This window comes from Indicator indicator, chromosome 20 (genome assembly GCF_027791375.1).
Source record: "Indicator indicator isolate 239-I01 chromosome 20, UM_Iind_1.1, whole genome shotgun sequence".
Classification (NCBI taxonomy): Eukaryota; Metazoa; Chordata; class Aves; order Piciformes; family Indicatoridae; genus Indicator; species Indicator indicator.
Genome location: NC_072029.1, coordinates 9463120 through 9524188, shown reverse-complemented (window position 1 = coordinate 9524188; position 61069 = coordinate 9463120). Strand labels below are relative to the sequence as shown.

Below are 61069 nucleotides of genomic sequence, written 5' to 3'. Positions count from 1 at the left end.
TTTTTCCCGATGTTTGTTCATGAAGAAGCATGAAATCACTGGCTGAGGAGAGAATGCATCGCTGTCTACAACTCCCTGAAGGGAGGTTGGCATGAGGCAGGGGGGGCAGCCTCTTCTCCTTGGTGGCAGGCAACAGGACCAGAGGAAATGGTTACAAGCTACACTAGCATCTCTGTTAGGTTCTAGCCTGAGATAGTTATCTAAACATGAAGACACACCTTCTTTGAAAGACACATCTGAAGAGAAGGGTGGAGGTAGTTCTGGTGCTCAGTGCTGCTGCTTAGGCAGCCCCACGTCACCATTACAGGCAACAGCACTGGGTACTGGTGCCTGCACATCTCAGCATAAGCCTTTTCATCAGTCCTGGAGAACAATGCACCAGCTGGTTAAAAAAACCTGCCAACCCCATAGCAATTTGACACAAAGACAATTTTCTATGCGTGGAGGTGGATATAAATATTTTCCTAAAGGAAGTGATGCAGACACATATGGACCTCATGAACCACATCTGCATGAAACCTGCTTTTCACGGCCACTTCTCTGCCAACAAATTTTACTGGGACCCAGGCAAGTACCAGCTGCTCCCTTCAACCATGCTGCAAACACACTCTCCAGTAGTGAACAGACACCATCATCTTCTGGCATTCCAGAAAGAGACCCCATGGAACGATGCTGGTGAACACAGCAAGAGCAGGAAAACTGTTTGTAAGGCCTTGGCAGCCCAAGTTTGACTGCTGCCTGCTGCTTGGACTGGCCACCTGCTGCCTGGAGACCTCCCTCAAAGTTTAGAAAGGAACAACAAAGAACTTGTAGATATTGTGATCTAGGTGAGATGCTACAACAAACTTGGTTGGTATGTTACATGATACTTATGTCTTGGTCATTAAATAAAGAGTTGTTCTAGCTTGCCATTAAAACGAAGAAGACATTTGTTGATCTATCAAAAAGCTTTCCCACCTATAGTGGCAGTCTCTTTTTTTTTAAGTCTCCTCTGGAGACTTTCAAATCTTGCCTGAATGCATTCCTGTGTGCCTTGCCCTGTGTCTTGATCCTGTTTTGGCAAGGGGTTTGGACTTGATGCTCTCCAGAGGTCCCTTCCAACCCTTAACATTTCGTAATTCTGTGATTCTGATTCTGTGGCTGCAATCCTATATTCTGTGTGAAAAAGGCCTAGTGGAGAAAGGAGGGTTAGAGCGTGCATCCATGATGAGACAGGTGCTGCCACTGCCTGCTCTGGACACCCCAGCCTCTGCTGGCTGGCTCCAGCCATCACCTTACAGTGAATTCAGTCAACCACAGAGAAGTGAAGTGGAGCATGACAGTTCAGTGAGATGGACAAGCAGATCAATTATTTAGTGCTTCTGTCCTGGAAGACTTCACTCAGCCTAAAATAGCCCTTTGCATTGACAAGGAGTCCATCTCAGACCTCTGTAAGATTTGACTGGCTGAGCAATGCATGTCTACAACTTTAGTAATCAACTACTGGGAGACTGTCAATAATGTGGTACAAAATGAAAGCACTGATTTTCAATAGATGTCCACTGTATTAAATAGAGGATTTAAAAAAACTATGCAGTGTCCAAATTGTTAGTCAACTACTGGAAAACTTCATCCACAAATATTCTTAAGCACTCTTAATTTAGATTCATAGAATCATTAAGTTTGGAAAAGACCTTCAAGATCATTGAGTCCAACTGCAACCCAACTTCTATGACCACTGAACTATATCCTGATGCAACTCATCTATACAATTCCTGAACACCTCCAGGGATGGCAACTCCACCAACTCCCTGGGCAGACTGCTCCAATGCCTCATCATTCTCTCAGTAAAAGTTTTCCTAATGTCCAATCTAAACCTTCCCTGGCACAATTTAAACCCATTTCTTCTCATCCTATTGCTGCTTACCTGGGAGAAGAGACCAACACCAGCCTGACTCCACCTCCTTTTAGGTAGCTGTAGAGAGCAATAAGATCTCCCCTCTGCATTCTTATGCTACTGAGACTACTAATTGTCAATGTTATTAATGTTAATATGTTGCAACCACAGGACTAAAAGGCAATTCTGAATCTTGAGATATTTACAGTACCTGCCTGAATTCTTTAAGCTTTGCATTTTATCTTGCTTAATAATTAAAATAGATTCTCTTTTGAATATTGCATAGAGCCAGTTTCACTATCTGACTTCAGCAGCAGAAACAGCAGCACTGTCCAAGCTGCAAGTTTAAATTTAAATAAAACCGCTGTTGCTGAAGCCTCACAAGAAAGTGTCAGGGAAACACTCTTCCTATGCAGCCAGTGAAACTCATCCCTAGCAGCGTAACACTCATCAGCATTATCAGTGAAATCTATGGAAGAAAATACAGATTATCATGGCAAGTTTACAAGAACCAAATCAAGAAGAAGTAGTGATAGGAGGAGGGGCAATGGTTTCAAACTAGAGAAGAGCACGTTTAGATTGGACGTTAGCTCTTTAGCATGAGAGTGGTGGAACACTGGAACAGGTTGCCCAGGGAGGTGCTTGAGGCCCCATCCCTGTAACTATTCAAGGTCAGGCTCGACAAGGCTCTAAGCAACCTGCTCTAGTGGAGGATGTCTCTGCTGATGGAGGGGGCTTGGACTAGATGACCTTTGGAGGTCCCTTCCAACCCAGACCATTCTATGATTCTAAGACGACATCACACCCAACAATGCAGAATCAGACTTTCTTCCTCTCGAGCCTGTAATTCCTTATCTTGTATCTACTTAATATTCCCTCCTTCTAACCTGATATTTGCTGGAAGCTGAAAACTAGAGAGTTTCATTCCTACTCTTGCTGCATGCTTTAAAAAGGCCTAAGGATTGAATCTAAGGGGGTAGTTTGCTTTAATGTTTAAGCAGTTACTTGAGCTGCTGTGGCTTCCTTTTGTGATGCAAGACATACTTTCACTAGCAAGATGTATCCTGTATTTATACAATTTAGTTAAGAACATTTAAAAGCTCTTCTGAAAGGCTACATGCTATGTATTTAATGCAGTGACTTTCCATGCACTATCATTATTATTGCAAATTGTTTCTCTTTGTCCTAGTCTTGCTCAGGTTGAGATGAGTGGGTTCTGCTCTGTGGAAAGGATCCTCACTCCGAGAGATGTGGAGTGCAGGGCAGGACAGGTCAGCCAGGGCTAGGCTCTGATCTTTAACAGAGCTCTGGATGTGAACAGGGTTAAACCTTAGTAAATAAGTGCTGGAAGATAGCATCTAGAAAAACAAAAGTATCTCCATAAAACTGAGAAAACCATGAAGGCAGAAAATTTTGTAGACACGGGGAGAGCTGGGGATGACATAAAGCTCAAGGAAGGATAAGGAGGAATTAGGTAGAGCTCCCATCATTAGACACAATGGCTTAAAGCCACTGTAACAACTATCCTTTCTGTAGTGAACAAAGTTTGTTCCTTCTAATCCTTCAGGCTCCTAGTCAGATGTGGTGACAGCTGCTCCTGCTATGACACAGGGTCAAAAGAATGTTAAATATGACTTTTTTTAGCTCTGAAAAAAGCCTCCATTCTTGAAGCAGCTTTCCTTTCTGGCCACCTTAAACAGTTAGTTGCTGCACAGTTTGCACAGCTGTGAAAGTCTCAATTTTAGACATGTTTTAGATAGCTACTGACTCTGAGTAGGTACAAATGGAGGAAGCAATGAATTTTGAAATAAACTAATGATGATAAACTTCATTTTCTACTTTTAATATACTCTTACACTGGTGCTTTGGCTTGAATATCACTAAAACTCATAGGCATAGAGGATACCTTTGTATAAGAGCATAAGAAATGGAAGAAATAATTAGGCTTGTTTTCTAGCAAACATCACATACAATAAGAAAGTTCCAATTAACAAAACACCTTTGTTTTTCTCATACTGCCTCAAACCTGCAGCCACATGGAAAGGAATTACAGCCTATTGGAGAAGAATGTCATCCTTGATAAATCTTTCTCCAGAAGTCAACCACATAGCTTTCAAGCAAATCCTCAGCCTTTCAAACTATCAGAAGTGGAGCGCTGAATATAGCCAGACCTTGCCAGAATCAGAAATGCTAAAGCTGCCAACCTGCTCCCAGAAGGTCTACAGGAAATGTTCTTAATTCCTCTACCATCAAAGTATACATCTAGACAACCGATATGCAATGCAGTCATCCAGTGTACCAGAGATCCTTGTATGTATATGGGTGAAACCTGCCAATCACTATGTACTAGAATGAACTCACAAGAATTACAAATAAAAGGTACAGCTGTCATTGAACATCGTAAAACAACAATTCCCTTTCACACCTTGAGAGAGATTTACAAAATATTTAGGTTTAAATGTGATTATAGTATTCATTATTAAATGGAACAGATTGAATAGAGCCATTGGGTTAATGCTCATTACAAATCTCTCAACATCTCATGTCCTGCTTGTTCTTATTCTGCAAATGCATTCTCCCTGTCTCAATCTGTCACCTTTGCTGCCACTGACAGCTCTCTGGTCACATCACTTCTCCCACAAATGGCCTAATTAATTAATATAATTACAGACTACCTTTTCTTTGTTTGGATATTTCCAAATGACCTGTAGAACCTCACTTGTTTTACAGTACACCCCATTCTGAGGCAATAGTAAACTCAGAGGAAAAAGCGAGGAACAAGTAGGTCTGGAAGGGTGAAACTGTCCTAGGTTTGTTTTGATGCTGGGACAAATGTAGTTTCCACTGCTATTTGCATCAGACTTGCTGAAATGCTTGCACACTGGAGAGCTGACTACATTTTACATCAGCTGGCCTAAAGACACCTTACCTGCCTTTACAAACCTTCCATCTTTTCCCACTCTATCAAGGCTACAGCACAACTGATATTAAAAAGTGGCAGATTGTACAGGCACCAGAAAATAAACAGCAGCTCCTTCAGGGGAGGATGTCAGGCAGAAGGGAACAGGAACCCCCAGGTAAGCAGCTGCCCACTGATAATTTAACTCTACCTTGGTCAGGGAAATAAGGTGACATACATTTTGATATACTTGACCTTCCCCACACTCAATCACCTAGTGAAAGTCATGCAAAGGACCCAACTGTTACATGGTGTGTGCTGCCATTGTATTGAGGTATACAGGAGATAGCCAGGAAACTTAGCCAGCCTGGTATTAAGAAGACCCAGTCCCTTCCCAGAAGTACTGACGGCCTTGGAGATGAGCTCAACTAATGGAAGATTTCATACTTTGACTTCTGCCCATATTTCTGCTGCTATGCCATGTCAGAAAGGCCAGGTTCAATCTGCATTTATCTGAATGCTGCATATCTTCCCTCCTATACCCGTGGAGCTCCTTTTCACGTTCTTTGTGGTCATCTTACACTCCCTGACAACTACCCATGCTTCAACCTGTGATACATGCTAAAAAAAAAATATTTTATATACCAAGCAATGGGAAAAAAGACATCAGTTAGGGGTTTCTTTGACAACCACCACCTTTCTTGAAATGTAAAGCTGATCTCTAGAGCACCACCAGCGAAGACTAGATCATGAGCAGGGTGACAGCTGGAATTCCTCTACCAGTTCTATTTTGAAAATGTGTCTGATGGGAATGCTTATGCTGCTACCAGCACAGGCTGCTGCTGCTGCCTAGTTTAGACATGAACACCCAGAAAATGAAGAATAGCATTTCAGAAAGGCAGAACTTAAAAAAAAACATTTTCTTTTGGTGACTTGCTGCTTCCAAGCACTGAAGAGAGATGTTATTTTATTTGGCTCGCTTCACTTACATTTGCTGTCATGAAATATTTCTTTTAGGGTGTGATCATCAGAATCAAGTCCCTACAAATACACGTGACACGGAGTCCCTGTTGAACAAAGCCAGCTCTTTCAGAGAAAAAAAAAGCATTTGAGAAGAGTGAGTATTTAAACCAAATAAGTATTACTCTCTTTCTCATATAAATCACAAATGGTAGCTTCTTCCATTTGTCCTGCATTGCTGGTACTCATTGTTTCAGTACAAAGATGCCTACTTTGGGGAGAGTGTTCTCGTCTTGCTGATGAACTGAGGGAGGGATTGTTACAGAGAGAGGCAAACACGAAACCAGCGTGTGCAGATGTGTGTGTACATGTACACACACACACATCTCTACACATCTACACATGTAAATGTACACACACAGCTCTGGAGCTGAATTTCAAAAAGGCAAGTGGGTGGAAAATGAAAGTATCATTGGTAAAGTGAAGGTTATGGGTTAAGACAGAAGATAACAAAGAGGAGCAGAACTCTGAAGGGTGTTCAAGGCGAAGACAAGAAGCTTAAACATTGTATGCTGAAATGAGCAACACAGATCAGGAAGGAATGTGCCCATGGCGGCAGGAGAGGAAATACTCTGTAGAAACCACATCATGAGGACTGTGCAAAGGCTCCATTAAGTTGCTGGAGACTTGAACGTAAAGTTCAATGGCAGAGTTCTAGCTGGGTTTATAATCCTCAGTGCTGAAAACATTCAACTAGTTTCCCATATTCCTGTTCCTTGCTGCTGCCTCTTGCTTTGCATGGGCTCCAGTGCCTGTTGGTCCCCACTGTCAGAATACTCAACTCAGTAAAAAGGCAGAAAACTACTCCAGCAAAGAGAAGTGGAGAGCTTTCTGTCAGCCTGATCTCAGGATTTGGCAGGCAGAACAGGGCAAGTGAGAAGGAAATAGGTGAGAGAAAGCAGGAGAAAAACTTCCCCAAATAGATGCAAGGCTTTCTTAGCAAGTCATGTATGACTCCACCTTGAGCAAGGGACGGTCACAGACAAGATTGTCAGATAAGGATTTTGATAGTGTGTACACAATGAAGAGTAGGACACTTGTAAATATTCACAACATTATTTAATGCACGATTGCTGTATGCCTTCAAGAGGGACAGAAGACTCAGAAGACTTAAAGTTCCCTCTTAGCTTTTAGATTCCCATCACAAAGTTGACAGCAGAGAAATCAACAACAGCAGCACCACCATTTTGACTCAAATTTCAGCAGTAGTAAGAGATTAAGAAAAGAAGCCAGAGGGAGAACTTGAGGTGACTGATAAACAGGTGATTAGTGAAAGCCATGGGAAGTACAGGGAAAAGAAAGATGATCATGAGGCAGGTTGAAACAGGTCTTTCTGACCACTTTTACATTGGCTAACTTCAGCACCTCAACTGGAAACCAGAGGAGGACTGGGTTGCAAAACCACAACGGACAAGATTTCAATATGTCCCTGTGTAAAACACAGCTGTGCACGCTGGGTTTTTTAAATAGGAACTTTGTATATATTGATCAAAGCTATTCCTGCATCCATAGATAATCTGCAGCAAAGCAGGCATGCACCTGCACATGGCTTTTCTACTGATCCTGAAACCTAACCACACTGGTGTATAGCACCATTAGCGACTGTTACACAGCTCAGCATTCAGAGCAGGTTGTGAGGAACCTGAAGCTCATAAACCACCCACAGCCTGCAACATGACTGTTCTGGCATGGTGTCTGTTACTGCCAGATCACTCTAAGTATGCAACACTGCACAGCCCTTGGATTTAAACAGAAGCCACCAGCTACCAAGTGTAGGTCCAAGCTGTGGACTGTCCTCTGTGGCAGTCTAGGTTCCAAAAATGACAGTCTCCTTTAACCTACACCCTGCATACAGAAACTAGCACACCATCATTCTGACAGCTGTGCTTAACTTCAAACTGATCACAAATCTTTAAACTGGAATATTTCCTGTAATTCTCTGCAGTGTATCAAGCTCTTCAGATTAGCTGAACTGCAAGCTTCAGGGTCCCAGCTGAGGGATCCCAGATTACCTCATGCTGCAAGCCTGCAGTGGGCACGGGTGAATCACAGCACCCTCTGCTTTCCGTTTCTTTTTGATTTAAGATCATTTCATGACTCCTGAGGCTTCACAGTGATGCATGAGCAGTATGACAATAACAGAGAGCTTTCAAATGCTAAATATTTCTGAGCAATCACTGAACCTTTCCTCTCTAACTGCAGACAAGTTGTATGGTTTGTTTGGCAGCCTGTATCAAAGAGGTCTGATTTCCCACGTGAGGGTTGCCCTGCCATGCTTCATCTGCCCTAAGTACTTCTTGTTTGTTTACCGTAGTGCTTCTGGGGGTTGGTTTTGTGTCGTTTTGTTTTTTAAACACAAGAGAACAGCTTGGTTTGCCTTTGAATGCAGCTCAGTTTTCCTGACAACACTCACCACCTTTCTCAAAGAATGAAATATCAAACTCTGCTAATCCAAGCTCTTTCTGAAGTGTCAGTCCCAGATACTGCTCTGGGCCAGGCTTGTGTTGGTGAGGAATGTGTGCTTCATAAATTGGGAAGCAGGATCCATTTCAGATAGAAAGGCAATTGACTGCAAGCTAAGGACCAGAAAAATCCACTGTCCAGATTGCATCAATTCAGCCTAGAGAAATACTCAGTATCACAGAATCACAGAATAATAGGGGTTGGAAGACTCCTCTGGAGATCAGCTAGTCCAATTACCCTGCCAGAGCAGGTTCACCTAGAACAGACTGCACAGGAACACATCTAGGCAGGTTTTGAATGACTCCAGAGATGGAAACCACAGAACCTCTCTGAACGGCCTGTTCCAGTGCTCTTCCATACTCAAAGTACAGTTCATCATGTCTAGATGGAACTTTCTGTGTTCAAGTTTGTGCCCATTACCTCTTGTCCTGTCACTGGGCACCACTGAAAAAAATCTCAGTGATAATCCTGCTGACATTTTAGGCACAAAAGTAACAGGTAGGTGGGGAAGAGAAATTTAAAACAACAGTTCAGTGGACTGAGCAATTACACTTCTTGGACTTGAATCCCTTTTTGTTATGTCAATTTGATTGATACAACTGCATGAAGAATAACAAAGTCTGAGAAAGCAAGACGTCTGCAGGATTCAGGCAAGTCTCACAAAGTGATCCTGGCATCTGTTAAATCTCTGGATACCGAGTCCACACTCTTCCCTACGTACTCAAGCGGGAAAATAGTATTAAGTGAGGTCTATGGTCATGGCAGCTACACCAAGTCTCACTGATTGCTACCTCAAAATCAGGAGAGATGGTTCAAAAGTTATGAAGATGAATAGAAACTTTCCAGATGTGGCTTAACTAAACCCCAATCCTTTCAGTAATGCATTTAGCTGACTTCAAAACTATTCCTCGTGTCTACTTTTGACAGACAAAAAAGAAAAGCCAGATCTTCTTAAAACCTAATCTCAAGACTCTATAGATAATTGCCTTAGCACCCACATTCTAAGTACTGTGCAAGAGCAACTAACACAAATGGCTCTTCTGCACATGCAGATTTGGAACTACAACCTGCATAAACTTCTCACCCTTCATCACCTCGGGACTTTATTTCCCCAAAGGGAGACACCAGAGAAGCAGCACTACTGGAAGCAGCTCTTGGTTCTCCACAGTAGGGTTCTGTCAGCACAGGTTGGTACTTTTATGATACGTGCCAGCACAACACAGCAGGGGCTAGCTTGGGTTTTCATCTTGGCTTTTCCCATCACACTGAAGGCATTTTACTCTGAAAATTAATCAGCTCATCCTACGCATTCATTGCTAATTTTGGCATCTGCTTCTGACCAAGCAGAAACTGTTCTCCAACAGGAGAGGGAGAAATAAACACTTGCTTTCCAGGACAGCAGTTAGGGTTTGCAGATGTCTCTGCTTCTCCTTCCCTGACTTCCAGACTGAGCCACATACCATTACCTGTGGGGGTAAGCAGAGAAGAGTGCCAGCAGGTAAGTGTGTAACAGTTTAGCACTGTAATTTCTCAAAGTATTGGTTAGCACTGATGTATTATTAGCTGCTGCCTCCATGGATACGAGTTCATTGTACATTTCAAGGCTAACTTTTAACCCATAAAAAGTCTGTGTTTGCGTTGGCTTCTTGTGGTTTCTTTCTGGTTTGGATTGTACATTATTCACATGATCCAAATGGTACTGATGTGGATCAGACTGTAAATGCTGCCTAAGCACACAGACAGCTCTCCTTGCTGCTAAAAGCAGTGCATTACCATTGCAACAGCACAAGCACTGACCTTCAAGAACTATTTTAAATCCCTCAAGGCTTCACTGAGCAAAGCCCTCTGCCTTTGCATGCTCATAAGTAAGATGGTGGTTGGACTTGGTGGTCCTGAGGGTCTTTTCCAACCTGAATGTTTCTGTGATTCTGTGGTGCTTTCTTCAAGCTGCCATTTTCAAATGCCCATACAGTCTTCATTCCATAAAGGTGACAGAGTAAAGAAAACACATATAGATCATGACCAAAAAAAGAGAAATGTGGGTAGAGCACAGATTGCACCACATGAGGATCCCCTCACAGATCCCTGCTGCACCGCACACTTACTGACTCACTAGATGCTCACTGCACACTCCCAGGCCTTTGCACCAGGTGCAATATTAGCTATTTATTCCTGAAAATTTTATGAACATTTTACTACAGCATCTGAGTGTTTTTCTTCTCAATAACTCTGAGTTTAGCAAATACCATAATCCCATTTCACAGTGAGCACATGAAGCAAAAGAATATGAAGGCCAAAACCACTGAAAACACTGTTTTTAGATTCCTGACCAGAGCATCTCACTTGTCAGTGAATTTTGCAGACTGCAGAGCGTTTGTATGTCCAAAATACACATCCCAGGGATGGCTGTGCTTTCTGTGAGGACCCAGAAAATTCCCTAACACCGGTTTAAAACTGGACGTTCAGAAACAGCTTGGGTTTGAGACAGTTGCCTGGGACTAAACAATTGCTGCTGCAGAATGACAATTATACAGCACATTCAGAAATATTTAAACCAGATCTTCCAGCTCAGCTCTTCCCATTGTGGAAACAGACTAATAATACTGATGTAACAGATTCGTCCTTCAGCCTGGGCAATGTGCTGTAGCCATGCTATCAGCCCTCACTTTCCCTGAACCTATGGCTGTCTCTGCACTACACTCCACCATGCTGCTTTCCTCATGGGAGAGAGCAGCAGAAGTCCTAGTTGGTAGTATGGAAAGCTAGAGGTTGTTGATGCACACACTACTTTTGACAGATACATAGATGAGAATCAGGTTTGTTCTCACCTGCCTCAGCATCAATAAAAGGGGCAGAGAGGTAAAGTTCCTTTCACCACAGCAGGTAAAAGGCACCATACTACTGAACTTCCCTTTGGATGAGGAATAGAAAGGCAAGAGGTGCCTCTAGGTAACGACTTTCCTAATCAGATCCTGTGCCCATGGCAGATTTGCATCAGCCTCTCTATCTAGAGCTACTTATCGTAAAAGCAAAGAACCTTTGTTGACTTTCAGTTGTTCAGCTCTCTGTGCTTCTTCATGACTAACGTCTCTCATTTCACCTGAGGGTATAAAAAAATGCTCAGAAAACTGAGGAACATTAAATGTACACTTTCAAGTATGTTTCTATTGTCTTAACACCTAAAAATAAAATAATTCTTGAATTTGTGATACCCATTGTCCTTCTTTGCACTTTGCACAATGAAGGTCTCGCATGTTTTGTGCCATTAATTCAAGGGACAATAAACAACACCAGTACACTCTTGGACTGGCTGCTCATCAGCTTTCAGGACAACTCATAACTATTAAACACTAGAAGTCTTCCGAGATAGTTTTGAATAATTTAAAAATAAACAGAAACTCTTTGTAACTTATTCTGTAAAGCAGGATGAAAGTCTGACCTCAGCAAGTTAAATTTACTTTTGCATCTTCTGAAGCACAAAACCAGGTCTCCCAGAAGTGCTTTGACATGAATGAGGTAGGGTTGGTTTTGGGCATTGTTTTTTTTTTTTTAATGTGTTTTGTTCCCCTGAGATGACTCTCTGATTTTAAAAATAAATATGATTAAAGCCAACAAGCCAAATCACTATTGTAACATGACAGGAAAAGAAAACATAGTTCTGTGCCATGAGGATCATGCAAGATTTCTCTGGGAAAAAAAAAAGCTACCAACTGAAGGAAGATGAAATAGTTTTCTGGAGGTGAAAGAATACTTCAAAGTGGTTGCAAGTGTCAGCACTAGGTGCATCTAACCCAGTGTCTGCCTCCTTAAGCATTAGTCCGGATCAGAGTGTAAGAACAGTGCAAGAACACTGCACTTCTGCCAGTATTCTCCCTGTCTCCAGTCATTTTCAGGGGCTCCTGAGCCTAGGTGTGGTCTCTGATGTTAGTAGCCCTTAACAAATTTCAATGAACTTGTCCAGTCTCCTCCTGAGTCACACAAACTTTTAGCAGTCAAAACATTCTTTAGGCAGATCCCAACTACTCAATTACCCATTCTATGAAAATCCACTTCATTTTAGTATTCATTGTTTTCAGGCTGGCTTCTGCTTGCTTCATTTTTGGCATCCTGTACTGTCTTTATAAAAAGGCAGAGAACGTAATCCCTGCTCATCATTTCCACACCACTCACAGCTATGACCTTTATCATGTTCACCTCTGCTTCCACCTCTTCCCTAATTTCTGCCTGCAAAACTGTCCCTCCCACTGCAGAGCCACGGGCAGGCACAATATGATGGCTCTCTGCCAAGCAAAGCTTGGTCAAGCAGGTTTCCCAAGTGTGCCTACACTGTGTCTAGCGCAGCAGGTGTCACCTTTTCGTTAACAACCAGCCCTTAATGGATAAGACTTTATCAGTACTGCCTTGCCCTAATTGCATTATTCCATTAGCTCAAAGAACAGAGCTTTATCTTGCAGTAATTGAGGCATCAGCAGCCTGAGCTTCATGAGGGATTACTGATTTTAGCCCTGTGAGGAACAGGTTACGTCTGTTAGTCCAGCAGCCTCTCGCAGCTCTTCCTGGATGTCCAACCTCCATCACCAAAGTCAATCACAATAAGCTCTCTGTTCTTAGAGCATCCTGAGTAATTGACTTTCCACAGCTACTCCTAGGTCTTGTTCAAACCCTAAAGATTTCCATATTCAACACAGAGACATTGGTAGGTCTTTTCTTCCCAAGTTTTGGGCCCACCCTTGTTTCTATGGTTTCCATCATGGCCAAGCTCTTCGCACAGCAGTCATCTACACAAATGTAGATGTATCCACTAATTATGTGTGTATCCACACATTAGCTAATGAGTCCCAATTCCTCTCACAGTTGGTAGAGATCCAGTCAACAGAATCAATAGCATCTCGTGAGCATTTTTCCCTGAAAGGAGCCAGAACAGCTCAGAGGAAACCACAAAGGATCTACTTTCCATTGTTGTCTACACAAGAACAGAAGATGAGTGGCTCAGGTGCAGACATTTACACTTCTGCTGACTTCTGAAGTTATACATGTCATCACATCAAAAAAGAGAGTATATATGCTTTTGAAATAATGGACATTTTACCCATATAAAAGGATATATTAATTCAACAAATACAAATTTTAACTATTCCTACACATTAAATTTCAAAGTTTGTTACTAAATGCAAAACTGCTTATGACTATAAAACGCCTACTCAGTAAAACAAAACCTGAATCATTAAACTTGAAGGCCTTTACTTTCAAGAGAGATTTAGCAAATAATTAAGTGCTACAAAACAACTGCAACTATTCTGCAGCTCATTTAGAAAGACACAAACAAGTTCAATGTTATTAAAGACAATCTAATTTCTTTTTTATCAGAGTGTATTTATCATCTGTGAGAACAAAGCTCCTCAGAGTTCTGTTGATGTTCTACCTCAGCATCTCAGTCAAAAGAAATTAGAAATGGTAGAGGTCCTCTAGTTCATTGAACTCTGTACTTGCCAAATACCTCCCTGAGTTGTATTTCTTATTATGGAATCACAGAGTGTTAGGAGTTGGAAGGGACCTCCAGAGATCAAGTCCAACCCCCTGCCAAAGCAGGATCACCCAAGACAGGTCACACAGGAACGCATCCAGGTGGGTTTTTGAAAGTCTCCAGAGCAGGAGACTCCACAACCTCTCTGGGCACCTGCTCCAGGGAACCATCACCCTCACCTTCAAGAAGTTTCTCCTCCTTGTTATTGTTTGCTATATTCTAGTTTTAAGCATCCCAAAATGTTGGGATGCTGTTGCACAGTGGTCACAATTGGTGACCTCAAAGAGGGGATCAAGTGCACCCTCAGTAAGTCTGCAGACAACACCAAGCTGGGTGAATGTCAATCTGCTGGAAGTGAGGAAGGCTCTACAGAGGGATCTGGACATGCTGGATCAGCGAGCTGAAGCCAGCTGCATGATGTTGAACAAAGCCAAGTGCCAAGTCCTGCACTTGGGTCACAAATATCTCCCACAAGTTTCTTACAAAGTCGGAGGGAGAAAAAAAGAGAACATGTGGCTAGAGGAAGGTAGCAGGGAGCTGCCAGGATCAGCAGTGCTGAAGAAGAAAGTGGCCAATGCACTCATAGTCACCTCATGCACATTATCCTGAAATATTTGCTTGCTTTCAGTCCCCAACTGACATCAAACAATGCATCCAACTAGAACAAGCTGTTCTCTTGCAAGTTCCCTGTGCCACCCCAGCCTAAGACTGCTGGTTTCATGTGTGTGTTTTTGTTTCAATAATCATATAAGAGGATTGTAAATATTTTTCCCCTGGTGCTTTCACTCTCTTTGGCATTTTGAAAATCTCCTTTGCTTTGCAGTTTAGCGCTGCCTAGGGTTTGTATTTTGCACACTGATTGAATGAGGGCACTAATCCAACAGCAGGGATGCCCATGAAAATTTGCTCAAGACCTTCACTGCAACTTATAAAGAAAAAAAAAAATTAAATCTCTCCTTCTCACAGAGATTGACTTTATTAGGCCAAGGTTTATTAAAAATTAAAATATTGTGCTATATTATCAAGTTAAACCCAACAGGGATGAGAGCTGTGATCCTAGAAGTTCATACACAAAGGAACCTCACTTTTTTTTATTTTCAGCCATTCCAGAAAGGTGCTGTCTCATCTGTGCATGCCCAGAACTGCCTCAGGCCTATAGGAACAGTTCAGCACTGCAGCCTGAGCAGGCTCCAGAAGTGACTTAGGTCCCCTAAAGGGCTCAAGTCTGAAGCGTGTTTTCAGAGCACACAACCAGATTAAGCACCCCTTAAAGTGCCTGATTGCAGATACTTCCTTTAAAGGTAGAGCCAAAGGAAGCCAGCAGCCTTCTCACATACCCCTCTTACTTAATAGCCTGGTGATTAGAACACACCTGGCAAGGGAAAGATCCAGGCTCAGCTCCCTACACTCAGCCTGAGGTAATTCAAAGCAGCCTCCTAGGGACACCTCACTAATGGTTAATTTGGGTGCAAGCCCTTTCCAGGCCTGCTACTGAAGCCATGGTATTGAGCGTGGTGGGTTCAGGGAGTGAAGAGCCAGCAGTAAAGAAGGCTGCCTCTGCCCAGTCCAGTTGCTACAGCCTCCTCTACTGGCAGAAGGCTGCAGTGGGGCCACTGCTCCAAGAACAGGCTCCTGCATCCAGAACACCTTCACACTAGCAGAGAAGTAATACATCCTCCTTGCTTCCTGTTTGTCTTCCCAGTATGTGACTTTCCCACTATGGAATGCGTTGTCACACTGCTGACCCCACAGTCATCAGGGCTGGCAGGGCTCCAATGAGGTTCTGCTGTAGGGACCCACTTTATGGAGAGCACCCACACTTCCACAATCAGGAGAGCAGCACAGCTGAAGAGCTAAGAGAGGGGTCACTTCGTACCAGCAGCTTCTGGAAAGATGAGAACAGCCTGCTGGCAGTAAGTAATTGCCCTGGGCAGGTTTGACAGCTGACACCTTCCCCAAATTTTCCCCATTAGCCAAAGATTTGGTTGAGTGAAAAATGGACAATCCCACAGTGTGAAACCAAACCATGAAGAATTTCTCCCTTCTGTCCTGCAACTTCTCCTACAAACAACAATTCCAGAGCAGTTGTTACTGAACTATCGTAAAATCTCGGGTAGTCTGTGTAGCCTCCAGCAGAGGATGAATGTGAAGATGCCCTGGCACAGCTGCTTCCCTCCTCACTGCAGCTGATGGCTCAGAAAGGAGACTGCATTTATATTTTCCATACTCTAATATGTAGCTCAGTGAGGGTTTTCACAAGCATTTTACACACAGAAAAATGAATAACCCCTATAGAATTTCTGAGGGCGACAAAAAGTTATTTCAAAATATTACTCTCCAGCACATGAAACACTAATTGAAGGCTTGCAGTGCTGTGTAGGAGTGGTATCAAAACCCCAGTCTGCACAGCCAGGACTTAATTTGATTTATAGTTTTGCAATTGGTGTTAAACCCAACCATGATCAATGGCAAACTCCTGAAGAAAACCTGGTTTATGTATCCCTGAGATCTCAGAGTATGACAATCACGTTCTAACTGCCAAACTGCTTGCTACAGAAGCAGACATGTGGGTAGAAACTTTTGATTTATCTTTATAGGCATAAATGGATTAAAAAAAAGTTTCAAGGCACTATGTATGATCGCCATAGAGAAAATGTACCAGCTGGGCATCAAACCTGAAAGGGTATGGCAAGGGAGAAGAGCTCCAATGAGAAGGTGGACCTGGCAAGAACCACCCCTGAGAATAGAAACAACTTTCCCTCATCTTCAGCTCAGCTGGCCAACCACTCTTACAGATATGGAAGAGCATGATGACCAACATGAAATGAAATTCTGGAAGATGCAAAACACAGAATCTGCATCAGCAAGAAATGTGAATATTCCATAAAACCCTCTCCAAAATAAAGTTCTTGAAGATTTACTTTTCCGAAGTCTGTATTTTGCAAAAGGACTTACAAGCTGAAGAAAGGAGAAAAGAAAAAAAAAAAAAAAAAGACAAATCTGTTCCCTCAACAGCTATTTTCCCCATCAGGTTTTCATCTTTATCACTGCATATGACCCATGTAACTTAAGGTTCCCTGAGTCACCTCAGATAATACCCCATTAAGAACTTTAACCCAGGCTTCTTGGCATTTTTATAGATACAGTTTATGATCTTTGTCCCTACACCAGAAAGAAGCTGAAGCAGATCACACCCTCCTTTGCCACCCACAAATCCCCACTGCCAGGGCACCTTCTGCCCACCTGCTCCCCACACTTCCTGCCCTGCCTTCGCCTGCCATTGAGCTGGAAAGCAAGGCTTGTCCGGACACGCAGCCCCTTACAGGCACAGGAGCTGCACCAGGAAGGGAAGGAGCAGATATTCCAGCTCTGCCTGTCAAGTCTGCATTTCAAAGGTTGTGCTTGGGTGTGGGAAAGAATAAAGAGGGGCTGCCAGTCCACATGCAAAACCCCAGACTCTTCTGCCCCAACTGTGGGGCTGTCACTCAGGACCTGAGCACGTCCCCACTTGCCCCTTCCCACTAAGTTAATAGCAGTTTCACTTAGTGACACAAGCTCCACTTCTCTTCCATCCTGTCAAATTGTGCATGCCTTTTAAAATACACATTAAAAAAATTACATGCCCAGTGCTCTGAACAAGGGAGGACATCCAAAACAGGCAAGGCTACTCCGTCAAGGAAAGAGGGCAGAGGAGCAGCTAGTGTCAGTTCTTGATGACTTCAAACAAATGATAGTTATGAATTCATTTCAATGTAGAGAGGTTAAAGTCTGCTTCCACACAGATGGAAGGTTTCTTTCTCCCAAAATGAGGCTACTGTTCTCAATAGCAATCTCGCATCTTAACCTGCCTTGGCACAGAGGGTTGGACTTGATCACCTCCAGAGGTTCCTTCAAATCTCTACCATTCTGTGATCTACCCCAGTCTTCACCAGCTGCAGTGGGCACATCTCTGCTTCCCAGCCATGACTCAGACTTTAAGCAGCACATGCTTTGTGGGTGTACATCCATTCCCTTCAGTTTACAGCTGCAGTAAGGCATAGATACAGCATTACCAGTACAGTAAAACATGTGGCAGCAGACACCCATTTGGGGGAAGGGAGAACTTCAGCTGGAAAGTCTGAGATGAGGCTACAGGTGATTCACATGACTCATTTCCATGGCTTCAGATGGCAGTCAGGCAGAACATATGTGCAAATCCAAACCCATACTTCTGAAAGCTTCGTTTCCAAGTCTTTCTGAGGCCCCAGATGGCGAGATGGCACCTAACTGTAAATGTTCACATACTCATTCATTACCAGTGACTAGATTACTGGCTAGCACTTAAGTCTATTATGGACATCAACACATGCAGGGGATGAAGTTTGCATACAGAATTCTGGCCACTGCTCCTTTCCTTCTGCACTGAGAAGCAGATGGCTCATCTCGTGTACCAACCCACCCCCTGGAACTCGTACCCACAGCCTCAGCTCCCACAGGACAACTTCATGAATAAGTTAAATTCCTTGTCCCAATTACTGTTTTTCAGTCCCTTGAATATTGCAATAAAAATCAAAACAAAAAACACAGAAAGCCTTGGTGAGGCAGGTAAGAGTTCACCTCTTTTTACTGACTAATCTTCAAGTCAATTTAGATTTGTACACAGCCAAAAGAGACAATAGACCAGGCCTTCCTTGCCTCATGGTTAAAAGTGGGGAACTCTCCTGGCCAAGGAAAGAATGAAGACAGACTCATCAAAAACACCATGCCTCCTGTTTCTTGAAGGCCCACTGGTATGAGTACTTATACCCTCTCTAAAACAAAATCCTGAAGAGAACATGTGATGTGCTAAATCCTATTCACACAGACTCACCAGATCAACTCTTGAAGCATAGGAGGCAGATCCTTTGATGAATTTTTGTAATCTGTTCCTTATCTGAGAAAGTGCTCACTGAAAGCTCTCTTAAAAAGTAGATACTCTCTGCTTTGAAACCTGTTCCTGCTGTTATGGTGATGCAAGCACCTTTCATAGCTCCAGCATCCCTGGACATATGAATACATTTTTCTTTCCTAGAACAGAATAATCAGTCTGAAGGCAAATGACAACACCACCCATTTTTAAGAATTAGCAATAACACGCTATACTAGAGGTAAAACACATTTTGAGATTAGAAACGTATGAAATCATTCTGTTTCCAGACTCAGATGATCGATTCCAAGTAAACCAGCAGGTCATACATGGCAATAAGCTTATAACAAATAAAAACTGTACACTGATACCACTTTCTTCTAGTGAAAAAAATCAAATGACATTTTCTCCTCCTTTTAATATCCATTTTCCCTTTCTCTTTTGAAGCGACACTTGGCCAGATGGTATTGAGTGCCAGGTTGTAGCACTCCTGACAAGACCGAGTTTGTGTAGAACTATGAAAGACATTGTCTAAGGAGGCCAAGTGCACTGAAATACGTGAATGTTTTTAACTCACTAGACATGTCTCAGCAGCACGCTAATCTGAAAAACAAAAATACTACTTTTGATGCTTTGGGTATGCAAAAATTCAGAGATAAGGTAATGCTAGAACCTGACACGTTTGGGCTAGAACAGTAAAGTTTTTGTTTTGTTTGTGAAGTGACTCTGAAAATAAACGCGTTCAGGCTTTTCCAAACTCAGGCTTAAAATTTTGCTACTGCAATCTATATTTAAATAAAGCTTTTATTAACCTTTTTATGAAGAAACAAGCTCAAAATGTGTTGACTCATACACAAGTTACAAGATAAAACGTGTATTTCCAGAAGCTTTGGTGTCACTGTTTGTTTTCTGGAGAAAGGATCCGATGATTCAAAGTTCAGGCAGTATTTTTTTGTATTTTTTCCTGTTTCTCAGAGAATATTTGCTCTATTTTATTTTGTTGTTGTTGTAAGAAGTAATGAATTCACCTTTTATAAAGCACAGAAAGGTTTCACACTGAAAGAGCTTTAAAGTCACTCCAGTCAAAATTTATGCTAAAGTGTCTTCTGTTTCCTACACCTAGTGACACTGTAAGCACCTTTGCTGTCTCCCAGCAGGCATATACAGCTCTGAACTACTACTTGAGACAATGTCCTACTGCACCATATTATGATCAGTTAAAACCCCCACTTCTCTAAGACATAAATCCATTTGTAAAAAAACTAGGTCTTAGTGGGATAAAATATCATAAACATGGAAGAGTTGTTTAGTGCCCTTCATTGTGTACTGCCCTTTATTTGCCTTCAGCAAAATCCACAGAAGGAAAACATTACCAGTTCTAGATGCATTTCCTAGTTAACCATACAAAGTTTACTACACTCTCCAGGTAACATATGAGTGGTGCAACCTGACAGCAGCCATCTGGGAGTTGGAGGGAAACCTTTCATACAGTGAAGAACAAGATAAAAAAGAAAAAGGCTCTCCCCCCAAAGTGTGGGGTTATTTTTCCTTTAAAATTAATTCTTGATCTGAAGGCTTCTAGTGAGTGATGAAATGTCACAAAATCTATAAAAATATTGCAAGTAATAGATATATCCACATATATATTTTTCTATGCACATAAATAAAATTTGTCAAAAATAGAACATTTAAAGTTAGCTTAATTATCCTGTCAATGATCATTACAGGTGTGGCCATAAGGAAGCTCTTCTCTGCAATAGACATTCAGTGTGTTCACACTCTTAATGCTCTTAAACTCCAATTACTCCCTGTGGCAGAGTTGGTACCTTTTAAAATTATGCTTTGCTTACGTGAGACTGAACACTCACCATGAGTGCCCCTAATGAATGCAGGACATGAAACAGCCCATGGATTTCTTGTCCTGCCCAAACAGCTAAAAATCTAATTGAGGTAGAGGGAAACAAAACACAATCAACACAAGCATATGAATCAGAAGGGAGAGCAAGAAAAAAAAAACCAAAAAAAACACAACACACAGTGTGGGCTTACATGGAAACGAACACAGGCACCTATCCATCCAGTGTTTCTACTGGGAAGGGACTTCTTACAAGGGCTTGTACTGATAGGAAGAGAAGGGAACGGACTGAAGCTTGAGGAGGGCAGGTTTAGACTGGAGATTAGGAAGAAATTTTTACAGTGAGTGTGATGAAACACTGAGGCAGGTTGCCCAGGGAGGTTGTGGATGCCCCCTTCAAGGCCAGGTTGGATGAGGTCTTGAGCAGGCCGGTCTAGTGGGAGGTGTCCCTGCCCATCGCTGGGGGGGTTGGAACTAGATGAACTTAAGGTCCCTTCCAACCTAAACCATTCTAAGAATCTATGAACTACCAGTCTGATCTATTTTTTCCCCACTAACAGAGTGGTTTCACAAGCTACTGAACTCTACCTTTGATAACCATTCCTAACTCTTTATGACCTGCACCACAGAAATCCCCTCAAACATCTGTTTGTTTCTTGTTAATATATTCCTGCAGTGTGAGATTTAACAGACACAGAGTAGGCCTTCAGGCACTAAGAACATAAATTAACCTAATCTCAAGAAAACAAGATGTGCACTTAACCATAAATATGTTGATTGTTTTTTGTTATAATCACATCAAACATAACATACCTGGGATTCAGTTCTATATAAATTACTGATGTCAGATCTACTTCTGAGGTTCTCCAAAAATCCAAACACATAACATTATTACTCTTCCAGGTCTGAATAGTATTTACAGACATTAATGCTCTATCCATTTCTACAATCATTCGAGACACATTATATAACTTTATTTTTTTATTTGACAAGCAGCAGTATCATGTTCTTCCTTTTTTTTTTTTTTTACATTTTAATGTAGATACAATTATTATGTTATCTGTCATATTACAATATTTAGGGGGGTTGTTTCTGTGTGTGGGGTTTTTTTGTTTCTTTTGTGGTTTGTTGTTTTTTTTTTTTTTTAGTTTTTTTTTTTGTTTAACTTTGTCTTAAGATACATTAAAAAACATCAACTGCAAACGTGAAAGGGGAGAGGGGGAAAAAAAAAAAAAGCATGGTACCCAACCAATTATCCACATTTCAGCAATACTTCACTCATTCTTTTAGTAAAGTTTTAAGAAATGTCATAATGACATGAGCTTGAAATATCTATAGGCATTTTCATTGACGCTCATGACATGGCACTGGTGATGTTGTAAACAGCAGAAAAACAGGGGCTGCCAAGTGTCCAATTATGGAGGCACAGGCCTGCCTCTTCCCACAGGAACACACCAAACAGTGACAGCAATGATCTCCTTACAATCATACCTGCAGGACAGCAACATCATGCTACATAACTGTATTCGTCTGCAGAGGCCTGGCTTCGCTCTATGTACTGTTTGTCTATCAGAACTTCAATACACTTCTTAATCATGCTGATACTTGGGTTAAACCTAGCTCTTGATTGGCTAATTACCTGTAAAAGAAAGAGAGGGTTTGTGTTAGTTTTACTTACAACAGTTAGAAATGCTATAGAAATATTCACTGAGGGCTTTAAGGCAAATTGGTTGTATTTTTCTTTTAAAGGCACGATTAAATAAACCTGGAATAGTTCATCAGGTCAGGGGGCTGGAACATCTCAGCTGTGAGGACAGGCTGAGGGAGCTGGGGTTGTTCAACCTGCAGAAAAGAAGTCTCCAGGGAGACCTAATAGCAGCCTTCCAGTACCTAAAAGGGGCTACAAGAAGGCTGCAGAGGGACTGTTCCAAAGGCCTGCAGTGACAGGACAAGGGACAATGCTTTGAAATTAGAGAAGAGCAAATTTAGGTTGGATGTTAGGAACAAGTTCTAGCACCATGAGGGTCATGGAACACTGGAATAGGTTGCCCAGAGAGGCAGTTGAGGCCCCATCCCTAAAGATACTGTAGGTCAGATTTGACAAGGCTCTAAGCAACCTGATGTAGTGGAAAATGTCCCTGCTGACTGCAGGGGGTTGGACTGGATGGCCTTTGGAGGTCCCTTCCAACCCAAACCATTCTATGAGTCCGTAACTATCAACAAAAGCATCTCTATACACTAGCCTTAGGACACTTTAACTGCTCAGTTCATTGGTTCTGTTTGCCTACATCTTTTTCAGTCCTGCTTGTTTGGTTTGTCATGGTACAAATGAAGATAAATATTCAAGTTAAAAATTAATCTAAAATTAACACATTTCTTCACTGTTATCACAGGCCAAGCAAAGTGCCTTTCCTTGCTGACATAGCTAACTGACTTTTCTTCCTAGATTGGGGTCCTTCTGCTTATGTACTTCCATTGTTCTGGAATATTTCATTTATGGACTCACAAATTTCGAGTTACAGTAGCCTTATTTGGAAATTAAATGCCTGAAGAATGTGTTAATCTTCACTTTCATAAGTTTATAGCATTTTGAATAACTTTCATAAGTTTATAGCATTTTGAATAGTTAAATTTCACTTGATGGTATTTTTCAGATTAACTGCTAAAACTGAACCCAATTTTCTTCTCACCCATCATCACTTTTGGTATGATAAAAAGATAAGAGAAAGCATTTCCATTTAATAAAGGTTTGCGAATCCTGTGTTTCTTTGCAGTACTAAGAAGTTGTGTTTAGAAGACATGGAAGCAGGCACAGAGCAAACTGCCAAAAAATCTGGCTGTGATATTATAACAAGACCTTATTCATTCTTGAATAGCACAGCTTAAATGTATTACAAATGCAAGCTATCCTTGGAGATTCTACTGCACTGAGCAATCAAATTTGCTACAAAAAATACCACTTCCTTTTCAGGACAGCTCTAGCTGCCACTTCCCATCACAAATGACATAGCTCAAGCAGTAAACGCTTAGTAAAGTTACATGACTTCATTGCTGTTGCAGCTGCCAGGATATGGGATGTGAGCTGGATTTGTTGTGTTTGATCTGAGTTCCAGCCCATGTAGTGATGTATATCTGGTCCTGAAAGGTACTCAAACTGCTCAGCAGGTGACTGACCTCCTTTGCTATACAATGAGATAATCAGGTTGAACCTCTCTTTCCTCAGTCACTGAAGATGAACCTATAATTTGTTGAGCTCCATCTGGCTGTGTTGGAACTTTGTAACACAGTAAAAGAATCATTCACTATAAAAAAAATAAGTCTATATATGCATTGCAGCAGAAATTGCCACTGCAAGGCAAAACTTTGGATGTCTCTTAACAGCTTTCAGCCTTGCCCATTCTCTTGTATAGAAGAGGAGGAAAACTTCTCAAACAAAAGATCTTACTATTCAAGTGTCTCAGTGTACCTTGCCCATAGTTTCTCAGTTGTTCTCTGAAGCAAGTGTGTTTATTTCACCTGCTTTTCCTTTTTACTCTACAGCTTTTCAAGGCTGGCTTTGTCCCAGCTCTAGAGCTTGCTGCAGCCCTCCGTGAAGCAGCAGAACTCACCAGGTAGAACTCACCCAGCAAAGCAAACAAAAAGCTCTCAGGAGAGAGTTTTGTTGGGCTAGCAGCCAAGGGCCTGGTACATTCCACAGCAGCACACATGAGAAGAAACTTGGTGCTAACAAGCTAATCTGCTCAGATTTGACCTAACTTCAGTCCTACACTCAAACTGATAATCATCATCATACTTCATGCATTTACTTAGGACACAGAGAACAAAGGACAGAATGTTGTATTGGTAAAACGTTTTTAGTTCTGTTGGATCAAAACTATACAAATGAGAGGGATGGATTGAAATACTTGATTATCAGGAACAATGCCACTGTAATTCATAACAGTATCAGAAATGAATGTTTTAAGAAATAAAAAGGCTCTTGGATAGCAAATCAAATCTTACTACAAGGTTAACAGGGGAAAACAAAGAAGCTGAACAGCCAAGAAGCATACTACAAACATTTAATACAAGTAATGGTTATTAATTTTTTAATAAAGGTCAGTCTAGTGAGAAACCTGAGCATGTCCAACCACTTGGCAGTTTGACCTTTTCATGTAACAAGCTACTGAGTTCAATGCAGACGTAACTAGGCAAAATTTCCACTTAACACAAGATTTTCATCTTTGTGTTTAAGCACTAATTGTACAAAAATTGTCTTCCCACAATTTGCTCTAAAACCTGGTAATCATTTCTCAAGTGCCTGAGAGTACACATGTACCACAGACAGTAGAGAAGATACCTAACATCTGAAAGAATAAAGCTCATGTCCCAGAAACAGTTTGTGAGGCAGCATGGAGACTGGGACAGGTTATTCAAAATGCAAAAAAGAAGGAAAAATTAACTCTAGTGGATTTTTGTAGAGCTTCGCTTCACTGCTCGAGGTTTCACAATTGCTCATTTAAGGCTACATGAGGTCCTCATGCTACACTAAGCATAGACACCAATTATTTAGAAGCCTGGCCTTCAGTTCTAAATATTCTAATCCATCTAGGATATAAATAGCGCTCAAAACTTAGAACTAAATAAGAAAGCATTATTATTTCCAAGAGAGTCATAAATTTAGTTAGAAGCTAAGATAAAAATCCAATACAGGTAGATGTGGTGACAAATAACAGTGCACCAACTTCACTGTCTACTTAACTTCTGAGTAACAACCAAAATATCCACCTTTCTTGCAAAGTATGAAAAATCTCCTCATGTATTCTATGGGGCAAAATGCAGGAGAGCCACGTTAGATAGCACTCCCTCAGACAAACAAAGAGGCAACTGAAAAGCTTCTTTTTTTTTCCCCCCACAAACATAACTTCTCATCTATTCCACTCCTATAAAGTGATCCCTAACAGAATACACTTTGAAAAGTTTCTCTAGGAATTTTAGAGGGTGAAAAGAAATATATTTTCAAAGACATAATGGGGCTTGCCTATCATATTCTAGTGTTAATTGTAAATTCTTATGGGATTTCATCATAATTGCATGGATGATTTAAGTAACTGGAAAACAAATCACCAAAGGTTTGAGCATAATGTTTATGAAGAGGATTTTCTCTTACCTCCTGAATAAGAGCATTATGCCGTAACACTTTACGTGCTTTCATGATACGGACTATAGCAGCTTGAAGATACATTTTTCTGTCTTCATCTACAGCACTTCTGGTCTGTTCCATCTCCTGCAATACAGGAGCAACAATAATGTTTAAAATATAGTTAGGACCAACAAATACTTCATAAAAGGATCCTGAATCCAGACTTTTTACTTTAAATAAAGTAGTCAATTAACAAAAAAATCTTGAAGTTCGTTTCCATGTACTTCCATAAATCAAGAGTATCAGGATTCCTGGAAATCAGCAGGAGGATACAAGAGAGACATCCAAATCAGTGTTTTTGCTAGGGAGAAAGGCAGGCAGGATTTCCTAGAATGGATAACACAACACATCTACACATCTCTTGTAAACAATCCTATGTCTTAGGAGATAAAAGAGGGACTTAATTTTAGCTGCCAAGGGACACAAAACCACAGGAAAATAGAGTTGATTGGTTCTGCTGTTCCTGGAATAAGTTGCTTTTATGAACATCAACAAAAATTCTCCTAAGACAAGCCAAGCTATCCCACTTAGGACAAGAGTAAGTTTGTTTATCTTTTTCTTCTACTTTCTACAGAGCTGTTGGAGAGAGTTCGGAGGAGGCCACAAAGATGATCCAAGGGCTGGAACACCTCTGTTATGAGGTTAGGACGAGGGAGCTGGGGTTGTTCAGCCAAGAGAAGACTGCAGAAGGACCTTAGAGCTGCCTTCCAATACCTGAAGGGATCCTATGGGAAGGCTGGAGAGGGACTTTTCCTAAGGGTGTCCAGGGACAGGACAAGGGGGAATGGTTTGAAGCTGACGAAGAGTAGGTTTAGACTGGATCCTTCGGAAGTGAGACTGAAATACATTGCCCAGAGTGGCTGTGGCTGTCTCCCCCATGGGGCATCCCTGTCCATGGCTGGAGCAGATATCTCTGAGGTCCCTCCCAATCTCAACCATTCTAGGATTCTCTGATGATTCTATGACTCTATCCCATCTTCTCCTGCCTAAATTTTAAGTACAAGCAAAATCTGCTGTGCTTCAGCGTTAAACAATGCCTTTGTGATGATGTACGTCTTATGCAGGGTCTCTTACATCTGCTTACACCAAACTACTACAATAAATTAAGTTCTAGAAAAATACACTTCCTGAGCTTATTGAGGACAGAAACATCAAAGAATACTTGCCTGTGGTGTGTCTTTCTGCATGGATGTAGTAATTTTAAATTTTGTTCGTTTACTGCTGAAGCTCATATTTAATGAAAATGTGGACTCTGCCTCTATGTCTTCCTGCAAAAAAGAGTCTTTTTACAACAATCAGAAATAGAACCAGAAAACAGCAACAATATACCTGGAAAAATCATAGCTAGGGGCTTGCACACCTACAAACAATTAGTTGGAAATGTGATTTTTTTTTTTAAGCTACAGTTCATCTAACCTAGAAAGGAAGTCTCCTTAGAAAACACTATGAAGAACTTTGTCATACATGACTTCTCTTAATGATTCAGGGTGATTAAAGCAATTTCTGTTTCAGTACTTGGACAGCTTATAGTTGCAAGCACTCTCCATTTAAACTCACTTGCTCCCTGCAAATAAAAGTAGAATTTGCATTTATAGCAGAACTTCAGGAGAGAGCTGCTGCTTTGACAACTATTATGGTCCTGCTCTGGCAGGAGGGTTGGACCCAATGATCTCCAGAGGTCCCTTTCAACCCTGTCATCTTCCATAACTTAAGGGAAAACATTGAAAGTAATTTATGTTCAAGCAGAAACAGTTCACAAACCACAACTTCTACAGTTCCACATCTATCTGTATGTTTCTAATTTTTTTCCTGTCAATCTCAATTCTTTTCCACAAGTAAAAGCCCACTTCCATAAATAGTAATTATTCCCTGTGATCCAAACTCTTTTACATTCAACTAACAGGATGACCTGATTGATCTTTGCCGTTTGCAGGTAAGAGAATGTAAAATTATTACCAGTTTCCAGCAGAATAGTTAGTTGGCTTCTTAGATGTTGCCAAACCATGGTAGTCTCAAGTACAAATACTTAAGTAGAAACAGTCAGTATTTATCTAAATACATACTCAAAACAATATTTATTCTAACTTTATTCTGCAACAAATATTCTTTATTTTAACTTCTTTATACTTTAACTTAGGCATACTATAATAACATGTAACATGAAAGGGCAAAGATCAACAGCTTTTAAAAATAGAAGCTAACATTAAAATCTATCATTATTCTGTTTCCATGGCTAAGTATAAATTGTGTGCTGTCCATGAACTCAATAACTGATTCTAATAAACCAGTAAAGATTTTGCAAGAAGTTTTTTTTTTCCTTCTTTTTGTCTTTAAAAAAAAAGAACAAACAAAAGCAAACCACCACATTTAATACATGACATTTTTCTGTGTGGCTGATACAGGTAAGGAGAAGTCAGGGTATTTAATTTCACTGTTTAAGGCACTGAAGTTCAATGTCTTATTCAGTAAGTAAGCTGATAGACTGCCTACAGATCTGCTTTCACACTGGATGGAGTGCAAAGACAACAGAATTAGCAGAGATGTTTGAATACAATAATCTGGAAATTAAAGAACCAGAAAATGAACTGATCAACATTAAAAGGTGAAAGGGTTGGAAAGCTGTAACATTTCACATAACATAAGCTTAAATATAACAGACATAAATAAATGTAAAGCCTTTAAATAATGGGCAACTTCCTAAGACTATGAATAATCATTTTCTGTTATAGCTCCCAATGTTTGATTTCACCCATGATTTAACAGACATCTTCACAACCCCTGTTCCAACCTCAGCTCACTTCCCGATATTGGAAGCACTGCAAGCATCAGATCTTCCTTGTTATCTCACTTTCAATTTCCTAACATTTTCCTGGTTAATAAAAAAAAGCAGCTATCAGAGCAGCTTCGGCTTTCCTCCTGTAAGCAAAGCTAGCAGCTTGTACTTGAAAAGAATTCCCTTCAAGAGCAGTGAGTCTAAAGCCATATGTATGAAATACAACAGAAATAAGCTATCCTGGCAGTGTTAGCTGTTCAGTACAGCACAGGAAGTCTACAGCCTCCTATCTCTTTCCTTATAAACACAGACTTAGGGTTGTTCACAAGGGTCAATAATAAAATTCAGAAACAAAAAGCACAAACAATGGATCCTTTTGCATTAAAAAAAACCACCCTCAATAAACATTAGAGTTACAAAACTGCAAACATGGAAGTTTAATATCCTTACTGCATACCTTGTCTGAGTCATGGTTGAGCATTTTGACATCAAGTAAGGACTTGATGGTTTTTGTCAGTTCCTTCTCATTCATTTGTGTACTATCCTGAAGCTCCTTGTAACTGACAGTTTCACTGTTGTTGAAGGCAAGCAACACTGCCATTTGGTATGTTGTGACCATGGCTACATAAGGTTTGCACAGGTAATTCATTTTGACTTCACCTGTAATGATACAAGTGGTATGTTATGAACTGATGGCATGCACTGAAAACTCATCTGAAACCGAACTACCAGAGCTCCTGGTACACATCCAGACATTCAGTCCACACCTAACTATGCATTTAAGGCTCAGAATGGGAAAATGAAAACTAATGTGAATTTACACATACAGAATGGGGTCTGCCACATGCCCTCCCCTCCCCTCTCTGATTATCAAACTATGAATACCAGAACAATTGTGACCTTTCAATAAAAAAAGGAAACCTACAGTGCTGAATTTGAATAATGCCATACATTTTGTAATATAATTTATATTTATAGAGAAGGGAATTCGCAAATAGCTTCCATGCCTTGTAATACAAACTTCAATTAGTAATTCCAGGGCAATTGTTATTAACTCAGCAGTTTTGCAGTGCCATTTTGGAGCAAAGAATGTCCAGCTATGGTTTTACTTTGGAGTTCATACATCACAGATAACGTGCAAGTTCACAAACAGAATTTTTGGAAATAATAAGTAACAAACATTAAATTAACTCCTAAAGCAAAACAAGTCAATTGACTTTTTATATACAACAATGCTCCAACTCCAAAGTCTGTTGTCATTTCAGAAGGGCTTTTAACAAGCAATTGTCAGTTTAGAGAGTATGAGTTCAGCAGAGCATTTATTTTTACCTGTACAAAGATAATGTAACCAAGTAAGCTTCCTTCCACTAAAATGCTGACTGTAAAATAATTCAAACTGCAACACAAAATGAACTTCAATTAGTCACAAATAACTACTGACAATAGTTTATTATCACACCCCCACTAAAGAGAAGATTTACTGATTGTATATTCACCAAATACTATGCAAACACTGCAGATCAATTCATGACAGCATTTTCCTTTAGAAGTTGGGTGATGACTGACCATCAATCATTTACTGAACTATCTGAACATTAACAAATCACTTGATGAATAAATCATAAAATATTGTTGATACATTCCTACTCTCAAAGCATAAACCACTGTAGCATTACAAAGAAGTATCAACTCTACTGAACTTGGAAGAATTTCTAGGTTTCAGCAATGAATCTTGTTAGGGTTTGTTACTCTGTTCCTTCAAATTGTATAGAAAAACAAGTGTATTTTATTTTTTTCACGTTCTCTATTCCATGGCTGTGATATCCTATTTAAAATCAAGTCTGAAAATCCATTCTACTGATTTATCTTTCTTCATCTCCTTCAAAAAAACCAAACCAAACCAAACGAAAAAAAACCACCTTCCTGGTTAAGGCTTATTTCTCACAGTCAGCTATTTCATGACATATCTCGGCTTACATTCCTGAAAATTATTTTTAGGGGAAATTGCAAAAGAGCAAGCATAAAAGTAGGTACATGTTTCTGCCACCTTCCAATCTGGGTTTCAATCTAGACACAACTATACAACTTACAAACATCTCAAAATCAAGAAGTGATTACAGATCCTTGAATTTATGTTGACAAAACCATGCTGTCCAAACCCCATTTGCACAAAGAAGCACAGAGTCTGTATTCTAACACAAAGATTGTACAGGTAGCATTTAAAGCACAAGAATATAATAAAAAATAATCAAATATTCCACCTCTACAAAGCAGAAATAATCACGTAAAAAGATAGCATGTGGCCAGAGTAAAACCTTTACTGCTTTGAGAATTCTTAAAATTAACTTTAAGGAAGTTTGCATTAAGCTTCATACTGGAACAGGTTGCCCTGAGAGGTGGTAGAAATGCCTGGAAATATTCAATATCAGTTTGGATGGGGCTCTGAGCAAGCTGACGTAGTTACAGATGTCCTCACTCACTTGTAAGGGATGGAGACTAGATTGCCCTTGAAATATTCCTTCCAACTTAAAGGATTCTGTAATTTTGTGATTCTAAGCTTGATTTTGAAATGTCCTATCTTTTGTTCTATGAAATAAAGGTGGGTGATGATCTGCATTTTCATCTGCCCTCAAATCTGTTCAGATGTAATATTAGAAACACAATCTCCTTTTATCCAATCAACCCAGTTCATTTGATCGTATTTGTATTTTCCTCATCAACCAAGAATAGAAGAGAGACGTGAAAAATAAAATTATGGAAACACATAAATTCAGTGTTTGTGTGACTGGAAACAAGACAGCTACAACTTATGTACAGAACAAAGCAGCTCAGGTTTTTCTCTGTTGGAGTGATGACCTTTTTTATTTGTACTTATTTGACATTTTCTGCATCTTTACAAGAAGCCTCCTACTAACCTACCATCTGTACACTTTTTTCCAGTTCCTGAGGAATTGCAAATGTAGAAGAAGGAGCCTGAGTTAGAGGCCATGCACCAGCCTAAAGGTGTGGGAAAAAAAGAAAAAGCATTAACATTTTCATACAACATATAAATTAAGAACAAATAAAATTATTAAGCAGATATACAGTGTATATTATATCAGAAGACATTCAATTTAGACCAGATAATTTACTGTTCATTACGCATTCCCCACTGAGATATTAATTCAAGACAAGAACACAAAGCATTTTACATCACCACTGTGTAGTGTTAGTGGGTTCACTTTAAAAAGAACCACTATGAAAATAATTTAATAATAAATAATAATCATATAATAATAATAATGCCACAATGACAAGGTGTCAGTTTCCATGAGAAGTATTCATAGTCAGAATATAGTTACCAAAACATAAAAATTAAGTATAAATAACTCAATAGTAATAAACATATATTAGTACCTGTAGAACATATATCTGAAAACTAATTCCCAGATCTATAATCGTGTCCTGGTTTTTGATAAAGTTGTTGAATTTATTGTTGAGATCAGCACTAACACTCATGTCTGTGTACATTCGATGGAGCTTGCTGGTAAATTCATAACCACAGGCTTGCTGCAAGGGAATATTGTAACAGGTTTCACAGTGAAAAGAGTACTAACTATAGGAACTAGGCACGTTCACTACCATGCGAACATCTAGGCAGCAGAAGCAGTGTTATAATATTTACAGACAACAGTAGCTACCACAGAAAACAAGCATTATAAAAAATAATGATCAGATTTATCTTAGTTTCAGTTTCTAGACATTGATTTCTATGAGTGACCCTATTTTATAAAATGACAAGACAGAGCTAGTTTATGAAAGTCCTTGGTACTCTTAGAAATTATTATTTGAGCATGTTGAATAGAACTACCCAAAACGACATTAAAATCTCAAATGCCTAGGTGATGCTTGGCCACATAACTTTATTAGACTATCAATAAATCAGAAAATTAAACATTACAAACAATTTACTGACTGCTGAATTATCTCTGGCACCCTCTGCTGCTCACACTCAACATTACATAATCCTACTTTTGTTTACTCTGCATTAAAAGAATATTGTATTACCTTTAGTTTATTAATCATGGCTTCTTCAGAATCCATAGACATAGACAACCCATGAATTAATCTTTTTGCCAACATTCTGGCATAGAACTGCATTAAAAAAAAATCAGATATGAGGATTTTTAAAATGAATAACCACTTAAAATTTTAACATTTTATCATTCACTGAACAGCAAAAGTTACCTTCTGGAATACGTCTTTGTCATCAATGTATTTGAAAACAGTAATGAAACTTGTAAGTTTGTCTTCTACTTCATTCTCTGTCATTCCTTTCGCTGATTTCTTCAACAAGTTGTCACAGTACTTGGCCAGCTCAAATTTAAAAGAAAAGAAAAAAATAAAATAAATCCACACCTACTTGTCAAGGTTGAGAACAAATGTAAGCCAAGGTATTCCAAAATTTCTACAGAGAAGTTAAAGCATGAAATACATCACAGCCTACAGTCTTGTGTTCCATTACAAGGGTTGCATTCATAGGTAAACAATACACACTACAGCCACAGGAAATACAAATGCCAGGGAAAAAATGGAAACTGCACCAATTTTGCACACTCCTAAAATGTGGGTGCAGGTGAAGTCATTTATTGCTACTGAAATACACACCTGAGGCTCACTCAGTGTGAGAAATGAGTATTTGTGTGCTGGATCCTATGCAATTCTTCTGACAGCTATAAAGAGCATGATTACTTCATACAGTAATAGGTATCACTTACCAACTCAGGTGCTTTGCAGATCGACTTGGGCTCCCTATAGTTAACTACTGATGTCAAAGCCTACAAAGGAACATAGGACAAAAATTAAAAGTGTAAATGACTTAAAACTTTTCCTTTAATGGAATCTGAAGAATCTAAATATTCAGGGCAAAAGACCATCCAAGACCCTATAAAACTGAAGAACATAAAAAGGGGTCAAAAAAGAAAACTATGAATAAAACGGTCTGAATTACTGTTCTGTGAGAGTCTCTGCACTTCAAATGCTTCACAATGCTCAAGATGTGCTTCAAAAGGCTTTAAAAAAGTTCAACATTCTAAAGTTGAGGTTTAAGTAAAAGTCGGAAGAGTAGAAGTGAAGTTAATTGTAGAAAGCAGGAGAACAACTTAAGTTCTGATTAGAAACTTAAATGTCAAAGTATAAAGATTTTGGTTTATAACAACATGCGTGGTCCAAAGGAATGGAAAGAAACTGCAACAATTGCAGATAAAGCAGATTCAAGCAGCAGCATGTCAACAGTAGCTTGCATCAACAGTGTGCATCTTGACCTGAAGAACACACATCGATGCGCTCACAACAGTAGGAAAAATCCTCTTGGTTGTCATATTATCTGATAGACTAAAGAGGAGAAAAAAAAATATTGTTCCAAGTGGAAATTTGAAGCAGTGATGTACAAAAAATATGGTAGCTGCAGGAAACCTAAATATGATGAAAAAGGAAGGGGATAATGGCAGGTTAAAACTTGAAATCATAAACAAAGGTATTGCAATGATCAAGATTAGTTTCTAAACTACATGTTATGTTTAAATTAACATTTTAAACTAATACTGAACCAAAAAAAAATTGCATGACCATAGCTTCTAGAAATGATAGCTCCTTCTATGGAAGGAAAACATTATCATTGTTACTGTTATAAAGAACTGACAATGCCTTGGCATTCCAGTATTTGCTACCAGGTCCCTAGAAGCCCTGTGAGAAAGGAATGCCTGACTTTACAAGAAATATTAAAGTCTTTGAAACTTAGATCACTCTTTTGCACTAAGAGAGGCAACAATAGCAATTTGGATATCCACCACGAAAAACTGCCATTACATTAGGTTTCTAAACATCTCATATTACTCCACCTTCTGGCCATGACATCAACTGCAACCCAGGCAGAAAAGCATTGGGAGACTGAATTAAATATTTGTTTTATAATATTAAATAATTCTTTTTCAATATTACAAACACAGATGAGCAATTTGATTTAAGACTAAAAGAATACCAGGTCTTTCAGAAACCATGTAAATGTTAAAGTGGTTTCCTTAGTACATATCTTTTCCCCTAACACTGAACTATCTCCTTTTTCCACTGCATTTCTGACCTAGAAATACTGCATAAGAACTCTGTCTTTGAACATCTGTTGATGCCTTCTAGAATTTGGCTGAGCCTGAAACACAGTCCCACATTTTGTTTTCCAATACTATTTTTACTTAAGTAAGTTACCTTGTCAAGGGCACTCATAAAGTGTTGGTCACCATTTAAAACAGTGTTGATGAGTTGAACAAATTTACTATGTACTTCCAAAACTGACTCCACAAACTGTGTTGGCATCTAAAAAAAGGTGGATAAAACAGAAAGCAAGTTGATGAGAAAAGCAATATTATCTACACACAAATACATCTACATTAGCTGTACAAGTTTTCCTACTCATTCTTCTTGATAAAAGTTAATAGTGATTAAGTCTTTGAAAGGATTGATTCTGCAGTGTTGTACTCCTACAACACTGTGCTTGAGCATGTTTTGGAAACAAAAAGTCTACGTCTACATTTACAGCGTTGCCATCGAACACAGATTTTAGTCTATACTGCTTCCATGCTGTCTAATATTGTACATTATATCATAGAGAGAATCCTTTATTAGCCCTTTCAAAAATCATTAAAGCTAACATACAAAAAGAACAATCAAGCCAAAAACCTACTGAAACAAACTGCTGCTTCTCCTACACACTGACCTCTGGCTGCACAGCAGTTTCCGGTCAGTGCAGCACTCATTTCAGCATTACATGGCTCAGAGCAATTAGAGAAGTCCCTACACAGACAAGCTGGCAGGCAGCAATGCAACAGTGTGCAATGCACTAGCTGCATCACATGGCTCCCCAAGGGCATTTTCATGTTTTGATGACAAAGTACTTAATTCACACAGCAAAGCAAATATTTCAAATTTTGGATTGATCTACATAAGGTTGTGAATTCTCATTGCTCTCTCAGTTCTGCATTCATTTCTCTGCATAGGCACTCTAGTTTGAAAGAATAAGCTCAATAAACTTACAGATAATTTGAAAGCCAACTATGCTACTAAAGACTTGCACAGAGAAGTTAGAGAGGAGCAAACACTCCTGTGCAATCTGTTTGTATCTGTGTATTATTACAGACTGCACAGCTGAAGTCACCGTCCTGAAGCGAGCAGAGATCTAGACAGGAGAATGTACACACGTACAAATACAATGCAAATAGAAGCTTCTTTGTTTGCTTCTGAGCATCAGTGCTAGAGGAACAAAAGTGGAATTGAGTAATTTAAATACATATGAACTGAACCCGCTACAAAGAGTTTAACACTTTAATTAAGCTGCAATACTTGCTGAAATTACATGAAATTAATGAGATTACAAAGCTATCAGTGAAAAACACCACACTGAAATCAGGACAGGATGTCAAGTCTTCACAAATAACATATAATTAAACTAAACTGAATCATTGGTTTCTAATATACCAAAACAGCAAATGCCACCGACTTAGAGAAATTCAGGAGTAAAATACATACAGAGAACAAAAGGCCCTACTTGCCCAGACAGCATTAAACAAACAATGAGAAATAGCTAGCTCTATTTGTTTCTGGTTAGATCACAACAATCAACACTCAGGACAGGGATGTGCTTCACAGCTAAGTCTGCTGATTAGAAGTTACAATTTATCCATAATATTCTAGACCAATCTCCTATAAACAAAATAATAAAAACCCACCAAACAAAAAAACAACCAGAAAAGAATAAAAAGAAAAAGGGTCAACAGTTCATCAGGAATGTTAATCAATAGGTCATTTCAGCTGCCTGAGGAAACTCACATTTTCCTGAGAAAGATTGCTGGTTGCTCTAAGGCCCTCATCATGGATATGGGTTTGTAGTTCCTGAATCATATGAGGTAAACCATTTGACACAGCACGAAGTAGAGTATACATATTTGCCATGTCTGTAACAGAGATACATTTTTATACAATATGCTTAGAAATACTAAAATTCAACACTTAAGAGAAGATCAGAATTTCACACAGAACTTTTCAAGAACTAACCAAGACCAATAGTTTTGGAAAAAAAAAGTAACATACACTGTGTTTTTGTCCCTTTTCTCAGCCCAGCACACTGCTGTGCTTGCCCTTAATCCCAATAAAATTAAAAGACCTTTTTTTCGCTAGCATATTTATGACAGTCACTGACAAAAAAAATAAGAGGAATAGGGCTAATACAATATTTATTAAGTACTGCCATTAGGACTACCTCTTCCTTATTTAGGAAGGACTCCAAGAGAAGAGATGGGCTAGAATGGAAAAATACTTTGTCAGTTCATTTGAATCCTTGGCCTTCTTGAATCTCCCTTAGCAGCAGCTGATTAAAATTGTTTTAGATATTTTCTTGACTATTCTTTTCCTCCAGTAATGGCTTGAAATTCTCAGGTTAGACAAGCTGTAAATAAGCAACTGCTTTTTAAAAATGTTTTTAAGTAGTTGGAGTTTTTTTAGGATTGTGAGGATTGGCGGGTTTTTTGGGGGGGGGTTGTTTATTGGTTGGTTTTGTTTGTCTGAGTTTGGGGTTTCCCCCCACAAAAAGAAAACCAAGCTCTGATAAAAGGTGCAAAATGAACACTATTATTAGGTACAATTTCAGTTTGACTGTGAAAAGTAATTTGTTTCACATAATAGATCCCATCTTCCATGTAAGAATAAGCATTCTTGCATGGGTAGAGAGACATGTAGTGGTCAGGAAGCCACATCTTTTTATTTAGGCAGGGAATTTAACTACAAGAGCATCTGCTTCTGTAAAAAGGATATGGGAGATTCTGGACAATAAAAAGGAGCCCAGAAGCCAAAACATCTTATAATCCTGACCTGTCAAATGATGATGAAGAAATCTGTAGAGACAGAGCCATTGGTTTACAAATGAAAACACAAGCATAAAATATGATCAATTCTACATGACACAGGACTTCACTGTGTTTTTAAGCTAAGACAATGAAAGAGAAAGTATTAGCTGAAAGAAGAGTTATTAACAGTAAAAAGAAGGTTTTGACTATATGTTTGGAAGAATGAAAAGCAATTACTTGGTAAAAGAAAAATATGTCTTTTAGGGTTTAATTTGGCTTTCCACATAAGTAACCTATATTAGATGGAAATGCTTAAGCACATAAAGAGTCACTGAATAAAGAGAGTAATTTGCAAAGCTAAATCAATAAAAGAAACATCACTTCATGCTTTTTGTGACTATTGAGACTCACCACTTCTTTTCTCTTGTCTGATAATATTTTGACATTCTGCATGCAGAAACCGCAAGTGATCAGCTACCATTCTCTGTTGGCATTCATGAGTCACTTTGTCGTATGAGCTGGGATTCAAATACTTCCGACACCGCATTGCTTCGTCTTTTAGTCTACCTAAAACCTACACACAAGTTTTTTAACTGAGAGCTGATGAAATACTGTCATGAATATACAGCAGCATATGTATGTGGAATGAGAAATATGAGTAAGCAATTAAAAAAAAAAAAAAAGAACTTGTCCATGATGCTGAAAAATTAAATTTACTCTTTTGACTCAGGCTGCTGAATCAATATACTCTTCTACTCTGAGGAGTGGCTATGCTTAGTCACTGCCAGATGTCTAACAGCACTCAGTGGTTTTCAAAATTTCTTCTTCAATTTTGTGACCAGCCTAGTCGAATTTTTCCTCCTACACCTCTTATTCCTTCAAAGAAAGTTTTACAACACCTAGTTATAAAAGAATCACTTTACTGTTCCTAACTCTTCTGCCTGTAGGTAAACATCTGCTCAAAAGGTACAGGACAGGTGTCAGCTATTAATAAAAGCTCTCTTTGCAACTTGAAGGAAGGAAATCACCATTATCATCAACTCAGTCAATGAATACTGACATAAAAGCACCTGTCCAGTGAATGAGGGGAGCCTAGGCAGAGTAGTACAGCTGCAGACTGCTTTTCTTTCAGTTTAATTGAAGTTTTAGCCTGTTCCTGAATTTCACCTCGTCTGCAACCATTACTTTATGCTCCTTATGGTTTAGTCAGTCTCACAGCCTTCTGAATTCTTCTACCCTGTTAGTGTGGACAGTATTGCACCAAGGACTGAATCCTACTCTTGTAGGCATCTTTGCTTTCTCAAGCAAAGTATAACAATTAGAAGTAATTTAACCACAATCTGACTTCATACACCAGAAAGCAAAACAAAAAGAAAACCCTTCGCAAAAGTGTGTCACTTAACAGTGCTCTGTGATAACTCAACCATAGAGTCCCCTCTAACCATAACATGGCTAAAAATCTCATCTTATACCACTACAAACAGAAGGAAAATAAGGAAGTGAGGAAGTCATACTGATCAGTCAGACAGGCATTTTGGTTTGTCTTCTTTCCCCCTCCCCCTACTTGGCATGTGATTGATCTATCATTTACTAGGACATATTTTGAAGCAGACAGTCATAGGCCATAGGCAAGGTTTAGATAAACCATGCCACCAAAAGGCATGGTTTAAACTGCAGGAAAACATGCAACAAGAACAACTATGGGAACTGTACAGGAAAGTATATATTATATTAATCAGTAAATTGATAATATTAGATTTCAGTTATTTCATGCGTACAGAAGAATCTCTTACCTTCTCCATGTATTGTGAGCAATTTGACTCTTGCAATAAATTTGAAGCTTCTTGTTTATAGTACTCCCCTGTTTCATTCAGAAAAGGACACTCAAAAATTTCCTGATAAAACTAAAAGGGAGATTTTTTTTTTTTAAGAAGGACAAATAGACGAATAATACACATACTAGATTAGCTCTGAAAATTATTAACAGAAATGTGTCTCTACCTTTAGGGGGAATTTTTTCTTATACTGTTCAACATGAACAAAGGAGTCAATAACCCCATGGATTACTTTCTGGTTTGGGTCTTCTCCACAGCGATCACTGAAACAGGAAAACAAACATTCATGAAAAGGTAGGTATCTAATGTTACTCATCTGATAGTTGAATGAAAACATTTTCCAGTAAATTCCTCTGCTTAGACTGGCAAAACTGAAGAAGATTAATCTGAAAACAAAAAAACCAAACTTAACATACTTTTCTCTCTCTTCTATATATTTAAATTGCTAAGACAATGCATCAACTATCCAAAAGCATTTGCAGGTCATGACATTTCCAAGTGTTTGTTAAGAACAGAAGTATTCCAAATCACATTAAGCAAGTACTTTAGAAGTTACAACAAGCTCCATCTTGTATCTGTAGCCTCTATCAGTCTACCTTGACAGAAATACCGAATGTTAAGGGTCGAAAGGGACCTCCAGAGAGCATCAAGTCCAATGCCCTTGCCAAAGCAGGATTCACACTCCTGTCCCAGTCATAAAAAAAAAAAAAAAAAAAAAATCATTTTTGCCAACATCACACCAAGAGAGATGCTATTTTCTTATGTTCTTCTCTACCATGCAACATGTAGATATTAAGTGGAAGAAATAACATATTTGGCACACCATCACAATTATTAAAATCTTTCATTGGAAAAGGAAAACCTTACGTTTTCCAGTTAACTTTTTAGATTCAAAGGAGTCAGTTTAAGTGAAGAAAATATTATCTTTAGTCCCATTCAGTTAAAAAGAAACGTAATTAAAAAAAAGTGGTTTGCATACTAAAAGCATTAATGTTCACTCCTTTGCAAAGACTGGAAATAAGAGACCCACGTCCATAGCAGCAGGGACTTCCTTAAAACACAAATTGTTGTAAAAAAGGACATCGTTCACGTATGCTTTACAAAGAAGTCAAAAATATTTCCTTAACTCTTGAGGTGTTAAACAGGACAAAAATACATGTTTACAATAATGCACAAGCAGTTGTAATTTCAAAGATTTTTTCCTTTGTCAGAAACATATACACACACCCCTATACATGTAAATAGGAAAAGAAGTTTTCTACTGCCCAGACTGCACTGAAAAGACAAAAATGAGTCTTGTGTTAGAAACTTAAAATGGTATAGGAGAGGCATTTGCATGAGGGATGTGAAAAAGGTTAGGCAAGAAAAAAAGTTAAGGCATCAAAAGTAAGTCAAAAGCAAACATTACCATACACCTATCTAAGAGGCTAGAGTGGAATCAGGGAGAAATATTTTTGCTAATTTCATTCATTTTGGTTTGGAATTGATAAAAGCTCCAGAGGATGCCCATGAGCTTTGGAGCCCCAGCAGCAGTGGTTACATTACATACACCAGACCATATTTGCATGTTTATAACACTGTAAATTACATGTACTGCTTTTAAATACTACTGTGTCCTAAAATCTGAAAACTTCACCTCATGAAGGGTGGAAACAACCAGCTCCCTAACAAACTACAAGCAGTCACCATGTGGTTTGTGCAGCTTGGTCATCTGTTACAAATGTACTGACCTAATGGGCAACTGCTTCTGCAGGGAGAGTCTCTTTTTTTTTGGGGTAGCTGCTTGTACACAAGAAAGAGAGAGAACATACATCCACTTCTGAACATGGAGGTAGTGAGGATGAGGCTGCCAATCAAGTGACAAGTTTGGAGCAACTGCCAGGATCACGTAAGCATTTTTTATTTATTAACCTCTATGCTCACATTGCCCATTTTTTTCCCCCAACACTTGCAGATTTTTTTTTTTTAGTAGCTTCACATAGGTTTCCTCAGTGGGTACATGTACAGCAAAGCTGTCACAGCATTTATTACTAGAACTGTGTTATGAACTTCATCATGAAGTTATCTGGAAAGCTACACTATTTGCAAGATAAATAGTGTATGTCACAAGATGCTGCCACAGCGGGTATAATTTGCACCAGTGGCACTCTGCTCCTCAGAATTCATAATACAAGAGGGTACTTTCAATTAGATTTGACAGAATTTGTAGTACTGAGAGTACCTGCCAGACTACAATGACATAATTTAATGACCCCACCAAGGCTGAGGCTATACAGTTTGAAGCAGGGATGTCACAAGACATCTTGGGAGGGTAGAAGAGAGTGATGTTTGGTGGTCAATCTGAACAAAAGATAAAGTACAGGAAACACAAGTTCCACTCATTCTGATGATGATGTTTCTTTTTTCAAATGAAATGGAGGAAACTACAACAAGTTTAAGGATCTTGTGCTGCTTTATCTTATCTTGTTCCTACCTTAAGATTAAAGCTAACAGTAGAAGTTGAAGACATATCCTACAGCGTAAAGCTACAGCCTCATAAAACAGTTTTAAAGATTAAGGTACAACAATAAATACTATACTCATTAAAAGACTCCATTATTCAGAAGTACTCTGCTGTGTCAGACCATTGGCCTATCAAGCTCAATTAACCACAGAATGCACTGTGAACTAGAACAGCCTGTTTCAAACGCTTCTAAAGTTACTGACTTCCAACAGGTTCTTTCAAACAAAGGGTAAATTAATGTATCAGCCTAGACAGGAATAGGTTCAGTTAGTTAGATGTTAGTTATCTTTAGTAGAGAAGCTTCTCCTGCACTAACCACATCGTCATTTGAGATAGCACCTGAATAATTTCCAAATTATTTCTGTTTAAAAATTTCACAATTAATTTTCTCACAATTCAAGATCTTGATGGCTTGCTGTTGTGTTAAAACAAAAATGCCTAAGCTGATACTCAGCTTGTCTTGGAGGAGGAGTGCTTGGGCTAGAGGGAAGGGGAAGAAAGTGTGTTATACTGAACTCCATATGCAGGGAAGTACAGTCAGACAAGATAGGCTTAAGTGACTTAACAATTCTCTGCTGTTCAAGGGGGCTAATCCTGCTCAGTGACAGGCATCTATCTCTCTTGCATTGCTTTGGCACCCATCTAATTCTTTGATGAACTGACTCATCATTGCAATCTGGAAAAATATCAGCCAAGATGATTTGAGTTGTATTAGTGGTTGAGTTGATTCCCTAAGGGACTAGATCACTACCCCTGGGTTACAGTGAATTAACTGTTATCATTTCAGAGTCTTTTTCCACTCATGCAAACCACAAGTATATAGCTCCCATGAGAAAAGCTGATAGGACATCATCAACTGGTAAGATGAGGGTCAAAGTCCCCACACTTCTCAGAGTTGGAAAGTGCAATACCCCCATATTGTGCAACAACAAAAAATAACCAAGCACTTACTTTTTTATTTCTCGGAGTAGCATCCGAATAAGGATGGCCTGAAGTGGCTCAATCATTAATTTCCTCCACATATCAAGAGCTAACTGTCAGGACACAACATGTTCACATCAATAAAAAAAATACAAAAACAAACAAACAAAAACCCAAAACCAAACAAAACCCCCAAAAAACAACACACTCCGCCAAAATCTTACCAAAGATGACAATTCCCCATTCAAGATTTTAAAAACTAAGTTGTTAGATACCCTCTTCTTTCTCCTTTTTAAACTGTTTGCCTCCCCTCTTCCCCCTCCCCGCCCCCCATTTGTCAATATATTGACATATTCTTTTAGCATTTTTCTTCTAGAACATCTGACTGCATTTGGATGAGGATCACACAGATCTGTACACTAGCAATGTCAGACAGAACTTTTAGTCAGGCAGTGTCTGAACACATGCTTCCTACGCATATAAGAGGACTGATTTATTCATTGGTTCCACTCTGTCAAGGACTCTCAAATGCATGTAGGGACCCTAAGCAAGCTGGTTACAAGTGCACATATATGCAAAACATATCAAACAAGCTCAATTTGCCTGTTGGAATTTTCTTGTCAAGGAAACTACAGACAGGTCAACCCAGCAACTTCAGTGTATTACTTCAAGAGACTTTTTTTTCTCCTTAAGAAAGGGACTGATCTTAGGTCTCCACCTAGACTGACAATATAGAACATTGTCATTTCCTCCATTTTACAGAATCTGTTGCCCTCTGATGAGGGGAAGAAAACCCACAAGGCACATCTTAAACTGTTTTCTAGCTCAGGGCTCCACAGTGATTGAAAACTGAGAAGTCTGAAATTGGTTATAGGTATTGGTTATAGGCAAAGCAGTATCCTTCACCATGCATTCCTAACACACGGACAGAAAAAAGCTACTGGCAGACTGATCTCATCCTATATTTTTCCAAGTACACTAATCACTCAGTGTCTGGAATACTTACAATGATAAACTGTTTGAAGCTATGCCCATATACATCACACAGCCACCTCCAGTCTATTGTATGTACCTGCTGTTACACATCCCTCAGAAAAGCTAAGCAAGCAGGTACTTGTTCATGATCACTGAAAAGCTCCCCAAGTTTCATTAGCACACATTTTTTTTATCATAAAATTATCTTTTCATTTCACTGTCTTATTTCATGGTAACAGCAGCCATGCAGTGACAGAAATAAAGCATGTTACACTTAGCTGCACAGGGTGGTATCTACTACTGCTGACAATTTTCTTTCTTTTATAGGTATTTTAAAATTACTCTCAGCACCTTCAACTTATATTAGTAACTGCCAACACATTGTACTTGCCCCAAATTAGTTTGGGATTTTTTTCTTTAAGATAAGCCCTCCCTACATGATAATTCTGTGCCCAGAAAGTCATATTTTTCTTCCAAAATCTCTACCCAAGTTGCTACAACAGGAATACAAACCAGCTTGCATTAGAAAACGAGATGCACAGAGGACTACTCTGAAATAAAGCTCTTACACATTGTGAGACCAAGAAATAGAAGCCTAAAAGTAACTGCTTCAAGAGTTTCCAAAACTAAAAGTACTGCTTCTTCAAAATAGTTTCTAGATAGTAGTGTCACCTAATAAACCAAAGGTTTTTTGCAAAGTGGTATCCATTTTCACAGTGTAAACTGAAGTTCTGCAATAGTTTTCATATTCGCTTTTTCCCCCCCATAGGTCATTATATTTTCTATATCAAAGTATAATCTCATTTAACAGTCTTACATCAGCACTTACATCACCTACTGAATTTCACTGTTCAGTCTGTGACACAGAAAAGTCAAAGCTGAACTTGTAGCACTCTGAATACAGTTTAAATCCAATCCCATTTTCAGAGGTACCTACCTCTCCTATTTCCATCAATGGTTCATTCATATCCACCCCTCCATAACCATACTGAAGATCAGCTTCAGTCAATTTGTTCTTCTTAATAAACTGTGTGTTGAGGTACCTATAGAAATAAATACATTCTAATCAAAACCAGAAGAAGTTTAGGGTGGGTTTTGTTCGGTTTCATTTTTTAATTTACAGTTGTGGAATGTCTTCTACATCACAAAAGGTAACTTCGTTTAACCAACACCACTGCTACCTGCAGGAAATTCTTAAAACAGAAATTATTTCAATTTAAAAGACCATATTACAACAGTAGGATTAGTAACTGAGGTATCAACAATAACCTCGTATTTTACTGACAGCATCTTCTTGGTGTGCACTATGCTAGTACAAGAATCCAGCCTTTCAGCACACAGCCATATTACTCACACATCTATATGCAAATTGGCTCCTAAATTCTGAGCACTTGACTAGTATTAGAATGATAGCAGTTTATTTACTTTTTAATGTTAGAAAAAACCTTCCTGAGTATCAGATGTCTTTAAGGAAAACATATTTTCATCTACTTATACTGTTTATTATCTTTCATTTCTCAGACTAAAACATGGTGTCAATTTTCATAGGGCAAATTTTTATCATTTATGATCCCTTACTCAGGTCATGATAACTAGCAAACAGCTGTATTATAAATTTTAAGATAAGAATTTGTAGAAAGTAACAGATATGAAGAAACGTTATAAACACTTCCTTTTTTTAGTATTTACTACTGTACACAGATTTTGATAAAGAAAAATAAATGGTTTCTGAGCAAAACCACATAAAAAGCCCCTTTAATTCCCCATATTCCCTCATCACAGAACGGCTTGAGTTGAAAGGGACCTTAAAGATCATCTAGTTCCAATCCACCTGCCATGGGCTGCAGGGTTTATTAGCACCTACACATTTGGCACTGCAAGATCAAAAGAATAGCATAAATCATCTTCAACAATCACTTCAGTGGTAAGGAGCAGCACACAGAAAAACCTGTTGGAATATTATTCCTTCTTTTTTCCTCATGTTCTGCTACTCTAACCGTACTCTTATCCAAAACTGACATGGGGCATATTCAGGTATTGATCTCTGTAAGCAACATCCCTAGACTTAAGTGTCAGATCACTGTAATGATTCCAAAGGTTTAACAACTCATCCTCAAGCTTACCTGTATAAACAGTCCATATAGTCTGCCCCTTGGCTGTACTCTTGCCAGTACCTGTGATACATAACTAGTACTTGCTCTTCAGCTTCCAGTACTCTCTGTGAAGGAAGACAACCCCCCCACCCCAGCTAAAATTAGTATGCAAATAGCAAACACACAGATAAAGTTAGAACAGGACTAACATTTCAGAAGAACAACCACAAATTCCTATGTTGAAGGTTCCAGAGCTGGACACAGTACTCCAGGCATGGTCTCACCAGAGCAAAGAGGCATAATCACCTCTCCTGATGTGCTGGCCATGCTTCTTCCGATGCGGCCCAGAAATACATACACGTTCTGCCTCCAGAACTGTCATCTGGGACTCAGTCCCATAAAATCTGCATATCTGCACACATAGAAACCAAACAGAACCCTTCCCTAAGGTCAAAAAAGGGCCAACCCCACCTACAGTAGGTGGATAACTGTACAGGTTACCTTGTGCAAATGGCGTACATGATTTTCCAAAAAAATTTTAGTCTCAGTATAAAGTCTCTCTCCAAGAGGTTCAGGATAGGCCACACACAAAGCATAAATGTCTCTGGTCTCAGAGTCAAGGTTTGTGTCTGCTTGAAGTATGAAAACTTAGTAAAACAATTCAAAATTTACAGAACTTTTTTTCTCCCACACATGCATTTTATGTTTTCCTTTACAGTCAAGCACAAAAGATAAAATGGATCATTTTCTGAAATCAAAGTCCTGATTTGCGAAGAATCTCAGTTTTCAGCATCAATAATAAGTTTCAGAAGAAGGTGATGACATTGACCCCACACTGACATAGCTCCTACCACTTATTTGCCACCTATGAATAATATATGATTATCTCAAAGTGCGAAAGCAGCTTTCACCAGAAATTATTCCTTTGTATCTACAGCCAATGTGAAACCAAGGCTCTTTTCAGATAATGGAAAGAAGCACTAATTAGGTTAAGAACTGGTGATTAGCCAACTATGGAGTATAGCAAGCATGAAATGAAGCCCACTTCAAGTCTTCCTCCCCTAAGTCCAAAACAATTTGTTGCCCCAGCATATTCCCCCCAAACTCTACAGGTAAAACAATTTTGAGGGACACTGGAAATTAAGTCATCATAATGGTGGTGAGGATGCAAAAACCATGTTTTATTTTTAACCATTATTATAATTTCAGTAACTCTGTTTAGATCACAGTCACATGAAGCAGTTATACTTGCTCTCTTAAATGGGCAGCAACAAGAAGTAAAAAAATCCCTTCAGGTGGTTTTGTCCCTGAAGTACCTTGCAAAGCTACACTTCTGGCTTGGAAGTCTATGTAAAGTTTGAAAAAAGCCATTTGATACTTTGTCAGGAAAAGAGTTTGACTAACAACTTTGCTTTCAGACAACTCAAACAAAGATAAAGTCAAATTTCAGGTGAACAACTGTGGGAAATAAACTGGTTCTGCAAAACTTTTAAAGCATCATGCTTACCCACTAAGTCTAGACACTCTGTAAAACCAGCCATGCTAGAAATAACAATTCAGCATAGATTACGTTTTAAGGTAAGCTCTTTAATTCAGGGAAAGACATGAGATTTGCTTTTTCCTCTAGTCTACCTTAAAAAAGCACATGCTATGTAAAAGGAGGTAGAAGATGTAAGGTCAGTTGACAAGTCACCTACTTAAGTCTAGAGAATATCTTCAAGCTTTCCTAACAGTTTTTCCCAAAAGTATGTTTCATTTTTTATATAGAATTACTACTCAAAACAGAGAAGATACCAATGCAGGGACAACAGAAGGGAAAAAACCTCTATGGGGCAACCAGAATCCTAGACAGCCTAATCAGTGCCTAATCTCAACTACAGGTATTTCATCCATATACATCACCCCCATCAGACTTCTCCTTGAAATGGCAAGAGAATGCAAATTTAAGTGTAACGTTCAAAATATTGTGAATTTTCTAACAAAACAAAATACCCAAATCAAAAACCCCAAAACAATCAACCAAACCCCCACCCAGGGAAAAAAAAACAACAAAAAACAAACAACCCTTGGAGGGTAGATGAATGATTAATCATCACTCATATTTTACTTCATAAACTTACGGCACATCTTTTCTGTGCTTCTGCCTCTTAGATAAGAAAGAAGCTTTCAGCGTTAAATTATTTATCTTTAATGGTGAAAGCCATCTGTCCTTCCAGTTGAGCATGCAGTTTTGCAGTGTGAGAAAGGTCAAAGGAAGCTGAAGCCAAACTGCTGTTTAGGGGCCTTCACTCTGTGCTGAGAACAAGAATATCAAAAATCCTGAGCAATTTAAGTGCTCCACTAGTTGCTACCTGATGGATACTACCCAGCAATGGGAAACTGAAGCAATAAAGTTACCTTCAACAAGAAAATACTGTATCCAAAGCCATGAAAACTTACAAATGTTGTCCTTAGAGACATTAATATCTCAGAGACATAACTGTCAGCCATTTACCAGACAATGAAACAACTCCAGGAACATTTCTTTCTGCACAGACTCAAAGGAAACCTGAAGGTCAAAGATGGCTCAAGATGACTCACAGTTTAAATACAGTGACATATGGTCTTTCAAGTGATCTTTTCAAGAAGATTTTAATTTGTGAACAGTTGTGGTTCCCAGCTCATTGCCATTCATTCTAGCGTTTTAAGTTTGAGACACAAGCCAATGCAAGTACCATCAGAGTTAAAAAGAAAACACTATATTTAAAGCAAGTAAATTCTGAGAAAGTAGTGAGGTAAAAATTCATTCTATAAATGAAATGTGCACCATACAAGCCTCTCACTCCTAAAATACTATTAGTTTGCATACATCTTTTGATATCATCTGTCTGAAGCAGCATAAGAGAAAGCAAATGCTTCTTAGAATACACTGCTATTGACTGAAATTGTGATTCTCTGCTGTACTTTATCTTTGGTTCCACACCACTGATCAACTACAGAGAGGCTGTGAAGATCAATTGGTTCTATAATCAATTAAATAGCCTGTATGAATTTCATTAACACAGTTCCAATCATCTGTCACCTTATTACACTTATTAAGCGGCAAGAAAAATAGTTAGTATCACATTGCCTTTAAAATACCTATAGACAGTTAGAAGAAAATCACTCCCATTAAATTGAATTTAACAGACAGTAAAAAGCTAGCAAATAACAAGAAGATGAATTATTTAAATGACATATCTTCCTAAAATACATTAATACTTTTTTTCCTTTATATACTTAAAATCTGGAAAAAGCTTTCACACCAGCTGTACAGTACTACCAGTTTCACCAAGCTGTTGAACACTCAGTGAACTGTTTATGTTAAAAATCAGTTTAAAGGTAGTGCTAAACAACATTTCAGTTGGTAGCTATAAGTCACACAAGCTCCTCAGGCCACTCAGCCATTGAAAATAGGCCAAAAGGCTCTTGCCTGGGCCAAATTAGGCACCAATAGTGCCACTTTCCAAGGGACAGAATTAAAAGATTATAGTAAGGAAGGTCTTAAGAATTGCATGTCAAATGATTCTTCTAAGACTGCTTCCTGAATCTGCTACTCAGTGTTTCCTTTCTGATGTTCAATCAACTGCACTAAATCACAAAAGAGGATCAACAGCAGACTTGTGTACAAGATATCCACATAAGAAATTCTAAGGGAAATAGTGACAAGAGAAATCAATCTAACATGGCATTCAAATATTATTTTAGATTAAAATCTATTTTAAATGTTTAGAGCTTAAATCTATACAAGTTAACCACTTGTTGAAGACTGAAACATGCAGTTCTCAAACTGCTTAGAATGATCACAGCACCATTTGTCAGCACAACTAATTAATTCAAAAAATCTGCAAAATTTGGAGTCATTTGAACTTGACTCCAAGACAAGGTAAATAGTCGTGCTCTCAGAAATTGATTATATAATTTTAAAATTAAAGGGGTCCTTAAAGATTCTTGCATCAGAGAACAAGGCTCCACAAGGACTATGAGCCACTCAATTTTCCTTCTGTACACATGCAAACACTCAAAGCACGTGGGAAAGTAATTCTGAAAAATGGCAACATGTCCAGAAATAGAGGAGACTTCAGTCTAGCTCCCGCTCACAGAATAAGCTTGTGTTGTAAAAATCCATGTAAAAGAGCCTTCTCAGGGCTTTTTTTTTTTTTCCACCCAGAATTAATAACTCAGATTAGCATAAACCATTCTCCCCGGTGTAATCAAACCAAACCAAGGCAAATTGCTGCAGAACAGCCTCCTAAAACTCTCTCATTATTCACACTGCACTGGCTAATGAATGCATAGACACAGAGCACAGTATCACTAGTTAAAATAGCTACACTTCTTTTAAAAGAACTTCTCCAAAACTTGAATCTTATTATAAGAACACAAAACAAATAACCCAAACAAAAACCCCAAAAACAAACCAACCAAACTCGAAGTCCATTTTACATGTAAAATGCAAACCTTTCACTACAACATATGTACAGCTGAGACTTCAAAAGCAAGACTGTATGATCACACCTAGAAAGTGTAATTCTTTTCGGGCTGGGTGATTGGTTGGACTGGATGATCTTGGAGGTCTCTTCCAACCCGGTTGATTCTATGATTCTATGATTTTCAAACATAGCTGAAGAGAGAGGCAGTAACACCGGAAGGAAAGGAAAAAAAAAAGCATTTTTTATAAACTCTTGCTATAGAAATGTCTAGTATGGCAGTCATCAGCACACTTAGAAGGTCAAAGAAAAGGGAGACATCTTTAAATAGAACAACCTCACTACACACTACACCTCCAAACGTAAAGATGTCCATTCTCTGAGGGGTTTCTTCTGCTACAGACACTTCAGCATACGAGAAAAACTCATTATCAGAACAGAGGAAATTCAGCACATACTACTGGGAACAGCTACAGCAGAAGCTATATATTTGAGTGAGTAAAACTCAGAGGGGTTTACTTTGAATTACCACAGTGATTGTCATATAGAATAATTCCCAAATATGCAGAATTTTCCACCCCTGTCAACATATCCACTGACCCACAGGCTTAATAACAGATGTGACTTTAAACAGACTTCACATCAAGACCATTAAAACTGTTCCATAATGCAGGCCAGGCCTACTGCCTGCCACACACATCAAACACATCAAGTCAGGTTTTCCCTTAAAGGATACGAGAAGCGATCATTCCACGTTGCTCTTTCAACATAATCCAACATAACAACAGCTTTAATTGTTGTTAGAAGTTTGTTCCATGTTTCATCAAAGTCAACTACTCGTGGTTTCAAGGACATTGTGGGGCTTTAGTGTTAATCTGTAGAAGAATTAAACATGTCAGACAAGATTGCGTAATCATTAAAAAACAAAACAAAAACTCCCACACTTATTTTGGATTTTTCACCTTAAACTTTGTACAATGTTGCACCACTATGATACAGCAACATGAAGAACACCTTCACTTCCCCGCTCTCCAAAAATCAAACCCTTAGTTTTAACACCATGGAAATGAACACTAGTATTGCACTAACAGCCTATAACAGAACACCAACTAATCTAGCATCATGCCTCGTCAAGCTTATCATCTTTCCAAGCTGCCCATTTAACACAGGAAGAAAACAACTTTCCTGTAAATTTTTGTTTGTTGACTTTTATGCAAAGGTTTTCATCTGTATCTGAGACAATTTTGGGCAGAACCACAATGAACATATTACCAAAGCATGTGAAGTTGTTATTGTCAGTTTATAGTCTACGTTCACCTCAAACTTTCATGAGACATTTGTGGTGTTACATTTAAAAAGCCACAAAACCGAAGGGCTTTGATCAGGAGGGCAAAAAGAAAAAGTACATCTAAACACTGAGTATTATGCAGAGCTTGTGCACCTTATTGCGCTTTACAGGAGGACAAATAATTCTTTCAAATAAGACATGGTTTGAAAGTAAAGAAGCTGTATTAGTAATTTAGTATTTAAAAAAATATTCAAAGACAAATATTAAATTAGTGAAATAAAACTAGGAAAAAAGTGAGGTACTTTTAAAAAGAGGTCCCAAAAGACACAACTGTAAACGCCTCTGCTTTGTTTCTATTTGTCTGTGTCCTGTGCATCTAGAAAGGCCCTGGTGTGTGACATTTCATGCACAAAGCTAGTCTGGTTCCTGCTCAGAAACTCAACATTGTAAGACTGAAACAAAAGGTGAAGACAATAGTCCTGTTTCTGTTTCAAATATATGGACAAGTGACTCTTAATTCATCCTCCCACATTTTCAAGGTCAGAAGGGGAAAAAGAAAACTAGTGGCAAACACTTTCAGCACAAGAGACAGCTCTATAAGGGAAACAATCACAAGTCATGCCTGAAAAATGGTTAGCAACAAGCTTACTACCTTAAAACTGCTACCAGCTCTTAATTTTCATCAGGCAGATTAGCTCTCTCAAACTACAGGACATAAAACTTCTCAGTTTGTAGAAAGCAAAAATAAAAATCTGACGCAACTTTCAAACTGTATACATGCAAAATACCACCCTAACTAACCAACCTTCTGAACTGCTGTGAATTTAGGAACCGCAGACAGTTGTTTTCCTCCACCTGGAACACAACAGTTTCCTTCTAAAATGTAATCAATGAATTACCCAACCCACATTTACTTTGATTTCATCAACTAAGTAACATTGAGGAAGCGGTATTATCCAAGTTTTATGAACAGGAAACTTTTTTAAGAAACAAAGCCCAGTAAGTGGTGTGTAAACATTTTCAGTTCAGTAGAAATATTTGCTGTATTTGCAACACAGTTATTACCACTTTTAGAAATAGAAAAAAATTATCTTCATGTCAGCAGCAGCTAGCTACACAGAAATCCGTGAGCAATGACAAAATAGATATCCATCAAAGAAATTAAGTTGAAAACGCAAACCGATTTATGTTTCCAAGAAACATGAACTTCAGTAGAAGCGAAAAACAGGAGCCCGCAATAATTTTCTAAAAGCTCTAATATTAGTCTTCCTCTGGAAAACACAAGACTACTTTCAGCTGACCCCAGGAAAAAAATAATCCCAGTCTACAAAAATTTTAAGACTCCTAAGACATTCTTGTGGTAGGGAAATTATTATTTGAATGCTATAAGTTGTTATTCTTTCTGAAACACTTAGTAAATCCAAGGTAAAAGAACCCACCTTCACAGATACACAAAACAGAGAAAAGGATGAAATAATACATAATACAGCACACAGAATCAGTAACAATGTGTTTAGTGCCACCAGAACCTCATACTATGCAAAGCACTATATATCCACATAGTCATAAAGGTGTCCTGAAGATAGTTTAAGAAAGAGCTGACTGTTACATAGCATTCTCTTACAACGTTCATGTAAATTTAAACCTATTTTATAGGCATGTTAACACAGCTTAACTTGGTAAGACACTTAAGTTTTGAGGGTTTGCTGTGCTTTACCATCTGCAGCGTTCAAGCTCACAAGCTTAGAATGTTCAGTGTCTGATTACTGATGCAAAAATGCTAAATTTTAGCTAATGCTAAAAATTATAGCAGAGGATAGTGCATACCTGAGAATTTATACAATTCAAAGAGTGGGAAACCATACGTGTTTGACAAGCTCTAATGTAAGCTGACATTGCTGAAACATTTATCCAAGAGGATCATGAAAGGATCACCTCATCCTTTAAAACATACTGCTGTCACACTAAACATATTTGTTCACACAAATAAATGTAGGGATTCGGTCAATGTCAAAACGTTTCCCAAATTTCCAACCTATTTAATCATCTCGAAAAATAAAATTTCAAGATAAGGGTGAGTTAACAGCCAAGGACAGGAGAACCCGCTTCAGACATGAGACCAGCGTTTGCCTGCCACCAGGCCTCGGACCCCCGACAGCCGCCGCCTACGTCGGCCCCAACGGGAAGACCCTGAGCCCGACGGCCCCGGCCGTCCGTGGGCAGCGGCCGTTCGCTCCCCGCCTTCCTTCCCCATCAAAACCAAAGCGAAACTCGATAAAGACACAAGGAAGAGAGGTGACCACCCCCCCACCGGAGGAGCCGCACCACCTGCCCCGTCGGGCAAGGGCAGGACCTGGCCCGCGCCCTGCCGGCGGCGCCCCGCGGGGAGGAGGGAGCTGCCACACAAACACCGCCAAGGGACGGGCGATCGGGGCGGGCCCAGGGAAGTGGGAGACCCCACTGGGGAAGACCCCGCGAGGACGGCAAGCAGAGCGCCAGAAGACTGTCGTGCTGGGGCGAAGAGCCAGGGCCCCAGCGCCCCTATATGCACCCGGCCCGGCCGCCCACTGCGAGCGGGGACGGGGACTGCCGCCTCCCCCTCCCGAGCGGGGCTCCCTCCCCTCACCCCAGCGGCGCTCCCGGCCGGGCCAGCTCGAGCAAGGGAGGTTACCTGGCGGCAAGGGGCCCGAGTCAGCGACGCCCACCCGCCGACCTCCCTCGCTCGCTCCTTGCCCTGCGGCCGCGGTCCCTGCCCCGCTCCGTCCTCACAGAGCTGCCATTACCCAAGCCGCTCACCCCTCGCGCCCCGCCCCTCCACCGACGCCGCCACTGCCGGGGATAGGTTGCGGAGCAGCCCCACGCCTGCCACACTGTTGTGGCGCCGCTTCTTCAACCGTCGCGATGCGCGTCGAGTGTCACCAGCCACGGGCTGTCCCCGACGGTGACACGGATGGGTGGGAGCCGACGAGTTCTGGGCCACCGTCACTTTCCGATCCCACACCCCTGCCTGCTGAGAGAGGCTTGGTACAGCCCACTCTACGGCAAGCACGGATGGCCTTAATTCTTCACTGTGAGTCGGTCTGAGGCTGCACAGCGCATGCCCTATTGTGCCCCCGCGCACGCGTTGCTCTTCCATTGGTGACGGTCACTCTTCCGAGCACGCGTGATGCCCTCCCGCCCGTCCGACGAGGTTGGGACAGCAAATGGAGTCGCGACGGGTCGCGTAGATATGTACCACTGTGTTGACTCCCTGTGCGGCTCCGCAGGCGGAGGGGAGGCCAAGCCTTCTGCAGAGTCCTTGCCCTGGGCTCGAGTGTCTCGGTTTCTAGGGGCTTATTTGAGGAATCCTCCCCAGAAAATGGAGATGTCCCCACCCGCCATGGAGAGGTGCGGAGAAAGTAGGGCTCAGCCTGCCCTTGGCTCTCAGCAGGGCCTCCCGTCCACAAATAAACCACTTTCAGTATGTTTCCTGCCAGAGGGACGTCTATGTTTTGTTGCAGCCCATTCGTTTGATTGTGGAAATGCCCCAGAGCTGCTCTTACTATGCAAGAGAGTTTTCATACCTGTATCCTCCTGCAGTTGCTATTCAAGCACTCCTTTTTTTTTTTCATTTCCAACTGAAAATAACAGCAGTGGAAATCTTCAGGTGGTGCAGTGAGGTTGTGTTTCAAAAAGTGATTAAAAATTCTTTTTGCAGTTCTTGTAACTTCCACAACAAACTTCTTCAGGCCTGGATGATAGCCAGAGATCTGTTTCTACACACAGGTTTATAACACCACTGACTTCAAATTCTTAAATACCCTTTTTTCTCTTGGTTTTGGGGAAATCTCACTTAGGCTGCTTGTATATTAAAAGTCAAGTCCAGTTCAGTTCTGTAGAAGCAAGCTTAAGTATGTCTTGAATAACACACCTTATTAGAAAATGTAAAACCAAGTTCTAAGGGCATGCTAACTTTGTAGTCTACACTGAGTAAGAGCTTGCCGCAGTACGTTTCAGCATGGTTTGGAGTTCTGCTGGAAAACAGCATTGATAACACAGAGATGGTTTAGTCACCGCTGAGCGAGCAGCGCTTGCACAGAGCCAAAGCTTTTTTAGCTTCTCACCCCAACCCACCTGTGAGTAGGCTGGGGGTGCACACAGAGCTGGGAGGGGACACAGTCGGAACAGCTGACCCCACTGACCAAGGGGATATTCCATACTGTATGATGTCATGCTCAGCATATAAAGCTGGGAGAAGAAGAAATGAGGAGGGGACATTTGGAAGGATGACCTTTTTTCTTTCCAGGTCACTGCTTTCCTGAAGAAGGCTGATGGGAAGTGGTGAGTGAATTCCTTGTTTTGCTTTGCTTGGATGTGCATTTTTGTTTTTTCTGTTGCACTGTCTTTATCTCAGCCCATGAGTTTTCTCACTTTACTCTTCCAATTCTCTCCCCTGAGTCTTGTAGCTTTCTGATTTTAAGTTTCTGAAGAATTTTAAATGGGTGATTACTTCATCTCCATAAAGTCCTTTATTTCTTGTTGAGAAGTGTCAGCTCATTGCAATCATGTCCAATAGATGGCAGAACTGCTGCACAGCTGAAAAAATAGCACCTTAAGAGTTTCAACTTGGACATCCTACAGTGGGACTAGCAAAATCTACATCTTTTTGCTCACGAAATAAGAAAATAAACAGAAATTGAGCTCTCCCAGACAACTTTTATTAATTAGCAATCAGATGCATAGTTCAACTCCCAGATTTGTTCTGTCCTTCCCCAGGACCTGAGACGGCTTGGGAAAAAGAAATCACACATGCAATTTTTTCCCTTAATTATTAAAAAGAGGCACCAAGTTATTTTCACATAATTGTAGCTAAGCAGTTAAATTATTTGTATGTATGAGCAACTCTAGATAACTGTGCTGTGTTTTCAGAGAGAAATAATAAATAAAATTGTTTTGTAATGTTATTGACAAGTAAATAGTAAATTTAGAACTTGTATTTAAAGACCAATGAGTTATAAAACTTCTTTAATGAGGTAACTCTAAATTATTCTTCTTAGAGGACTTTTCAGATATAACATAGTTTTATATGTGAGGTATCGAAACAGTAAAAGGTTTTGGAGTACTCATGTTCTATTAACAAGGTTGTAAATCCTTCCTGTTGAGTATCACAGGAAGACAGCTCAGGTACTTGCTTGATACAGGCTGAGTGGAATTAAATAGAATAATTTACAAGTGATCTGGCACATAAGAAGTTTCAGTGTTCCTAATGATCTCATTGTTAATACAACAAAAAGTGGAAAAAAGAATAGAAGAGGTACTAATGAAGCTTTTATGTGACTTTTTCTCTGACTTCCTGAAAATGGAGGAGTCTTGGCTGGGTCATCACCTGGGTGAGTTTGAATTAATTAACAGGACTTTGCTTTCAGGGTTTTAGTCTGAATATGAAACTACTCCCAAAGTTTGCTACAGTGAATAAGCTGTTATTTGTAGTTTTCATGCTTTATCTTATATGTGTAAAATCTCAAAGATTTGATGTGTTACAAGAGTGTGGTAGCAGAGCTGAGCACACAGACATGTTAAAACATTATAGATCATCTCTCTGCTCCGGTAGGAAAATGAAAAAGACACCTGAGGGTGTTGTGAGCAATGGAAGGAAAGTCGGCAAGTCCCAGAGAAATTTATTTCACCTCTACTCACTCATGATTAAGAAATACATTTACAATATCATCAGTGAACCAAACAAAACACTACAACCAGCCCAGTATTATTCTAAACCCCTCTCCTTCCCCTTTAATTCAGAAATTGTGTAATTGCCTTCAGAAAGTGATTCAGCCTCCCTTTTTTTAGCAGTATGACCACTTTTTATAAAAGGTGCTTAGATCATGTGCACCAGAGTAAAATCATCTTGAAAAGATCCTCACGAGGAGATCCTTGTACCAATGAAAAAGTATTGCACAATAGTTCATGTGAGAGGAAGAAGTCTCCTTCTTTTTGTTTGCCAGGCACAAAGTTTTAGAGGCAATAATCACATAAATCTTGACTGATTCTGCCACTATATTAAAAATGTAAAGCTGCTCTTTGACATCTCTGTGGGAGGTATGTAGAAATGAACATAGATGGAAGAAAAATATTTGAACTCCGTGACTGCAAAACCCATAGTGATGATGAATCTCAAACAATAGACCTGACCTGTTATTTCCAGTTCGTTTGTTTGTTCGTTTTTAAAAAAAAAAAGGGGGAGAAAGAAAAAAGAGGTAAAGGGGTGAGGGGGAAAGAGAATGTAAAATCCATCTTTACTAAAATATGATAAACGGGCAATGTCTACTGCCCATTTCTAAAAAATAATTTTCCGAATTAAACTAGACAGTATTCCACTGAGTTTCCTCAGGTTGTTATTGGGTTTTGGTTGCTTTTGTGATTTTGGTTTGGTTTTGGGGTTTTTTTTTTTGAGAAATGATTTTACAAATATTTATATTTGTCTCTCAGTTCAGTAAAACACATTACTCATACTTAATGGAGATTGAAACCTCCTGTAGTGTACAGAAGTGGTAAATATCTGTAATGAGGAAAGCTGGTGAAATAGCCAGCTGGTGAAATAGCATCATCAAGGAGATAGATTAGTTGAGCTAGGATTTAATAAAAGAGATTTCCTCTTCAGGAAAAAAAAAATGCTTTTGTTTGTTGATGGTAGATTAATAGCTAACAGCTCTTGACAAGAAAGAAATGTTTGTGTGGTTGTTCAAGCAGTGGTTAATAACATGACAACAGTTTAGCTGCTACTGTACTCTGCTTTACTTTGGCATGCTTTGGTGCATCAGTAAGTTATCACTCCTTTCAGACTACAGGACATACCAGGTAGCAGTGTATCACTTGTGATTTCTGTTTAGTATTTATATAGTTAAAGTTCTGATTAGAAATTCTAAAAAAGTTTAAATCCAATCCCCACAAACCAACCACATTGAAATGTTGTCTTTCAGACTGTATGTCTGTGCCTTGGGGTGTAAAATACTGGAGCATTACTGCAAGTCACTGTCCAAAATCAAATCATTACAAAACCAGGAAATGAAAGTAATTTTATTTTATAAATGGAACTAGATTAGTACTTGATACACTCTGCAACAATAATCACCTCCAAGCCCTCAAAACAAAGAAATCCTGTTATTTACAGGACGCAAGGCAGTGTAGACCAGGCTGGGGAGCTGCAAAGCCTCACAGCTGTTAGGCCAGACATCTCACCTGGCTATTCCTTCCTGCACTTCTGGCTTTTAGCAACCCACAAAAGTCAAGGTGGTACCTTAGCACAGTACTAATTTAGGCAGTATCTATTTTCAGAGGTTCCAGTGATGGGTAGTGGTGAAATAAAAAGATCAATAATTTGCTTGTATACTAATCACACTGTTACCTCTGACTTTCACCACACTGACAAAATAAGTTGTGAAAACAGCGGCATGTCTTTTGGTGTATCAACTGAAGTTGTTCCAGTTCCCTGCTCGTTTATCACCCACCCTGCTTTGGGTCATGCTTCCCTCTGTCTGATGGTGCCCTGGGGCAGACTTAGGAACTGGTCCAGGTTGAAGGAAACTTTCTTTCTTGATATCATTGTATCTAACTCAAATTACTTCCCCATACAGGGTTCTGGGTTGCCCAAACTGTGTTATTAATGTAACTGACTGGTTGGGAATGAGATGCCAGAGGCAAGGCAGGTGGAGGCTCTTTCAGTTACACTTTTAACATCTCTTTACAAAGCAATTATAAAGTATCTATTTTGGAATCCTTGATACTTCTTTGAATCTGCAGAGATAGCATCAGGTTGGGCATTTCAGGTTAGAGAGAAAAGATGACCTAAGTAGTCATTCTGAGGGTAGCAAAGTGCCTGATTTCAAACTAATGTTCAAAACCATCTTATGTAAATTATGACAACCATAAAGAATCGTGATCTGTGTGGTCTTCTTATGGATTGCTTTTAGTCTTGGCATTGAAATTAAATTGGTTTATATGAGGGAAGGATACCAATTTCATTAGAAGCATTTCAGTTAAAGTGATGCACTTCTGTAACAAGTCATTTTGGTATCAGCTAACAAATAGAGTACCCCAACTCTGCCATTAAATTATCAGCACTTCAGTAAAGTATCAGAGAGAAGAGGTATAAATGGTAATAAATATTTAGTTAAACATTTCAAAGCTGCCCATGGCTTACTTGAGAAATAAGAGAAAAATAACTTTTTCTAATAGCCTTTCTTAATCCACACTGTGAGAGTCCCATGGAAATTTTCATCTTGTTTATAAATAACTCACTATAGTGAGAAATTTCTTCTTGATTTTAATCAGAATTCTACCTTTGAAAGTATTTTTGAGGTGTTACTAGCAGACAACTGCTACTTTTCACTTTCTGAGTATCCTGGATTAACACAGCCCACTCTTACAAGCCCCTCTCCCCCTCCACAGACAGGAGGGGAAGTAACACCAAAAAAAAAAACCGCTATGAGTTGAGATGAATAGTTGAGGTAAAAAGTTTTACTGGCAACAATCCAATGTACTATAGCTATGCCCTGTTTGCAGAAAAGCAAGGCAAAATGCAGAAGCAGCAGCAGAAGCCAGACATGAAAACGGTTCCCCCCACCCAAGTACACAGCAGCCCACCCAGCAGAAAAGCCAAACACCCAAACCACAAAATCGGCATAGGAAGCCTCTCATGTTACCAGCTGAACTACAAGCCCCAGGATGCTTTGCTCCAGCTAGCACTTTCATGTTGACGCTGGCATGATGGCAGCATGGTGGTGAATATCAGCAGCAGATTCAACTCAACCCATGACACTGAGTATACTAAGCAAAGACAGATTTTTTTGGTTTTTTTAATTGCTGTAGGCTTCACAGCAGGTATTCTCAGTTGTGGTACACTTGCCTGTTCCTTTGATTTTCTTATCATTCTGTGTGATGTTTTCTAATTCGCCAGGGGTTTTCTAGTAAAGCACATTTTTTGATGAACGGGCTTAACAATATTGTACTTACTAGGTTAGCTGTCAAACCAGAAGGCTATTGCTTGTGGAAAGAGAAACTCCTGTGTAAAACTCTGAAAAGACACATAAAATATATACAACAAAAAAAGGAGGGAAGCAGAACTCAAAACAGGAAGGGGGGGGGGTGTTCAGATTTTCAACAAAGGACATGTAGGATGAAAAGTGAAATTTTGCATAAGTAATAGTGACATTAAATATTTTGTATTGTTTGCACTAGATTATGATTTTGGTAGTTGTTAAATAACTTCTGTAAGGCAAATTAACAAATGCAAACCACGTTGCAAATAAATATTCATCTTTCAGTAAGTCAGAGATAAGAGTTCTTTGGCTTTTTTAAACACAGGAAACCAGGACCTGAGTTCTCTTCATTCCATGAATAAGACTCAATATTTGACCCCTACGGGTATATTACCAATCCTGACACACACATCCTCCAATTCTTCTATCTCAACGAGTCATGTGAAATTAACAGGATTTTCATTCTTACTTAGCTCACTATTTAACAGTTTCTCACAGAAAACGACAAAACCAACCACCAAAATAAAAATCCCATAAAAATGGGTAAGAACATAATGTAACTTCAGAATACAAGTGGAATGGTGTAAGCATGTAATTTAAAATATTCTGAAGCATAATGCCTCCTGACACTACTTCGTGAAATAC

The 61069-nt window shown here is 39.4% G+C and overlaps 1 protein-coding gene across 2 annotated transcripts; it reads right to left on the bottom strand.

Moving 5' to 3' along the window:
* Window positions 1-21775: 21775 nt before the first annotated feature.
* On the bottom strand, window positions 21776-50977 carry CUL2 (cullin 2). Of its 2 annotated transcripts, XM_054389924.1 has the most exons (20): window positions 50859-50977; window positions 46176-46278; window positions 45705-45799; window positions 44519-44624; window positions 42637-42719; window positions 39349-39445; window positions 39141-39251; window positions 37759-37921; window positions 36335-36459; window positions 34718-34825; window positions 33235-33294; window positions 32705-32833; window positions 32525-32611; window positions 31874-32026; window positions 31397-31474; window positions 29807-29873; window positions 28935-29137; window positions 26871-26972; window positions 25672-25788; window positions 21776-22161 (listed from the first exon to the last, which is right to left on the bottom strand). In XM_054389924.1, exons 1-20 carry the CDS (start codon window positions 50975-50977, stop codon window positions 22030-22032), a joined length of 2238 nt encoding a protein of 745 aa, XP_054245899.1. In that variant the 3' UTR covers window positions 21776-22029. The 2 variants fall into 2 exon arrangements, with proteins under 2 accessions (XP_054245899.1, XP_054245900.1); XM_054389925.1 differs by lacking the exons at window positions 42637-42719; window positions 44519-44624.
* Between the last annotated feature and the right edge of the window lie 10092 nt (window positions 50978-61069).

What these genes read in the sequence shown, in the direction of transcription:
- CUL2 (XM_054389924.1), bottom strand. Translation starts at nt 50,977, where the DNA reads ATGTCCTTGAAACCACGAGTAGTTGACTTTGATGAAACATGGAACAAA. An exon ending in TATATGGACTGTTTATACAG is followed by an intron (nt 44,625 to 45,704) that starts GTAAGCTTGAGG and finishes TTATTTCTATAG; the next exon opens with GTACCTCAACACACAGTTTA. An exon ending in GCTCACAATACATGGAGAAG is followed by an intron (nt 37,922 to 39,140) that starts GTAAGAGATTCT and finishes ACTTGTGTGTAG; the next exon opens with GTTTTAGGTAGACTAAAAGA.